This window comes from Thrips palmi, unplaced genomic scaffold (genome assembly GCF_012932325.1).
Source record: "Thrips palmi isolate BJ-2018 unplaced genomic scaffold, TpBJ-2018v1 HiC_scaffold_18, whole genome shotgun sequence".
Lineage (NCBI taxonomy): Eukaryota > Metazoa > Arthropoda > Insecta > Thysanoptera > Thripidae > Thrips > Thrips palmi.
The window spans coordinates 8,824,437-8,892,958 of record NW_023144627.1 but is presented as its reverse complement, the minus strand read 5'-3'; the positions used below and the strand labels follow the sequence as shown (position 1 = coordinate 8,892,958).

The 68,522-nt window shown below is 53.3% G+C and overlaps 5 protein-coding genes across 6 annotated transcripts; 3 read left to right on the top strand and 2 right to left on the bottom strand.

The window, feature by feature from the left end:
• The first annotated feature begins 14,241 nt into the window (after positions 1-14,241).
• LOC117644680 (protein lozenge-like) lies at positions 14,242-38,792 on the top strand. The gene is made up of 6 exons (XM_034384292.1): positions 14,242-14,386; positions 17,046-17,307; positions 23,580-23,693; positions 31,166-31,312; positions 38,551-38,669; positions 38,739-38,792. Exons 1-6 carry the CDS (start codon positions 14,282-14,284, stop codon positions 38,790-38,792), a joined length of 801 nt encoding a protein of 266 aa, XP_034240183.1. The 5' UTR covers positions 14,242-14,281.
• A 462-nt stretch (positions 38,793-39,254) lies between these two features.
• Positions 39,255-41,183, top strand: LOC117645210 (protein lozenge-like). The gene has a single exon (XM_034385248.1). It carries the CDS (start codon positions 39,467-39,469, stop codon positions 39,827-39,829), a length of 363 nt encoding a protein of 120 aa, XP_034241139.1. The 5' UTR covers positions 39,255-39,466; the 3' UTR covers positions 39,830-41,183.
• Positions 41,184-42,927: 1,744 nt separating this feature from the next.
• LOC117644449 (2-hydroxyacyl-CoA lyase 2-like) lies at positions 42,928-46,118 on the bottom strand. Its single transcript, XM_034383948.1, has 11 exons — positions 45,751-46,118; positions 45,496-45,654; positions 45,270-45,414; positions 45,032-45,196; positions 44,832-44,943; positions 44,632-44,732; positions 44,193-44,521; positions 43,958-44,119; positions 43,737-43,870; positions 43,368-43,641; positions 42,928-43,284 (listed from the first exon to the last, which is right to left on the bottom strand). Exons 1-11 carry the CDS (start codon positions 45,850-45,852, stop codon positions 43,105-43,107), a joined length of 1,863 nt encoding a protein of 620 aa, XP_034239839.1. The 5' UTR covers positions 45,853-46,118; the 3' UTR covers positions 42,928-43,104.
• Positions 46,119-46,216: 98 nt separating this feature from the next.
• Positions 46,217-53,740, top strand: LOC117644447 (formin-like protein 20). 2 transcript variants are annotated; one of them, XM_034383947.1, is made up of 12 exons: positions 46,217-46,433; positions 46,869-46,977; positions 47,070-47,281; positions 47,370-47,505; positions 47,587-47,795; positions 47,866-48,118; positions 48,224-50,374; positions 50,474-50,647; positions 50,739-50,779; positions 50,863-51,076; positions 51,185-51,430; positions 51,516-53,740. In XM_034383947.1, the coding sequence occupies exons 1-12, from the start codon at positions 46,317-46,319 to the stop codon at positions 51,851-51,853; spliced, it is 4,200 nt and encodes a 1,399-aa protein (XP_034239838.1). In that variant the 5' UTR covers positions 46,217-46,316; the 3' UTR covers positions 51,854-53,740. The 2 variants fall into 2 exon arrangements, with proteins under 2 accessions (XP_034239838.1, XP_034239836.1); XM_034383945.1 differs by having other exon boundaries at positions 47,355-47,505.
• Positions 53,741-57,057: 3,317 nt separating this feature from the next.
• LOC117645022 lies at positions 57,058-66,668 on the bottom strand. Its single transcript, XM_034384896.1, has 7 exons — positions 66,270-66,668; positions 65,669-66,154; positions 64,804-65,273; positions 64,288-64,496; positions 60,914-61,082; positions 60,528-60,753; positions 57,058-59,703 (listed from the first exon to the last, which is right to left on the bottom strand). The coding sequence occupies exons 1-7, from the start codon at positions 66,666-66,668 to the stop codon at positions 59,035-59,037; spliced, it is 2,628 nt and encodes an 875-aa protein (XP_034240787.1). The 3' UTR covers positions 57,058-59,034.
• Positions 66,669-68,522: the final 1,854 nt, after the last annotated feature.

Genomic DNA, 68,522 nt, shown 5'->3' with positions numbered 1-68,522 from the left:
CGGAGGGGTGCGAGAGAGACAGCGCGACAAACCGCTCGGCAGGCCGGGGTGGGGCAAACGGGGAGGCGGGGGTGCATTGGAAATGGATTTCAGTTTTCAGGCCAGACCGCAGAGGCGACGAAAGGGGTAGAACTGGGGAGGGGGAGGGGGAGGCCACGGCCATGGAGGTTGTGACGAACCCCGGTGGGTCGAAGAGCTGCGATCAAAGCTAGTACAGTATGCACGCAGAAATCTTGCCAAGTGGATCAGCGTTGCCACAAAAGTTGCCGAAAGTTGCCACGATGCAACAGTGTTGGAAGGGTTGCCAACCTCAGCAACGTCTCGAGTGCAAAGTCAAGAGTGTAGTTGGCAACCCATTCGGCACTGGTGCCTGGTGGGAGTTTTCGCCTAGTTCTGTGGCAGCACTGCTTGAGACCAGAGAAATAAGCCTTGGTAGTAGTTGGAGGTCAAAATTAAAGAAAATAAACATACCGACACAGTGTGGGCGTAAGCGGGGAACAGGGTCAGGCCGTCAGGGAGCGTCTTGGGAATGGAGTCCGGCGTAATTTGGAGTCGGGCCGAGCGGCGCCGAGCGGCCTAACCCCTGCAGACTGAGAGTCGCTTTCGTCGCTCTGTCTCTCTCGCACCTATAAGGCACGCCCCATGAGTGCGAGGGAGACAGAGCGACGAAAACGACTCTCGGCCTGCCGGCCGCTCTGCCGCTCTGCGGACACCGCTCAAGCTGCTGACGCTGCTGACCACACCAGAGGTATTAGTTCTCCGAGGCCGCGTCCGCGTGGAGTCTTTGCTGGCCGGCGGTGCGGAGGTTCGGAGGCGACGCTCCGGCGTCCCGTTGCCGCTGCCGCCCGGCGTCCTGAGCGGATTGCGCTGCGCGACCGGGCCGCCGGGCCGGCGTGGGTGTCCGGGACGCCGAGGTCCCCGTCGACGCGCCGACGACAAAAGCGCCGCGGCATTACGGCGGGCCTCGTCGCTCTGTCTCTCTCGCACTCATGAGGCTCTCAGTCAAGCCGCTCTTCTGAATCGCTCGGGTGTACACTGCGGGCCGGTGGAGGCGGTCAAAATTCTAGACGCGCTTTGAGCTCCAGAGTCGCTAAATGGGACTCGAACCGAACGTGTGACCCCACCAATGGATTGCTCTCGGAACGACGAATCCATTGGTGGGGTCACACGTTCGGTTCGAGTCCCATTTAGCGACTCTGGAGCTCAAAACGCGTCCGGGATTTTGACCGCCTCCACCGGTCTTCTGGCTCACTGTGGCCGATTCCGAGCAGTGCTCTGTCTCTCTCGCACGCACGCGGGGTGCTGGGGGTCCCTCCGGGGTACCCTCGGTACTCGCCGGTACCCGTGACATATGGAGCCCCATTACGCCCTGAATGGCAAGCATCTCGAGCGATAATCAGGCCCGGGAGGTGATGCATTCCTCCCTGACGTCTCAACATATGCTCGCCCCGACCCGCCCCGCCTCGCCCCGCCCCACCCGCGGCGGCCCCCGGGCGGCCCCCCGTCAGGAGACCCCCGCCAAAGAGGAGGGGGCTCCGCGGCGCGCCGCTGTGCCCCGCTCGGCCCACGTCGTCCTGAAGGGCCCAATGGGGGCCCAAAGGGCGATACAAAGCCGGGCTACTTTTCTCGCTTGACGCGTATCAGTCAGGCATCAAACCTGCTGACACCTTTATTCCGAGCACACATGTGTGCGCGTTGCGCGTGTGTGCGAGAGAGACGGACGGTTAGTCACCTGTGCTCTGTAGTGTGCCCGTGCTGGACTGTGATTCCCCATCGAGCGCCCTCCATCCCACACTGTAAGAGTGTAACTTGCTTCCTCCAGCGCAGCATGCACGGTAAACGGCAAACACGGAAACAAAAAACCGTACACGGCAAACCAAAAACCGTATACGGCAATCAAATAACCGTATACGGCAATCAAAAAACCGTATACGGCAAACAAAAAACCGTATACGGCAAACAAAAAACCGCGCGTCTCTCTCTCTTTCTCTCTCTCTCTCTCACTCTCTCACTCAGTGCGGTGGGCACTGCACTGCCAACTGACAATCGGACCATCCTGTCCGAGTTTGAGTGAAGGGTCGGTAGGTGAGAGAGGGAGAGAGGGAGAGAGGGAGAGAGGAGAGAGAGAGAGAGAGAGAGAGAGAGAGAGAGAGAGAGAGAGAGAGAGAGAGACGAGGGGCGTTAGGCCCGGTGACAGCCTCAAGCAGCGATGACACGCTGTCACCACAGATTTACGAGCGTTATTCAATTTCTCATACATTGGTAATGAGCATGCATTGACAGCTGCCGTGACCTTGATTCTGACCCCGGCCACCCTCCCCAGTAGTGTAACTTGCTTCCAGCACTTTGAGAGATGACACTTGAGCGAAACCCACACGAAAAACCAAAACGTATACGAATCAAACCTACGCTCGGAAAAACGGCTACTCCAAACAAAAAACCTTAGGCAAACAAAAACGCGCTTCTTCTTTGCTCACTCTTCAACTCATCTTGGCCCTGCAGACAAACTGCAATCTGACTCTTCGAGTTTGAGTGAGGTCTAGGTGTGGGCAGGGCCTGAGTTTTCAGAGGAGAGTGAGACGCAGGACAGAGAAAGAGAAGGCAGGGGTAGCCGACAACTAACAGCGTGACAGTGACAAGTTTGACGAGCGTTCAATTCTCATACATTGGAATGAATAGGTACAGCGGACGAAACTCTGCAGCGCGCGCCACGCTCTGCCGCTGGCTACCGGCATGTTGGAAAAAGACTTTGAGGCCTCCCCAGATGAAAAAATATTTATAATGAGCGTTTGCCGTGTGCCTTCCAGTGGATACCGTTTGTTCCGAAGGTTCGACATGAGTGAGTGTGCAGGTGCGTCTTTTCCAGTGCGCTGTGTACCTTCAAATTGGCAGCCTGCGCTGGCAAAGGTGACCTGGCTGCCGTGTCCCCTGATGAAGAAAGAAAGGGGGGGGGGAGACAGGCCTCGGCACGCGCCTGGCATCTGATAAGGCCCAACCACCGCCGCCTAGTTTTAATCTGACAAACCCTTTATTCGTGAATCTGGGAGGCAGGCAAGGCAGGCGGCTCGGCAGGCGGTGTCTTTACTTTGAGCTGGTGCTTCCCTCTGTGGTCGGTCGGCCCGTGGAGTGCCCGAGGGGCTGCGGGCCCGCCCAGCCACTTCGCAAAGAATAGCCCCGCTCAGTGGATTTGCCAGAGGACCGGTGGGGGCGGTCCAAACCCCGGACGCGTTTTGAGCTCCAGCGTCGCTGCATGGGACTCGAACCGGACGTGTGACCCCACCAATGGATTGCTCTCCGAACGAGGAATCCATTGGTGGGGCCACACGTTCGGTTCGAGTCCCTTTTAGCGACTCGAAACGCTTCTAGAGTTTTGGTCGCGGTCTTCTGCCCCTCTTTGCGCCGTCAAGAAACGTAACGAAAATTTCTCATCCACGCCACGTGTTTTCAGTCGGCCTCGTGGGCGGTACGTCATTTCCCCGCCCCTGATTTAGAAATCCGAGTTTGAAACTTGATTGAGCTCCCTGATTGGGTCCTGATGACGCGTCCCGGCCGCCGGCAGAGCGCTCTGTCTCTCTCGCACCCCCGCGGCACGCCCCACGAGTGCGAGAGAGACAGAGCGACGCTCACGGAAGCAGCCCGCTGCACGGCCTGCATCCTGATTGAATGCCCAGCGCATCTGCACCCCGCCGCCACACGGTGTGCCATACACCGCCACCCCCAGTGGCGTCCTCCCTTTCCCTCTCTCTCTCTCTCTCTCTCTCTCTCTCTCTCTCTCTCTCTCTCTCTCTCTCTCTCTCTCTCTCTCTCTCTCTCTCTCTCTCTCTCTCTCTCTCGCACCGCCACGGGCACTCAGTGCAGCGCCACCGTTTTTTTTCGGCGTGCCGTTTTGATGGCTTTTAAAAAGTGGCCGGTGCATCAGGGCTGTCCTCATGCGATTTGCCATCCGCCGCTCGTTTTCGGCTAACCCTCTCGGAGGGTCCGGTCGGGTCAAACTCGCGGCCCGGTTATTTCGAAACCCGCCTTTTTTTCCGTGACACTTTAACTCTCACGCACACTGCGAAAATTGATGACGACTTCAAGGCTAATTTTCCCTGACGAGAGTGTCATGCGTGCGTTCTGTTGATGACATTGTTTACGCCCAGAAGACCGGTAGAGGCGGCAAAAATCCCGGACGCGTTTTGAGCTCCAGAGTCGCTAAATGGGACTCGAACCGAGCGGGTGACCCCACCAATGGATTGCTCTCCGAACGAGGAATCCATTGGTGGGGTCACACGTTCGGCTCGAGGCCTTTTTAGCGACTCTGGAGCTCAAAAAGCGTCCAGGATTTTGACCGCCTCCGCGCCGCGGTCTTCTGGCCCACTGTAGGGCGCTGGTGCTATGCGATTCGTTATTGTTATTATTTGACAAGGCGGTGAAAGTTGCGGTCGGCGGCCACCTCGCTTGCACAGTTATCGTAATGGGTACCTGCCTAGCCTGCCTAGCCTGCCTACCGGGGAACCGGGTTATTATGAACGAGGCTCCGCCCCCCGGCAAGGATGACATGTACCAATGGTGGCTGGGCTGAGTCAAACGAGGCGCTCGGCACGCTGCCAGCGTACTAGACTGAGGCTGTCTCACATTGCACAGTGGGCCAGAAGACCGGCGCAGGCGGCCAAAACTCTAGACGCGTTTTGAGCTCCGGAGTCGCTAAGTGGGACTCGAACCGAACGTGAGACCCCACCAATGGATTGCTCTCAGAACGAGGAATCCATTGGTGGGTCGGGTCATTCGGGTCGTGTTCCTTGAGCGACCCGTGCGGGATTTTTGTCGCCTCCACCGGTCTTCTGGCCCACTGCTCGGCGGGGCGGCCGCCCTGCCTGCTTGCGCCGAGTGCCGCTAGATGGCGCTGCGGGTTGCGCCGCCCCGTCCCCTCGCGTTCGCCGGGTAGGGCGCCGCTGCATACGGTTGAGCCTGCCCGCCCCCTTTCCCGTGCGTTTCTGGAGATAAGTTTGGGGGGAACAGTGCTATCCATGCGCCTAAGAATTTAACGGGGGGAGAAAACATGGCCCCCTGGTTTCCCGATTTCATATCCCCGGGGTAAGCAAGTACCCGGCAACGTATGTGGGTGACCCCAGGCCCCCAAAAGGTCTGAAACCCAAATCAGGCCCCCCGGGCGGGCCCGTTCCCTGGCCCCGAAGGTAAGGGCCGATTTCCCCGTGCCTCCCCTTCCGGGTATGAACAACATCAGGACCCAGATACAGTTCGGGATGTCGTCGCGTGGCCCCGGACTTTGTGCCCCGGGAAATGGGCCAAAACCGGTGGCAACTTCGGCCAGCAACGGTAAAAACGCGAGTTTTGGTTTCCGGTTGTGCTAATCGGACATCGGGGAGCCTCAAACGCGTCAGTGTTTGGCCGGCTGAGACCGGTGTCCACGACCCACTGTGCGACCGCGCGGGAAAGGCGGCCAATTCGCTCTGTTCTCCGAGCGCAAGCAGGAGTGCGAGAGAGACAGAGCGACGAGATAACCGTCCTCGGAATCAGTCCGCCGTCTACGCCGCCCTCCTTTCAGGTTTTGATGGACGATAAATCAGCAACCCGCAGGTCGCTCTGTCTCTCTCGCACTCAGGGGGCGTTCCGAAGGGGTGCGAGAGAGACAAGTGACGACGCGACGCGCGCGGAATCGTTCTGCCTATACTATGCACTTATGCGGGCGGCCAGGTGAGGCGTACAGAGCAGAGAGAGAGAGAGAGAGAGAGAGAGAGAGAGAGAGAGAGAGAGAGAGAGAGAAAGAGAGAGAGAGAGAGAGAGAGAGGCCTAACCGCACCTTTGACCTTTCTTTCGTGTTTCGTTTTCTGGCACCTGAAGTGTGACACCGAACTCGACACAGCTCATCATTCCCCCCCCCCGCCCCGTCAAAGCGGCAAAGCGGCCCCGGGTATAAAAAATGTTTACAACAGAGTTAAGCGCGTCGTAGGGCCTCTGTGGCAATGACGGAGTGAAATTGCCGTCACCGCGTCTGTCGAGTGTGTTTCACACGGAGTGTCTTTCTCGGGCTGATTTATACGGGGTCCGCGCGGGGCTCCACCAAATTTGGGGTTAATAATGTTAAATCGGAATTCAAAGTATTCAAAGTAAAGTAAATTAAATTAAAAATTAAGTAAAGTAAAAAGTAAAGTAAAGTAATTCAAAAACAAATCAAATCGGACGCAGATTTCTTAACACCAACAAACGGCAGCGTTTCATTACCAAACTAACAGCGATTTCTGTGTTTTGTCATTTGTTGTTGTTGTTGCAATGTTGTTGTTGTGGCAATTGAATCCCGGGCGCTGCGTCGTACTTGCAGCAGTTCGTCTCCACCGTCAGCAGGCCCTCCTCTTTACAACCATATTTTACAGTTTTCCGAGACGAGAGTTTTAAACGTTCACAATCGGCAACCGCAGGCTGTATATGCCGAAAAGAAAGGCTTGTAAGCTAGCCGGCGGGGGGAAGGGGGGTGGGGGCAAAAGAAAAAGATGACAGTTTTCATTTGTCCCGCTATAAAGACGGGCTCCATGAGTTGACCGCAAGGGACAGGGGGAAGGGGGAGGGAGAGAGACAAGGAGAGACGTAGAGAGAGAGAGTGAGAGGAAGGGTTACACCTACCTCCATTCAGGAATGGTCGCCGTCGAGACAAACGTCTTTTTTTTTTCAGCAGTGTCGCGGGCGCTTGTAGTGCAGCCAGTAACGAACGTGAGCAGTCGCGTTGTAGGAGTTGGTGTGGCGCGTTCGTTTGACACACTGACATTCGATTCGAACTTGGGGCGCTAACGGGGTTAGTTTGCACGTATTCGAACGCGGCACGCCGCACAGTGGGCCAGAAGACCGGTGGAGGCGGCCAAAACTCTAGACGCGTTTGGGGCTCCAGAGTCGCTGAATGGGACTCGGACCGGTCTTCTGGCAAATCCACTGGGCAAAGTTGACAGAGTACACAAACATAGGCGAGCCAATCCAAGCGTCCACCACCATCACGTCAGCATGCCCCGCCTCACACACCTCAGAAAGCCTGCCGCCGCTGAGCAGGTAGCGTGCAGCAGTAGCCGCTGCTAGCAGGTAGCGGCGGCAGTCAGACCTTCCCCTGCCCTGCCCTCCACCGCCCGCGCCCTCCAAAGCCGAGCCCACCCCCTCATGCGGTTGGGGGGGCTGATGGGGTGTAGTCGGATAGAGCGCTACAGACCGCCTATGACGAGAAGGGCCGGTGTCCCGAATGCACGCTGCGCCTGGCCGGTGGTGGGGGGCAGGCCAGGCAGGCCCCGCCCCACGGCCCCCGCGCCGCGGCCCCGCTGCCCCCCGCGACGCCCCACCCCGCCGCCTAGGCTCCGCCCCCGCGCCCCGCCCCGCGATGCGTCAGGCCCGTCAGGGAAGGACCGGCAGGAGTCCCTCTGCCGTGTCTTTCAAGATTTTTTGCTTTCGGCGCGGAGACTGCTGCACTAGAAGTCCAGTTCGCATTGCCGGCCGCGAGGCTCTGTCTGTCTGTCTGCCTGCCTGCCTGTCTGTCTGCCTGCCTGTCTGTCTGTCTGTCTGTCTGTCTGTGGGTCTGCCTGTCTGTCTGTCTGTCTGTCTGTCTGTCTGTCTGTCTGTCTGCCTGTCTGTCTGTCTGTCTGTCTGTCTGTCTGTCTGTCTGTCTGTCTGTCTGCCTGCCTGTCTGTCTGTCTGTCTGTCTGTCTGTCTGTCTGTCTGTCTGTCTGTCTGTCTGTCTGTCTGTCTGTCTGTCTGTCGTTCCGTCCGTCCGGTGCCACTACGCAGGGCCGCGGGACAACGTCCCCCGGGTTGGCGCTAGCTTGCTTCTCCTGCTTCCGCGACGCGACGCCTGCGACTCGCCTGCGACTCGACTCGACGCCGCGCCCCGGAGGGATGGCGTCCGACGTCCGCGACGCTCTCCGTCGCCCTCCCTGTCCCTCCGCGGGCTCCGCGTCGTCGCGCTCCCTCGCACTCGCGGGGCACGCGGACGGACGCGGCCGCCGGCGACGACGCCTGCACACCGCAACCCGCTAGGCCATCAGCGACGGATGACCAAGCCCGAGGCGCCTGCTTGGCCCTGGCCGCCCTGGCCGCCCTGGCCGCCCTGGCCCCTCGGCCAGCCACCTGTCCTAACGAATTCCCCCCCCCCTCCTTTTTTCCGGGGAAGCACTGGCCTCACGCCTACACTCTAAATATGGGGTGCCCAGAAACTGGGCGCCTTTGTCGCCCGCCCCACTTTTTAGGGTGCCAAATGTCGCCCAGTTTCTGGGCACCTTTGTCGCCCAGTCTCGGGGTGGACTAATCATGCAGTAACCGGCCCTCTCCCATGGTAGAGCATGCACAGATGTCTAGTTCCTGGGCGACTAAGGTGCCCAGAGTCTGGGCACCTTTGGCACCTTGGTCGCTGCTGAGCCATGGGTGAAGGCAGGTTCCTTAATGGTTTGCCCACCCCGAGACTAGGCGACAAAGGTGCCCAGAAACTGGGCGACATTTGGCACCCTAAAAAGTGGAGCAGGCGACAAAGGCGCCTAGTTTCTGGACACCCTACATTTAGAGTGTAGGGCCACTGCTTCCCGCCGCACAGTGGGCCAGAAGCCCGGTGGAGGCGGAAAAAAACTCCGGACGCGTATTGAGCTCCAGAGTCGCTAAGCGGGACTCGAACCGAACGTGTGACCCCACCAATGGATTGCTCTCCGAACGAGGAATCCATTGGTGGGGTCACACGTCCGGTTCGAGTCCTGCTTAGCGACTCTGGAGCTCAAAACGCGTCTGGAGTTTCGGCCGCCCCCACCGGCCTTCTGACCCACTGTGCGGAGCCGCCTAGCGAACAGCGGATGCAGTCCCGCAGTGCACGGCTGCTTGACGGGACTGCCTACCCAGCAAGGCGCTCTTGCCGCCACACTGGCGGGCTGAGGTTGGCACACCCTTTCGACGCTGGTGCATCGTGGGAATTTTCGCCTGAGGCTGCACGTTCCGGCGGAAACTCGGTGCACTGTGAAATCGTGAATCACCGCTTTGCATAATGGCCTGTTCGAACGGCGCGCCTCCTGAAACTCCTCCAAATCGATGAGTGTTTGGCGGGAAAGTCCGCGCGGCCTGCGGACTCGTTCAGAGAGTCGTTTTCGACGCTCTGTCTCTCTCGCACTCATGGGGCGTCCCGGGTAAGTGCGAGAGAGACAGAGCGACGAAAACGACTCACTGAATCAGTCTACTGTCTGTGGTCCTGGCCAGCGGTGGTTCCCCTCGTCCGTACACTGTCGCGACTGGTCCACACTGCCACTACACTGCATCCTGCTGCTTGTGGAATCCTTCCTCGGCGTCAAGGCCGCGGAGTCTATATCCGAGTGCGACTCGCCAATTACGGAACCTGCACTGTACTTATTGGCAGTGTGGCCTCTCCGGCGTCGGCTCCACAGTGGGCCAGACGACCGGTGGAGGCGGCCAAAACTCTAGACGCGTTTTGAGCTCCGGAGTAGCTATACAGGAGTCGAACCGAGCGTGTGACCCCACCAATGGATTCCTCGTTCGGAGAGCAATCCATTGGTGGGGTCACACGTTCGACTCGAGTCCCATTTAGCGACTCTGTTCCGTTCTGAAAACTATTTCACTTACATCTTTATTTTTCAGACACGTATTCGGTATTGTTTTCTGTATTAAAGCGCGCTGGACTTTATCGGGCCGATCAGGAATTGTTTGCACACTGTCTCGCGCAGAGTAAGTGGAAGCTGGGCTGTGCTGCCAGCCGGTGTGTTCACTTCTCGGGTGCGACTTCGGTTGTTGACAAGAAGCTGGTGGTGAATCCGTAGCAACATGGGCCGGGGCGACAACTCGCGAAGCTGTTCAACCTGACTGCCGAGAGTCAAGGCCAGTTGCCCTCGCAGCCCCAGCGGCCCCACCGTGTCTGCCGTGCGTGCTGCCCCCCCCCCCCCCCCCCCCCCTCCCCCTGCGACGCGCGGAGTGCCATTTGACGAATGTGACAGTCCGGCCGCAGAAGCCGCAAAATTTCCTTTCGCCTCGCTCCCCATATTGCATCGCGTATTCTATCGGCCGCGGGGCTCCCCGCTGCGCACACCCATCCGCCGAGGAAGCGGTTCAATTTCGGAGTAAAAAGAGTTAAATTAAAAAAACAAGCTAGGGCCCGCCCTTCCGTCGAACCGAGTTGCCAGCTCCGCTTCGCTGCGCCGGCAACTCGGTTCGACAGGGGGCCGGCCCAGCTTGGCCTGCCGGCGGCCTTTTCTCGGGCCTTCGGCCCTCGCATCAGACCCAACTTGGCCAGTCGAAGGCCCGGGCCTTCGGCCCGCTCGCATCACACACACCGTGAGCGGGTAAAGCAAAGTTATCGATGTACCATCGTGACTTAGGCCCGCCCTTCTATTCACAATATGCAATAGTCCTTACACTTTTTACTCCAACTGTCCTTAGAATATGCCCATTTCATTTGTCTCTTCGCCCTCATTCCGAAAATACCCATATTTGCCATGCTACTGCAACTCCTTGCAATAGAGGCACAGCAGGAGCGCAAAACGAGTCCGTCGCACTTTCCATAACTCATGAAGGCGGGCTCCTGGACCCCCCTTCCGACCCCTCGTTGAAGAGGTCTTGCCAAGACCTATCGAAAACTTAAGTAAAAATTTTCAGTCGGTCGACCCCCTTTTTTGAAGATCCTGATGTGACTAATAGACGAAGTCGGGCTCCTGGACCCCCTTTCCGACCCCTCGTTGAAAAGGCCTTTGCTGAGACCAATCGAAATCTGCAATAAATTTTTTTAGTCGGTCGACCCCCTTTTTTGAAGATCCTGATCTGGCCAACTTGTAAAAGCGGCCGATGGGGTCGGGACCAGGTCCATTCATCTTGTTTCGTCGCCCCGATTCCAAAAATACCCCTATGTGCCCTGCTAGCACCAATAATGGCGGAAATCCCCCTCCCGCTCATGTAAACCATGATGCACCTGCAGCAGCCCTTGTGCGACCCGGACGGGATTTGCACCACCGGATTATTTGTTTGGACGGTACTCCTGAAGTACCCTCCAAATCTGGTTACTCTAGCTCAACTCCTTCCTTGTACACAGACGCCCAACAACACAACAACAACACAACAACACAACAACAACACACAGACCAAGGCAATGCATAGGCCCTCCCCCTATTTTTTGAATAGAAGGGCGGGCCAAAAAGTGAATAAGTTTTAAGTGACCGAAAATAAAATGCTTTGTTAAAATTTCCTGGTGTAGGTGCAGCCGTTGCCAAAGGATTGAAAATGACGAATTGTCCGTGAAAGTGTCGTGAAGAAAGCTCGGGCCGGCAGGGCGGGAACTACGTCGGCTGGCTTTCTCTCTCTCTCTCTCTCTCTCTCTCTCTCTCTCTCTCTCTCTCTCTCTCTCTCTCTCTCTCTCTCTCTCTCTCTCTCTCTCTCTCTCCAACGTCTTCCCTGGACCGGGCTGGGCGGTCTCAGAGATCCCCATAACTGTCAGACTTGCCAATCGGACTTGTCATTTGGATCGGTTCAGATCAGGCGGTGAGGTACGGCTATGGCCTGCGTTGGGTATTTTCGGACCGTCCATATGATAGTCATGGGCAGCCCGCGGCTAAGGGCTCAAAGACTGCACGTGTGTGTGTTTGTGTGTGTGTGTGTGTGTGTGTGTGAGTGTGATGCGTGTGAGCCGGACGGACAGACACCACCTCCCTTGTCTAAAATGGCGACAAAATCTCGACAATATCGCGGTCATCGATCACCCTGGGAGTCGCGGTTATATAAACTTGTGCCACACACTGTTAAGAAAAGATCTTGCCAATTTGTGGAAGTTTGTTTAAGGGATAAAGCGTGCTACAATCACTTACAGGGAGTTTTTTGTTTTTAAACCCTTTGCCCAGAGACGCTGGGGTGGGGAATCGTCGCTGTTAGATCCGAACAGTCATGGATTCGTTCGTTGGTGAACAAACGCAAGCTGGGGAACACAACACACTCATGACCACTTCGGTCATCCTGTTTTTCTGTGAACTGTGCCGGAAAGTGCTAGAGATTTGCCCAAGAGTCACACACACACACCCACACACACACACTTGCTTGCACACACACACACATACACACACACACGCACACACACACACACACACACACACACACACACACACCCGCTTTTCCAGTGTGTGGCCGACTGGAAAGACTACCTCTTGTCACGGTCACCGAGGCGGCCGAGCCATTGTCCGGGCGGACTGTACCAAACGAGTATACCAAACGAGAAGTACAGTCCAGAGTGCAGCAGGCCGCGCTTGAGATGGACGCGTTGACCACGCCCACCACGCGTCTTAAAGTGTCGCAACGGGTCGCGGGGCCGCGCGGGCCCGCAGCATCCCCTCACTTTCTCCGGCGGGCCTTCCCCCGGCCGCGGGCAGCGCTCTTGTCGCTCCGTCTCTCTCGCACCCGACGGTGCCCGACGGCTCCGCGAGCGCGTCCACGAGTGCGAGAGAGACGGGGCGAGGTCGAGCACGCGTCGTGAATTTGGGGCCCCGGGCTGCAGGGGATGCCCTGGCGGCCCTGGCGGCCCCGCCTTATCGCTGACGTGGTGGCGCACTCGTAGTTCCCCAATGCATAATGGCGGCCCACAGTGGGCCAGAAGACCGGTGGAGGCGGTCAAAACCCCGGACGCGTTTTGAGCTCCAGAGTCGCTGAACGGGACTCGAACCGAACGTGTGACCCCACCAATGGATTGCTCTCCGAACGAGGAGTCCATTGGTGGGGTCACACGTTCGGTTCGAGTTCCATTTAGTGACTCTGGTTAAACAGGACTCGAACCGAACGTGTGACCCCATCAATGGATTGCTCTCCGAACGAGGAATCCATTGGTGGGGTCACACGTTCGGTTCGAGTCCCATTTAGCGACTCTGGAGCTCAAAACGCGTCTGGAGTTTCGGCCGCCTCCGCCGGTCTTCTGGCCCACTGTGTCGTAGCTGCGGGGCAGTCGCACGAGCGAATTTCACAGTGTGGAAAGGCCGCCCTGTCATAGGAAACGGGATGCCCACTATCAATCGAACTCAGCGGCCCGCCTCTGTCCAGCTGTTCCAACTGCACTGCTTGCGTAAGTACAGTAGCCGGGGTGGAACTGTGCAGAGCGGCCGCTTCTCGGAAGTGGCGACCGCTGGGCGCTACACTGCGCTACGCCGCGCTGGGCCGCGCTGGGCAGGTGTCGGAACCAGAACATCTTTCGGTGGCTGGCTGCACTGCTACACCGACAAAAAGCAACGACTGCCGTGTCGAACGGAGATAACGTGTTTTCGGCGAAGCCGGGGGCTCTGCTGATCACACTATCTGTGGAAAACGAAACTGAGCGGTACGATTTGAATGTAATTTTGAACGTCTTCGGTTTTGAGGTCAGTGATGCGTAGGAGAAAATGGCATGACAGGTAAGTGAGGCCTGCTGTGCAACCACCAAGGGGCAGTTCCATCCGGCCTTACCACTCTAGACGCGTTTTGAGCTCCAGAGTCGCTAAGCAGGACTCGAACCGAACGTGTGGCCCCACCAATGGATTCCTCGTTCGGAGAGCAATCCATTGGTGGGGTCACACGTTCGGTTCGAGTCCCGCTTAGCGACTCTGGAGCTCAAGACGCGTCTAGAGCTTTGGCCGCCTCCACCGGTCTTCTGGCCCACTGTGCGCTGCCGCGCTGCTCGGCCCGATGGCTGGCGCGCTGGCTGCTTACGCCCTTCGCCGCGAGGTGGCGCTGCGTCCGCGCGCTCCGCCGCTCCGAGCGCCGCGCCGCGCGCCGCTCCAAGTCTGTGCCCGGTCGCGCTGGGCTCCGGACCGCCGTCTCTCCGCGCGCCCTCTCCACGCGAGCGTGTGTGTGTGTGTGTGTGTGCAGTGGCACGTGTGTGTGCGTGCGTGTGAGTGCTCCAGTGCAGTGTTACGAGTGATACAGTGCAGTGATGTGGTGGCGGTGATGATGAAGAGCAATCAGTGATCCCTGGTGCACTCCGCCCCCGCGGGCCGCGGCGACGCCCCAGTGCGCGGGCCCGGGGGGGCACTGGGAGGTGGGGCGCCGCCGGCAAGGCCTTGGAGGCCCTGACGACGGCCCCGACGGCGGCCCCGACGGCCCCCAAGGCCCTGGCGCCGCGGTGCGCGCGGTGCGCGGTGCAGGCCGCCTCCTGGCGGACATGACCAACGGGCTGCACCACCCCGGCGACCAGATGCAGCTGCCCCTGAGCTCGCTGCCGGTGCCGGGCGACGCCGCGTCCCCCGCGGACTGCGTGGCGGGGACGGCCGCCCCCACGCCGCCGTCCTCCGGCACCAAGACCAAGCGGCGGCGGGCCGCCATGGCCGACGCCTCCAACAACAACAACAATAACAACACCAGCAGCAACAACAACAACAGCAATGACGACATGTGGTGGACCGAGAGGGTGCTGTGCGAAGTGCAGGTGAGTGCATGGCCCGCGGCGCCGATCAAGCGTGGCGCACAGTGGGCCAGAAGACCAGTGAAGGCGGCCAAAGCTCCAGACGCGTTTTGAGCTCCAGAGTCGCTAAACAGGCCTCGAACCGAACGTGTTACCCCACCAATGAATTCCTCGTTCGGAGAGCGATCCGTTGGTGGGGTCACACGTTCTGATTGAGTCGTATTTAGTGACTGGAGCGCAAAACACGTCCGGGATTTTGACCAGCTCCACTGAGTATTCGGTGGTCCTCGAAGGCTGCCAGTTAGACGACACATATCACAGACTCCAGAGTGTCACTCGCAACAAACTGCATTCGCATGCGGTGATTCCACTCCCAGTAACTCAGAAGCATGACTGCCATGAACACCAGTAGCCATCTGAAATCTCCACTCTAGTACAGTACCACAGCTGCATGAATCATGAGACTGGGGATAAGGTTCCTTCCAATCAGAGAGTCCGCTTCCTGCATTACGGCACAGAGAAAACAATCAATAAAAAACTTATGAAGTCAATCATTAAAAATCTTTTTTTTTAAATGAAAATTTCTTGATTTATGGCTGCTAGTTTTAATTACCAGATGATTTTGTTCATGGCCTTAATGTTAAGGTATATCTAAAACCAAATCCTTTCTTTTGATTATATTTGAGGAAATTTCTTCGAATGAATGAACTGTTTTGATTTTTTGGGTGGACGTTCCTGATTTTCCCCTCTGTAACTTTTCGAAGCGGTGTGCTGGTGGCAGTATGGGTCAAGGGCGGGAGCGGGTTCGGCAAAGGGTTTCTCGATTCTGTCAAACTCGGCGCGTCGCCGTGCGTCGGCGTGCGTCGGTGTCAAGGCTCTGAGGTTGGCCGCCTCAACGATGGCAAACCACAAACAGGCACGCACTGCGGAGCCAAGCCGGGAAGGAGTTCCAAGTATGGAGGCCTCCTCGCATAGCACCGCACGCGCACGCCCGTGAAAACGGAGGTTTCTTATCAAGGAAAGACAAGAAATCAAACACGTTCGCCAGCCGAAATACCCCGCGAGATAAGCTCTTCGGCAAACCATGACTAGTGTGCATTAGTTTGTTTCCGGTCCGCTTTGCTTTCGTCAACATTTTTATGTTGGTTCTTTTTCTCAGCGTCGTGGATGGCAGTCAACATGACTTCTTTATTATTACTATTACTACTACTTTTATTGATATTATTATTTTGATGATGATCATGATGGTGATGATGATCATGATGATGATCATGATGATCATGATGATGATGATGATCAAGAGTGCATGAAATTCCTAATTTATTTCCATTTAAAATTGAAAATAAATAGGTTAAATCTGTGTGGTTTGTAAACACCGGCTTGAATCTAGTTTAGCTCGAAGATAATTTGTAGATGCTCAGACGGACAGGTCGGTCCGTATGTGAGCGGCTACGAGAGCGGTGAAAGGAGAGGGGGTGGATCAAAAAAACGGTAATAGGTGCCGTGAAAACGCGATCGAGCTGCTCGGTGTTGTCAATTTTCACGGGTGGTAGTTAATCGTAGAGAGCGCTGCATGTGGGGTTGGCATGTAAATGTGGACAAACGACGAGATGGATGTTCGGAGGAGAGAAAAAAAAGTATCATCTGCTAGGGAAAAGAGTGAGTCCGGCATTTTGAGCCCCAGAGTCGCTAAACAGGGCCCGAACCGAACGAGTGACCCTACCAATTGATTGCTCTCCGAACGAGGAATCCATTGGCGGGGTCACGTTCGGTTCGAGCCTCATTTAGCGACTCTGGGGCTCAAAACGCGTATCGAGGTTCGGCCGCCTCCGCCGGCCTTCTGGCCCACTGTGCGACGCCCAGACCACTCCGCTTGACGCTTTCGCCGTGATAACGGTGTAGTGCACGGCTTGCTTCCCTTGCGCCGTGTGGAGCCCGGCACGTCTGCCCCAGGTTGCCATGGTTACCGCCGTAACCACGTAACGAACGTAACGAACCCGTGGGAGAGCGACTCGGTGGCATCGCTTTGCGCCCTGCACTAGAATGTCCGTTGAGCACAGCAAGATTTGCAAGGAGGTTGTAAAATTTTGCTTTATGCCAAGTTACAGGTTAAAAAAATTCAGTGATTTTTGCCTACTTTCCGGACTCCCTGTCCAGTACCCTCGGGCGTGGTGATTACCCCAACTGCCCCTTTCCTGGATCCTCGCGCCTGGTACACGGCTTTGCAAACCCTGTAACTTGTGAAGGGCATCCCTGGTGTGTTCGCAGTGTACCAGGCAGGCAGTCGGTACCTGCAGAGGCACCTGCAGAGATGAGATGCAGCCTGCAACTATGTGAAGGCTGTCGCTTCCGTTGTCAGTACACTGCCAACAACCCGGGCCTCCGGACTGGGGTTGTCTCAGGCAGACGGATACTTCTTAAGAAGTAATTGAGCTGAAATGTGTGGATTGCCTGAAAGTTCACAGCATATCTGACAGTCGCTAAATGGGACGCGGACCGAACGTGTGACCCCGCCAATGGATTGCTCTCCGAACGAGGAATCCATTGGTGGGGTCACACGTTTGGTTCTAGTCCTGTTTAACGATTCTGGAGCCCAAAACGCGTGTGGAGTTTCGGCCGCCTCCACCGGTCTTCTGGCCCACTGTTCTCCTGGTTGACGGCGTCCTCGGCGTCCCGGTTGCAGGCGGAGCACCCCGGCGAGCTGGTGCGGACGGGCAGCCCGTACTTCCTGTGCTCGGCGCTGCCGACGCACTGGCGCTCCAACAAGACCCTGCCCGTGGCCTTCAAGGTGGTGGCGCTGGGCGACATCCTGGACGGCACACTGGTCACGGTGCGCGCCGGCAACGACGAGAACTGCTGCTCCGAGCTGCGGAACTGCCAGTCCGTCATGAAGAACCAGGTGGCCAAGTTCAACGACCTGAGGTTCGTCGGCCGCAGCGGCAGAGGTGAGTTTTACTCTCAATTTCGAAAGATTTAAATTTAATTTGATTTATATTTAAATTCACGGGTAGGGGAATGACGCTAATGAGACTGGGCGGCCAGCCGCACCGCCTTGTCCGGCCTAATCCCGCAGTGTGGCAGTCCCTCCCCTTTCGCTCCGTCTCTCTCGCACCCCTACCGGCCGCCCTCGGGCCGCCCCGCGAGTGCGAGAGAGACGGAGCGCTGCTGGCCTGCACCCCCGCGGCCACTAATAAGCATCGCGCATCCCCCGGGCTGCACAGTGGGCCAGAAGACCGGTGCAGCGGCCAAAACTCTAGACGCGTTTTGAGCTCCAGAGTCGCTAAATGGGACTCGAACCGAACGTGTGACCCCATCAATGGATTCCTCGTTCGGAGAGCAATCCATTGGTGGGGTCACACGTTCGGTTCGAGTCCCATTTAGCGACTCTGACCGCCTCCGCCGGTCTTCTGGCCCACTGTGCCGTCGTGACGCGTGCGACGGAGCCTCATCCGTATTTTGCAGTGGCGCAAACGGACGCACCCAAATCCGGCAGCCATGCTAATTTTTCGGTTTGAGCGACGACGACGTCACTGCCCTGCAGTATTTCGAGCACGACATTTTTAGCGCGGCGCTGCGTCACTGCGCAAAGCACAATCGGTTCCGAGAAGAGAGAGAGAGAGAGAGAGAGAGAGAGAGAGAGAGAGAGAGAGAGAGAGAGAGAGAGAGAAAAGTAGGCCACCGTTGCCCCTCACGATGCACGCGCGTCGCGCGGGCTTGCCTACCTCAGCCTGCATGCACCTTTCCTAGATTATTTTCGAAAACGGCAAGGGCTCTGGCCCTGAAGTGCGTCAAGATGTAGTAAAATTTGGGGAACAAATTTAACTGCAATAATAGTTTTTGGATTTTTGATTAATTTTTATTAACTGTGATGATTTTTGATGATTTTTGATGATTTTTGATTAATTTTGATTATTTTTTTGATGATGTTGATGTTTTTTCCTACTGTTGCCCGTAAATCCGTGTGGGCGGGGGGTAGGGGGAGCAGGGAGGGAGAGGGTGGAAAAGGGTGCGTGATGGGCCGCGGGCCTGTCCGACAATATTCGGGCTGAGCGAGTTGAGTTGCTGTAGTGATTTTGGACGACCGGACAGCGACACGCCAGACCGCACGGCACGGCACGGCACGGCACGGCGGGGCAAACTGCGTGCACGCGTCGCCAACGCATCGACTCGAGTCTGTTTCCAATAATTTCAACCACTTTTCTGCATTTTTTTTTTTTTTGAAAATTTTTAAGTGTCTTGATGTCTAATTTAGAATTGAGACGATCTATGAACACAGTTGCAAACTTCCAACTACTAGGCCTATGTGACATTGAAGAAAAAAAATTTGCCTTGCCAAAAGCCGTCCGTTAATTTGAACTAAACTGCGATTTTGAATCAAAAGGTATGCAGTAAATTTTCACCAAGCGGTGGTGCTTAAATACACGTCATTTTCGACTATTATTCTTGTCAATCAATTAATTTGTTGGGCCGGTAGATAGGAAGTGCTGCTTGGCGTGGCCAGGCCCGACTAGGCCCACCCGATGATGCATTCTTCATAAAGATCACACCGAAAGGGTTGCCTGTCCTGTGCGCGCCCAACGACCACACTGCCAAAAAATACAAGAATGATTTATAAATATAGCCGAGAAATTTCCGCCTGAAATTTAAATCAATTATCATTCGAGTGCACGGCTGATTTTCTTGCGGGACGTTAAACGTGTGTGTGTGTGTGTGTGTGTGTGTGTGTGTGTGTGTGTGTGTGTGAGCAGATGGCCGACTGATAACGCAAGGCCAGTGTGTATATAGCACACCTCCCAACCAGCCAACGGGCAATTTGTGGCTCACCCCATATGGGAAGCCGCGCCGTGCCGCGCCGACCCGAACCATGTCGGATACACTAGAAACAAAAGTGCCCGTTCGAATGTAGCGCCACGCGGGCAAAGGGGTTTGTTTTCTAATGTCACGTTTCTTTTTCTAAAATAAATGACAGTTTTAAGAATTAAAGAGCATTCACAGACCAAGTGCCCTGAGAAAATTACAGAAATCGATCGACTAAAAATTTAATTGATTTTCCTAAGTTGCCTGAAAATGACCTAATAAGTATGTATTTTAAATTTCGGCCTGAAACAACAGTTTGTCAAATTGAGATTGGAATTTTTTTTAAAAAAATAAGTGGGAGTGTGAGGCAGAGATGAATAAGTGAGTTCCCTTCTAGTGACTGTACATCCTGTCCGTAATTCGCGCCATTCGCCGAAACAGTGCGGAGATCGCATCCTGGAAGGTCCTGGAAGGGAAGGCATGTGCGGAGATTGAAAAAGGGCGCCGGAAGAGAAACATGAAGAAGGAAAAAAAAGGATTCGAGGAAGGAAGGATCATGATGCCGATCACTCGGCCTGATTCGCGCGTTGCCAATCATAAAAAATATTGAAAGATTATGTAGTTGAAGACAAGTAGTAGACCCTGATCAATACTTTTGAATATTCATCAGGATCTACTACTGGTCTACTACTTCTTTTAATATTCTAGAATATTGACCAGGCTCCACTTCTAGTCTTCGACTTAGATTGGAAACGCAGCAACCAAGTAGTGTTAATCAGTCAAGTTGAAAACAAAAGAAAAATCAGAGAATCAGGTTATGCCGATCCCTTTGGCTGTTTCCTCTCTAGCTCGTCTTTTGTTTCGATCCACGCCGCCACGTTGGCAGTGTACTTACCCAAGCGCCTCGTACGTGCGCAGAGCCGAGCTTGGTGCTTCCCGCAATTATTTGGAATCCCTCAGAGTCGTCGCTCTGTCTCTCTCGCACTCGCGGGGTGTCCCGTGTAGGTGCAAGAGAGACACTGAAGCAGACTCCGGGCAGACTCTGCCTCCCAGGATAGTCTGTCTCTCTCTCTCTCTCTCTCTCTCTCTCTCTCTCTCTCTCTCTCTCTCTCTCTCTCTCTCTCTCTCTCTCTCTCTCTCTCTCTCTCTCTCTCTCTCTCTCTCTCTCGGCAGGTGATTCGAACGCCCCCCGTACGTGGCGGCGCTGCCATTGCTTCCCTACAGTGCCGACACATTCTGAAAAGCAAACTTCCCGGCAGTCGTTGTTTTTGCCCATGTTTCGTTCTGTTGCCGCGCCACTGTGATTGTCGTTCGGGAGGGAACTGTTCTGTGCTGGCATGCACAGTGCCGAAAGGGTTGCCAACCTTGCCTGCCTGCACACGCTCGGTTCGAGTTCCATTTAGCGACTCTGGAGCACAAAACGGGTCTAGAGCCTCCACCGGGCTTGGCCACTGCGCACTGTTCATGTGTTCGAGAACTCGATTTTCGTCCCTTTTTTCGCGGATTGTTGCTGCAGTGACAGTGAGTAGTTGAACGATAAATCAGCGCGTGAAGTAAGGTGCCACAAACGGGAGGCGGCGTGCTAAATCAATCAGCCAGTGTTATGGCTCGTCGCCCCACGGCCCCCACGGCCCCCAAGGCCCCCACGGCCACACCCCCCGCCGGATTTGGCCCAAATGTGGGGCGGGCCTGCCTGCCATGCCCACCGACAGGGCACCTACCTGGCAGCGGCAACTCCAATGCCAAGTCCAAGTCAACCAAAATTATGAGGCGACGGTTAAGTTTTGTGACAAGTCCCATAACATTGTAGTCCACTGTTCAAAATTCAATTCTCGAAGTTCAACCGAAAGATTGAGTTGCACACGAAATTTGCCCGTCTCATGTTCAAAACTCAACGGAAATGACAATTTGCGAAGTCAGAGCCGTCGTCTCTTTGCGGATTTAAATGATGTGAAATGACGCGAAGGCGCTACACTGAAAAGTGGCGAAGCAGCTGGGTGTTGCAATAAGAGGATCGTCATCTGCCCTCCAAGCGACAAGAGCAGATGCAGTTCATGCTTCTCTTTTTTTTGGGATTCGTGGTGTGTGTGTGTGTGTGTGTGTGTGTGTGTGTGTGTGTGTGTGTGTGTGTGTGTGTGTGTGTGTGGCGCTGGCCCGCTCTGCGAGACATGCGCGTGCCATGTGTGAGAGCGCCACGCATGGACGCTATTTAAATGCTGAATCACACAACGCGCTCGTTTGCAAACGACGCGGCCAAATGAATGAGTCTTTGGCGGAAATGCCTCAGTCGCACAGTGGGCCAGAAGAACGGTGGAGGCGGTCAAAATCTCGGATGCGTTTTGAGCCCTACAGTCGCTAAATGGGACTCGAACCGAACGTGTGACCCCACCAACGGATTCCTCGTTCGGAGAGCAATCCATTGGTGGGGTCACACGTTCGGTTCGAGGCCCATTTAGCGACTCTGGAGCTCAAAACGCGTCTAGAGTTTTGGCCGCCTCCACCGGTCTTCCGGCCCACTGTGACGCGGTGCGCTCAGTTCAATTTTTGAAACACTTTGTTCCACGAAGTAGACGGGGAAGTCCGGAATCAATTTCCGTCTCCTGCCGCGCGTTTTGAAAGCGTCCCGGCTTTGCGGGGCCGCCTGGTTATTATTGAAGTGTTTGTCACCTGGCTGTGGTCGCGGAACCTCGGGGAACCTCGGGGAATCGGGTCGAGACTTGTTGTCACCACCCTGCCGCACGGCCTGCTAGATTAGCAAGGCACCGTTTGATTCTGGATCGCGTACACTGCGAAGTGCCTTCACCTCGTGGTTGGCTCGCTGCCGCTTACACAGCCAGAAACTACTTTCTCTTTGCGGCGCTTTGCGGGCATTCCCCGCGCGGTAACAGTGGAGCGGGCCTCCGCAGCCTCGCAGCGCACCGTGGGAACTTCCCGCCAAAACGGACCCGGCGTGCCAAAAATTCAAAAATTTAAATTCTCGCACTCGTTGCACTGTATGCTCCGAGCTGAAACTTCACACTCTCACGGTCACTGGGATTTCACCTGCAAAACGCATTGTGTAGTGCTACTGACTTGTGTCAGAACAGGTGTGCAAACCACCCTGCTGCACTCGCGTGGCCGGCCCGGCAGTCTGCTGGTCAGCCAGTTTCACTTCTACTCCCCTCCCCGCACCCCCGAACCCCCACCCCTCGGGTTTTATGAAAAATACATTGCCAGAAGTTTTTTTTTGTCAGTGCACTTGCACTCGCTTTTCGTGGGATGGATGACAGACAGTGTGTCTATCAGACCAAACGTACGGCGTCCCGCCGCAGGGCTCTCTCTCTCTCTCTCTCTCTCTCTCTCTCTCTCTCTCTCTCTCTCTCTCTCTCTCTCTCTCTCTCTCTCTCTCTCTCTCTCTCTGTGTCTCTCTCTGTCTCTCTCTCACTCACTCACGCACTCACACATTTGGGTCAGGTGCGGGAAACCCCGTTGTTGTTACATATTGCGTGTATGGCGGTGGCCACACACACACACACACAAGGGCCGTGCCCCACCCCACCACTTTTGTTCCGAAACTGCACGAATTTATTCTTAGATGCTAAAAAGCACGTGAACGCCTGAGAAAGTTAGCAAATAGCCATACTGGAAGCTGAACCCCCCCCCCCTCTCACCTCTGGATCCGCCTCTGGCCGAGGAATGCCTGACACCCCCGTGGCAGTGCCGGGCAGTGCGCAAGAGCACTGGCGAGAACGAGAACAAAACTCGGCCGAGTTGGTCCATTCACCATCCGCTTCACGGTACTCTGTGGAGAACTTGCTGCCCAAGAGTTTCTCGCGTACTAAGGATTACCAAAGAAAATCGAGGAGCGTTTTTGTGTTGCTCGCGTTTTGTTTCTTCAATCAGTTTGCTTAACGATTTATAGCCGAAAAAAAATCTTAACGTTTGTCATATTGTTCGAAAAACTATTTTCTAACTTTCCTGTTAGAAAACAGGCAGCAATCTCTGCAAAGGTGAAAAGCAGTTGTTTAAGACAGTCTTATTCAGAGTTGCGTTCAGAAAACTTTGGTTTTTAGCTTCATACTAAGCAGTTTTTTTTTCTTTAATATCTCTGAAAGGCATATGGCAGTCGTTTTATCGAAAGCAAGGTTTTTTCTTCCAGTGGCGCTGCGCCGCCGACAGTCGCGCCGCTTCCTGTGAAGGACCTGAAGGACCCTGTGAAGGAATGATGTGACCAATCGGGCCAATGGGAGACAATCGCGGCAGCGCGGCAGCGATCGGGCGAACTGGTGAACGGGATCCATTGACCGATACTACGGGAATCCTACGTTTCTGGTGTGGCAAGGGCAGTGCCTTGGAGGCAACTGTCCGTGGCAAGGCAGTCGCCCGGCGGTTTCGGGACCCAAGTCTAAAATTTGGCGAATTGGCTCCCTCTTTGTTCCAGGGAAGAGCTTCAGCATCACCATCACCGTCAACACGTCGCCGCCGCAGGTCGCCACCTACAGCAAGGCCATCAAGGTGACGGTGGACGGGCCCCGGGAGCCTCGCTCGAAAACAAGTGAGTGGAGTGAGTGCCTCATCATTAATCTAGGGTTCAAATACTGACCGGGGGCAGCATGCCTTTTTTCATTTTTTTTCTCTTTTTTTAAGTTATTTTCTTAATTTTTAAAAAAAAAATTCCTAAATATTTTTTAAAACTTTCTCCTCAATATCTTTTTTAAAAATTTGTTTTAAATTTTCACGGTGTAGGGTGCGTGTGCCGGACGTCAATACTTTGAAGGCCGCTGCTGGATGAGCTATAGGAATGCAACCCTGCTCTCTAAATAAAAAGAGAAAAAAAAGAGGCGTAGTGTCGCTCCGTGTCACTGCCAAGCCGATGGTTCCGACGCGTCCGAAAGTGACATTCGATCGGAGAGAGAGAGAGAGAGAGAGAGAGAGAGAGAGAGAGAGAGAGAGAGAGAGAGAGAGAGAGGACGCAGCCAGTGTCCAGCCCGGCAGTGTGCGGCAGTAGCGGCACTGCAGCATAGACGCCCGCGCCTGGAGGGCCTTCGGACCGGACGGACGGACGGACAGGGTGTCGACTTTCAACCAGAGTCCGGTCGACTTTGCCGCGGATAGGGTGGCCCCCGTCGGGCCGTCACCAAGTCCGTCAAACTCTTGCAGGGACGGTGGGCGAGATGCATCGCCTCGAACCTGCTCAGCAAAAGCCTCCAAACTCCTACATTTCGAGAGATTTTTACCACAAGTAGCAACCAATCCAAGCCAAAAGAACTTTTTATACCGCGCACAAAATATCCTAAATTTTTAAAAAAATGAAGGTTTTAAAAAAAAAGTTGGAAAGGAAAAAAGAAATTGTGTCTATTTGCCACTACTGGCGTGTCGTGCGGGAGGTTTATTACATTGATTGAATAGCAGATCATTATAGCGGTGCGTGTCAACATCTCCCTGCGGTTTCCAGTTTGGAAGAGAGAGGGAGAGGGAGAGAGGGAGGGCTTCCGTGCCTCCCGTTTAAATAAGCCGAGAATGCAATACGCAGCTAGCTCCGTTGAGGCGAGGTTTCAATCGGAAAGGCGCTGTCCGGATGCAAGTCTCCTATCTCTCTCTTTCATCATGTTTTTTTTTAGGGGACACACCTTTTCGTTCGAATCGCTGCTATCTGAGAGGCGAGAACCCGTAGTCCGTGCAAGACAAAAGACAAAATCAGAGTGTCGAAACCACGTCGGTTCGATGTTTGACGTCACGTACAGGCTGGCGGCAAGGTTGTCCCACGATTCACAATGTTGATGCGTTCCGACGATCAAGTTGGCGAACTGGTAACTTTATATTGGTTCTTGAAATAATTTGGACTCTGCCATTTTTATTATCATGACTTCTCATGACGAGAAAGAAAATGTTCTCGCACTGGATGAACCGAGTCGCTTGTGCCGGGTGCCGCGGGTAGGGATCCCCAGCCACTCCCCCCTCGTTCCCAAGGCTGCAATTTGCAGCGGGGGAACCTTGCACGCCCCCATCGTTGAACCTCGTTGTCGCGCAGTGTGTCTGACGGAGACAGAGACGGTGTCTGCGGGGGCCAACGCCGAAAACGACAGCCAGCCCGCCTTTCACAATCGCAGGAGTGTGCGTCTTTTGAGAGGCATTGATATAAAAACTCGACGAAAAAAGGAAGTTTGGAAAAGAGGATGCTCTTCGCGCCTAGCCGTTACACTCGGCTGCGTGGCGGGCAGGCCTACCTCTTCTCACCCCCCTCCCTCTCTCTCTCTCTCTCTCTCTCTCTTCTCTCTCTCTCTCTCTCTCCTCTCTCTCTCTCTCTCTCTCCTCTCTCCCCTCGTCAGCGTTTTTCGCGTCTCACTTCTATGCAACTACACGTCTTATTGCTTCTCTTGCTCATCATCTCCGCTGTGTCCATCTAGCCGTCCCCCTTTACGTTTGTTAAAGAAAAGTTTAAAAAAAGAATAAAAAATAATCAAAAAAAGCGGTACGTGCGTTCTGTACGACTCCGCGCGCCGGCTCCGCGCACAGCGGCACCAGAAAACAGTGTTTTGTGGTTTTTCGTGTTCATTTTAATTTCATCTCTCTCTCTCTCTCTCTCTCTCTCTCTCTCTCTCTCTCTCTCTCTCTCTCTCTCTCTCTCTCTCTCTCTCTCTCTCTCTCTCTCTCTCCTTTCCCCCTGCTGCACCTGCTGCCGGGTCTCGAGCGGTGCGCACGGCGTCTCCTCGCGTCTCTCTTTGGAAATGTTTTGGAATGCCAGTCAGTCGGATTCAACTGCTGTTACTCTCCCTCGCCGAAAAACTTGCCACTAGTTAGCCGGTTTAGCCGGCGTGAAATGGGCAGTGCTTGCAGTGCCTCGGCAAACCGCCGAATCCGCTCCAGATTTCCAGTGGAGTGTCCCATTCATGTCGGCCTAACCTAGCCTCACCGCCGGACGCACTTTCTCGACTTCCACAGTGGGCCAGAAGACCGGTGGAGGCGGTCCGTGTGACCCCACCAATGAACTGCTCTCCGAACGAGGAATCCATTGGTAGGATCACACGCTCGGTTCGAGTGCTGTTTAGCGACTCTGGAGCTCAGACAGACAGACAGACAGACAGACAGACAGACAGACAGACAGACTCGGACAGGCCAGCAGTCTTAGCGCGCAGCCGTTCCGCACGTAGGCTAAAGTAATCGCCAAGATGATCCCCAGTGTTCCCTTCAAACTACAAAACAAACAGCAAAAATATTTAAAAAAAAAATGTTGCTGCCAAAAGTTATTTCATTATGCGACGACACTGCGAGTGGATCTCGTGCAAAATGGGAATGGCACCGACGAGAGCGTTAATTCTGCATTACAAAAAAGTGTTTGTTATTGTTTTTGTTGGCGGCGGCCTTTTCAGCAACCGCAGCGTTACAACAAAAGGAGGCGGGCGGCAGAGGCGGGGGGAAAAAAGAGAGAAAAAGAGAAAGAAAATTGAAATGGCATCCTCATTGAGACACATCGCAATGGAGGTGCAAAAGTTGTAATTGCGTTTTAATAACAGAGTGTCGCGTCTTTTTCGGGTGCGATAACTCGACAAAATTGCAGCGCAGGGCGTCATTGGAATAATTACCTGCGTTGCCATCCCGACCCGCCAGGGACCCGCCGGATCTGCGGGGGACCTTCTAATCCGAAGGATGCGGTTCGTCTGTCTTTGCTGAGTGTGTCAAAGGTCGCTTCTTTCCACTGCAAAAATTGCAGCTTAAAAAAAAAAAAAAACGTCAACGCTGACGTGAGGAGCAGCTGATAAACATCTAAATTTTAGTGTAATTTTATCTGCAATGAAAATCTACGTAATTTTTGCGAGAGTAGAGATGTGAGGCGACTTAGAACATCTTATCAATTTCTTTTGCTTGGATCGCCTTTTTCAGTGTGCGGCGACTCGAATTTTCAGAAAGTTGGAAAAGTCGACTTTGATCCGTTTGCAAGAAAGTTTTCCCCCCGGCACTATTTCACCTGGATGCTGTCTGTGCCCACCGCCCCGCCCCGCCCAAGGCCCCGACCCCCCGAAGCGTCTCAAAGGACCCTGTCTCGCCCAGTCCCACCCCTTCCCCCATTTCGCTAGTAATGCTATTAGTTATGAAGCGACGCGCCTAATAACGAAGGATATATAAATAATGAGACGATATTAACCACTCCTGGAAACTTCTTCTTCTTCTCCTTCTCCTCCTTCTTCTTCTGTCGCGCTCACTCCCGCTTCCGAGCGACAGCGCGGCTCGGCCCGACCGCAAGAAATTTCATCGCTGCTTGATGTAGGTGCGCTAGGCCGCGCCGCTGTGTGTGTGTGTGTGTTGTTTTTTTATGCGCGCAGTCCTCTTCCGAGAATATGAGAAATCTAGCACACCGGCGTTTTGTGCAACCGGCTAATTTTAAAATAAAATACATTAATTTTTTTCCAATTTTTTTTTCATTTAGAACAAATTTATTTTTGACGTACACTTTTCTTGGTATCAGAAAACGATGCTTTTGTCGTTTTGACACTCGGGCCCTTGCCCGTTTCACGTTGCTGCTGACCCGTGGGGCCCTGCGCCCTTGGGGCCCTACACTGTGGGGCCTGCTCGCAGACTTAGGGCTTGAGCAGGGCTTTCCGTAAGCCCATAAAGAGAGCTTCGTCCGGTGGTCAGGCTGGGATGCAACAGGGGGATTCTTGCTCAAACCTTCTCTGGACGCTTTCTCGGAGTTGTTCGCCGACCCGTCTGTCTCTCAGATTCTGAACAGCGCTGAAACCACTCAAGTAGGCAAAAATGAACACGATGCACCAGCTAATTCGAAAGGGTTGCCAACCTCAGCTTGCCCTCATGCAAACTTGTGAGCAAAACCCAGATATTGCCGAGTAGGCAGGCTGAGGTTGGCAACCCTTTCGATACGAGTGCATTGTGGGAATATTTGCCCACTCTGAGTGTGGCAACACTGGCACCCCTGAAAACGGAACGGTATCGAACAGGCTTCGCTTGGCAGTGTAGCCGGTGTAGCCAATTGCCACATCCAGTAGCTAGAGAGCCGCAGCGGCGTGCGAGCATGGGCACCTTATGTGCCAGCGGAAATGCCTACCTGCAAACAACAACAATAATGATAATCATATCGCCTAGTCGTTTTCCTCACCTTTCGCATTGGGTTCCCACGAGCCTGAGCGAGTCGAAATAATAACAACTCGGATTGTCTTTGAGAGTCAGTCGAAATCTCGGCGGCTGGAAGCTGGATTCGAACCAAGCGCCCTTCGCTTCACAGACGGTGATTTCCGTCGAGTGGTAGTTCCCCGAGTGCCGCTGTAGGCGGCGCCACTGTGGATCCGTTTACAGGGCATTAAAATCGGTTTCGGGCCGATTACTGTAATGACAGAGACAGAGCCTTTCTCATCACAAGCTACACTGTCCACCTTCGCGCGGGAACGAGGAGGCCAGGGCGGCCACCCTGACGAAAAAAAAACCACCTGCAATGACTTTTGTCTTTGGTCAGTGCTGCCACACAAGTGGGCAAAAATCCCCGTATGTACCAGCGTCGAAAGGGATGCCAACTTCAGCCTGCGCCTACTGTGGAGTATCTGAGCTTTCGTTTCTACAAGTTGCCTAGCACGCAGGCTGAGGTTGGACTCTCTGGTGCATCGTGTTAATTTTCGCCTACTTATTGTGGCAACACTGCCTCTCGCTTGACTCCTTATTTGTTGATGGCTTTCTTGTCATTACGTTGCAAGTATTGCTCCGATCCTGCCGCTGGTCTGAAGGCAAGGCAAGCCTGAAGGCTAGCCTGAAGGTCCGAAGGTCGCCCGCCTCCAACTAGCATTTCCTTATACGCTCGGTATTAATATGTGCCCTACAGTGGCGCGGGTGACGTGGCCGGCCGGAGCTGGACCATCTGGAGGGGTCTGGAGGGGTCTGGAGGAGTCTGGAGCTCCAGAGTAGCTAAACAGGACTCGAACCGACCGTGTGACCCCACCAATGGATTCGTCGTTAGGAGAGCAATCCATTGGTGGGGTCACACGTTCGGTTCGAGTCCTATTTAGCGACTCTGGAGCTCAAAAGACGTCCGGGATTTTGACCGCCTCACCGGTATTCTGGCAAATCCTCTGTGCACTAGTCTGACGACAAACATCGCGGCAAAATAAACGCGGAGCGCTTGACGCGGACATTCGCTTTCTACGCAGGAAGAAGAAGGGTGTCCTAACCTCACTCTCTCACTCTAATTGGTGCCATTACCTGCTATTCGCCCACCTGGCCCAGTCACAATGAACCTCCCTATTGTTGCCATGATACCCGTGCCGTGCCCGGCCAAGAACTGTGAGGCATCGCGGCGGCCCTTTTGTGGTCGCACAAAAGGCCCAAGTTTCTTCGCCCCGAGTCATCCATTTCTTCCGATCCTTTATTGGAACTTCCTCTCTCCCTCTCTCATCCTCTCTCTCTCACCACCTCTCTCTCTATTTCCCTCTCTTTCTATCCCCCCTCCCCTCTCCTTCTCTCTCCTCTCCAAATTGGAACAAAAAGTGGCGGGCAACGTTTTTTACCACATGACAGGGTTAAGTGGGCACGTGGCGGGGATCGAACCCGCGACGCGTGTCGCGTCCGAGAAGCAGGCGGTCGAAATCAGGTCGAAGTGACGTCATTGTCCCGTCGAAACGGACGTAGGGCAACGTTGTTGGAGGCAGTCAAAACCCCAGACGCGTTTTGAGCTCCAGAGTCGCTAAATGGGACTCGAAGCGAACGTGTGACCCCACCAATGGATTGCTCTCCGAACGAGGAATCCATTGGTGGGGTCACACGTTCGGTTCGAGTCCCATTTAGCGACTCTGGAGCTCAAAACGCGTCAAGAGTTTTGGCCGCCTGCGCCGGTCTTCTGGCCTACTGCGCGGCGGCGCGGCCGCTTGGTGTGCCGTGGGACTGCGCCGGCTCTGCCGGCTCTGCGGTCTGCTCGGCTCTAACGAGGCTAGCCGGGCTGGCAAGGCTAGGAAACGAAATGATAATAATAAAACGGGGTTAGTCGATGGCAGAAACTATTTCGCTGCCGCGTGGCTTACGGCGGCCCCCCTACTCCGCCCGCACGCGATCGCTTTGCAAAACTACGCCACAAGCGCTGCGAATAAACGCTGTCGACAGGTGACGCTATTCGCAGGAAGAGTCGTCAGCACGGTGCGTATAGTACAGTGTCGCATGTACACCAAAAAAAAAGTGTTCGTAAAAATAGAACCGTAAAAAATTTTGGGGCCACATTGGCTACTTCGTGTCTAATAAAGTTTGACAAAAAATAAAAAATTTTCACACAAGTTAAATTATTGTAGAAGTGTAATTTTTTACTTTAGTGCAGGGCAGATATGTATTATCCCAGGTTGGTCGCGAGGCTCGCCCCCCAAAACGCGGAATCTGGTCAGGTTCGCGATGGTCGACTCTGAAAGCGCGGCCCATGAATGTTTGAGGGCGGGCCAGGGCGGGCCAGGGCCAGCAGACTCTCTGTCTCTCTCGCACTCGTAGCACCCGTGGCGCGTCCCGTGCAGGTGCGAGAGAGACAGAGAGAGAGGGACGCGATGCACGCCCCGCCGATCAGCGCGACCCTGCTCAAAATGCATATTTGATTTCATTAAAAATGGATCGCCGGTCTTTCAATTAGTCGCTGTAAACCGCAGCCCTCCGGTAAATGACAACACCGTGCGTTGCAGCCCCCCCCCCCTCTTTCCCGACACCCCACAGTGCAGTACCTACGTACAGTGGACCGGAACTGCTATACTAACTGTTCAATGTTTTACAAGAAACGTACAGAAATGTGGCACCTACCCTGCACAGTGGGCCAGAAGACCGGTGGAGGCGGCCGAAAACACTTCACGCGTTTTGAGCTCCAGAGTCGCTAACCGGACGTGCGACCCCACCAAAGGATTGCTCTCCGAACGAGTAGTCCATTGGTGGGGTCACACGTTCGGTTCGAGTCCTGTTCAGCGACTCTGGCGCTCAAAACGCGTCCGCCTCCACCGGTCTTCTGGAAAATCCACTGCGAAGCATCGAAAAGTAACCGCCTTGCATTCGGTCTGCCAGCAGGCCAGCACCACCAGTTCCGTGCCATCGCGCTGGGCCAGCGGCCCTTCCTGGAGTCGCCCTTCAGCCACCTGCGGGAGCTGGAGTCCTTCAGGAGGAAGTCCGAGGCCTTCAAGAGCCCCACCGGGTCCTCCACCACGGCGTCGCACGGTACGTACACCACACCCTAAAAGTGCCATGTCGAAGATTCTCCACACTATTTGTAGTGACGATAAGGCTGTCATTTGGGACCCCTAACTTGAATGCAAGTGAAAGTTAGGGGTTCAAGTTAAAGTTAGGGGTCAAGTTAAGGTTAACTTAAACTTTTCATATCATGGTGAAGGTTCTTGACCGTGAGAACGCGTCAGACATTATGGGACGTCCGTGTCCCGAGGAGTCACCTTGATCACCCTTGGCGCCTTCGCGCGCCTTCAGCGTTGACATTTGGTAAACGGTCGTCATTTTGGGGTTTTCCTCGCTGGATAAGCTGAGCCGGGCTGAGCCCTCCAGCAAGTTCTGCAGCAAGTTCTCCATCCAGCTCTCCAGCAAGCTCTCCAGCAAGCTCTCCAGCAAGCTCTCCAGCGAACCCTCCAGATCTTCGGCGTGCTGAGATTCGCTAGGATCGGCCTGCAACTTGCTCCCTCGCTGGACTACGGGGCTGTGCCACCCATCCCCCCCCCCTCCCTCTCTTCCTGCGATCCGGGTCCAGAACCGTGTTAGTGACACTGTATAATTAGGTGTTAGCCTGAGACTAATTATCGACGTGTCAAACGGCGTGTCCCTCCACCCTCTCACCCCCCCCCCCCTCTCTCTCTCTCTCTCTCTCTCTCTCTCTCTCTCTCTCTCTCTCTCTCTCTCTCCCTCTCTCTCTCCCCACCCCTTCTGGCACTGCCACCCCGGCCGCCGTCCGAACAGTGTCCATCTGGATTCTTATAATTATTTCTAAATCGCCTTGATTCGTCAGAGACGCTTCGCTCCTTTTCTGCTCGTCAGCGGAACAGAGGACCAAAGTTTCAAAAACTTCGCAGGGCGTTCCTCAAAATGGCTCTCGGGTCTCGGTCAAAACTCTTTCCTAGGGCAGCATGGGTTTGATTCGAGTTCCGTTTAGCAGCGAACATAACAGGCAGACCTTCCGAAACATGAGTCCCCGTTGTGTGTCCGATTTGTCGACAGTTTGGATTTGTTTGCGAACCCTTTCCGAACTTGTCGCGACAACCTGGCTGACCCTCACGGCCTACCGCCGCCGCCCCTTCGGCCAGGAAGTGATTGGAGGGGAGGGGAGGGGCGTGAAACCCAACCGAGGCCCGCCCGCCGAGCAGCGCGGCGGGGCGAGGCAAACCCTCGCATCTCGGTGGAGGCGGCTGGGCAGTTACGCCGGTACCGCGGGACCGTATGCCGGCAATGCCTGGCCAGGCCTGGCCTTGCCACCATGAAGTGCCCGACACCAAGTGCCCTGGCACGGCCACCAGCACGGCCAGCTTGTACAGCTTCAGGAGCACCGTTAGAAAGGGCGCTCGGATTTTCAAAGGCATGCTTTATTTTTGACTCCATGTTTTGATTAGACTCCCTAAAAACAAAATGTTTGTCACTTATTGATGATTTGATGACGGGATCACATGTTAAAACTTTATTGACCAGAAATCACTTGGACTTCTCATCACAAAGCTCCTATACTAATATTAATCGCACTTCCAAAAGACCATAATTTTTTTTTTTAAAACCATCAGCGCGATTTTACGCGCTCGAAACAACGAGAAACCGTATTTATATAAGATGAAAACAAGCCGAGAGTACTGCGCGCTGGGGCGCACGTTGTAACCGGAGACCGGGGAATCAAAGTCGATCAGACGAGGCGCTGGATCAGGTAGACGAGTCCGAGGTGTGCCTGCCCCGCCTGCCTGCCCGGAGGCTGGGGTGAGGAGTGAGGATCAATGAAACCCATCAATGGAGCATCAGCTGGCCCGTCCCTCCTTATGCTCTTCCTTTAAACGCCCACACTGCGAGTGATCTCTACGTGGCGTACTCGTCACCCGGTGGCGTTTGGAGCTCCAGAGTCGCTAAACGGGGCTCGAACCGAACGTGTGACCCCACCAAAATGGATTCCTCGTTCGGAGAGCAGTCCATTGGTGGGGTCACACGTTCGGTCCGAGCCCCACTTAGCGACTCTGGAGCTCAAAACGTGTCTGGAGTTCTGGCCGCCCCCACCGGTCTTCTGGCCCACTGTGCCCGAGGCTCGCGGGCGTTGGCGGTCCTCGCGCACGCTGGCGCTAGCTGCACTGCACGGATGTTCGCGGCGGCGTGCAGGCACACTGCGGGGTGGGCCGCGGTGCCGCGGTGGACCTGCCGGAGTGTGGCCCGGCCTGCCCGGCGCGGTGCGGTCGGTAAAGCAGACCACAGGTGAGGTTGGCGCCTGCCTGGCTGCCTGACTGCCGCCCTTGCAGCCGCCCTGTTTGGCTGGCTGCGCGTCTGTCCGGCTGCCGCGGGTCACTTGCTGCTGTTGTCGCGTTTTTTGAACGCATAGGTCGAGAGAAGGGGGTAAAGGGCATAGTGTGGCTCTCACCCTCTCTCCTCCCCCCCCCCTCTCCTCCCCCTCTCCTCTCTCTCTCTCTCTCTCTCTCTCTCTCTCTCTCTCTCTCTCTCTCTCTCCCTCTCTCGGTCACGCACACGCACGCACTCTTGACACGGCGGTCACGCAAGAGGTGTATCGCGTGAGCCTCCCAGTTACTTTATTCGTGTGGGTAATTTCAGCCAAACAAAAGCCCTGGCAGATGTTATGACGCGCGGCTGTGCTAGTGTGTGTGTCTGTGTGTCTGTTTGTGTCTGTGTGTGCTTGTGTGTACGCGTAACGGCGATACAAAATAAAATACATCTTATAACGTAGTGTATTACAAAACTTCAACAAGTCCGCTCAGACCAGACACACAATAAATCCACGGATTTGTCTTTCTGGCATTTTTGATTCAAACTTTATTTTCGATCTCCGTTGGTGCTGAGGCTGGCGTCGCCGATTTTGGCAGTGTCGTGAGATCGTCTGTTCGAGTAGTGGTGCGAAACGATTGAGGATGCGATCACCCGGAGTACCGTGCTGGCGAGAGAGAGAAAAAGAGAGAGAGAGAGAGAGAGAGAGAGAGAGAGAGAGAGGAGCGAGCAAGTAGTAATGCGGAGGCAGTACTGACGCAGTGCAATGGCTCATACGCCGAGACGTGATTCCATCTACCTTGTATGTGTTAAGTTATCCTCTCTCTCTCTCTCTCTCCCTCTCTGCCTTCCTCACCCTCTCTCTGTCTCCCATTCATCAGTCCGTTTGTTTCCCAGAGTTTCACTTTTGGCAGTATTGCGTTGTAGGCTGAGGGTTGCCATGCCATGGAAGCAGCCCTTTCGCCAGAACCCGAGAAACAGGCAATCCCCGAACGAGGAATCCATTGGTGGGGTCACACGTTCGGTGCGAGTCCTGTTTAGCGACTCTGGAGCTCAAAACGCGTCTAGAGTTTTGGCCGCCTGCGCTGGTCTTCTGGCCCACTGTTCCCGAACGCAGCAAGCTCGCAATTGTGCTGCTGACAGTGTAGCGTTTTCACGTAAGACGGCGATGAAGTCTCAGAAAGGACTACTGGCAGGCCGGCTCAATCACAGGGCCCAGAGTGGTCCAATTCCAAAGCTGAGCATGTCCAATTTCTAATGCCGCTGCTGTTAGCCCGCGCCTGCCTGCCTGCCTGCCTGCCTGCCTGCCTGCCTGCCTGCCAGCCAGCCTGCCTGCCTGCCTGCCTGCCTGCCTGCCTGCCAGCCGGCCTGCCGCTCCGCTCGACGGCCCATCCCGCCAGCCCCGCCATGCCAGGCGCAATCTCGCCCGGACCTGATCAAATTTTTCCTCGGATTGGCCCTATCGGTCGTTAGTTTCAATCACATGTCAGGCGCATTACGCTGTAAAACTACGCGACCAACGGACTGGGCCAGAGATGGACTTTTTGCCCCACTTCTCGGTCGTCCAGATCGACGCCTGCCAGCGAGAGGCCTGTCTAACCTAAGGGGGAAAAGATTGTCGTATTTTGCTGGGAGGCCTATCACACCATGTTCAGTCCACGGCTCTTCATCTTTTCAAGAACTTCATGGTCATGCACCATGATGGTCATGCCTCCACCATGATGGTCATGCTTCCACCATGATGGTCATGCCTTCACCATGATGGTCATGCCTCCACCATGATGGTCATGCCTCCACCATGATGGTCATGCCTCCACCATGATGGTCAGGCCTCCACCATGATGGTCATGCCTCCACCATGATGGTCATGCCTCCACCATGGTCATGCCTCCACCATGATGGTCATGCCTCCACCATGGTGGTCATGCCTCCATCATGGTCATGCCTCCACCCTGATGGTCATGCCTCCACCATGATGGTCATGCCTCCACCATGGTGGTCATGCCTCCACCATGGTCGTGCCCTCCGCCGTGGTCGTGCTTGGTCTTGCTCTCCACGTCGCCGCTCTCCTTGGCTCCCCTCCTCGCTTATTACCGGCGGTAGTGTTCGCTGCAAACTGCAGATGCTGTTGCATCTGACGCTGTCATTCCATCGAGCGTGGGAATATGACCTCGGCTTGACTCGAGGCTTGACTCGCTGTTCAGGCGCGGCGAGGCTCGGCGCTTCGCTCTCTGCACCCACACCACAAGCAGGCAGCCACTGTGCGTAATGGCAAACGAGACGTGCAAAGCAGGAACGCATTTTTTCCACCTTCATTTTGTTGTTATTGTTGTTGTTTTCCGTTGTTGATTGAGTCGTCTGTGTTTTTCTATAATGAAAAGCGGCCGAGGGAAGACTGGTGGAGGCGGACGAAACTCTCCACGTGTTTTTAGCTCAAGAGTCGCTAAACAGGCCTCGAACCGAACGTGTGACCCCCACCAATGGACTGCTCTCCGAACAAGGAATCCATTGGTGGGGTCGCACGTTCGGTTCGAGTCCCATTTAACGACTCTGGAGCTCAAAACGCGTCAAGAGTTTTGGCCGCCTCCACCGGTCGTCTGGCGGGTCTTCCCGGAGACTGTAACGCACGAGAGACCTGAGGCCGAGTTTGATCATGCGTTGCTGCCCTCTCCACTAGACTTTGAAGCCCACTGGTGCATAAAAAGAAAATAAAAAATAAAAAAGTTAAGGAAAAAGGTAGAGTTCCGGTGAAGGCGCTCCGGTGTCGCCGAGTGGCAGGTGCATCCTCCGGGCGCATGAGCTTTGACTCCTTGAAATCGAGCTCCCCACCTTGAACCCTGCAAAGGGCTCGCTTTCTTCTCACTTTTTTCGCACACATTTCTTTTTTAGCAGATGATGCGCGTTTTGATCTCCAGAGTCGATAAACGGGACTCGAACCGGACGTGTGACCCCACCAACGGGTTCCTCGTTCGGAGAGCAATCCATTGGTGGGGTCACACGTTCGGTTCGAGTCCCATTTAGCGACTCTGGGGCCCAAAACACGTCCCGGATTTTGGCCGCCTGCGCCGGTCTTCCGGCCCACTGTGCGCAGGCGGAGGAGTCTCGGCTCATTCCATCCGATATTGTTTGGGTAAAAACGAGGAGATTGCAGCGCGTCGACGACGGCACGGCGTCCTTGTTGAGACAGACGAAATGACACTCCCGAACGCAATCCGGGATCCGGGCTCATTACCAGTGTGGTTGTCTTGTTTCTGACCTGCTATTACCCGATGTGATACTCGCTCTCCCTCCCCCGCGGGGCCCCGCCTCGCCCCGCCTCCACTCATCGCAGCGTAATGTGTATGTGGCTATAATTGCAGAGATTAGCATTGTTGGATTACCGGCCCTGTGCGGCACTGTTCGGAGTACAGTGTACCTACGGCCGGGACGGGCCGGGACGGGCCGGGGCGCCATAGCTACCCTTGGAGGACTCTACTGCTTCCAGCAGCCGTTTACAGTGTTGTTTCACAGCCCAGTCGCCCACGGACTTTCCTCTGGTTTTATCTGACACTGCACGATGTGACGAGTTAGGTTAGGTTAAGTTGGTCCTGGTTCGGTTGGTAAGGTTATATTCTTGAGGGTGTTCGTCCAAATTGAATAGTGGGTGTTGCATGTACCCAAAGAGGAGCAGTTCAAACTCGGGCCACAAATGAGGTTAAAGGATGAAATTTCGGCGTCCAAATGACATCACGCGGTGCCAGTTTGACCTCATTTTTGGACTTGGTTCTGACTTGCTGTTTGGATGACGTCCGTCTGTGAGTGAGTGCCTCCTTGTCTTTTTCCGGTGTAGTTGTTCCCCAAACTAAAGCGACACAAAACAAACAAAAACGTCGCCTCGCTCGGAGTGTACTTACGCCTGGAAAAGAAAATGGCGTCGGTCTTGTAATGGAAGAGGTGGGGCAGCGGGAGATGAGGTGCTAAGGTGGACTGCTCGGCCGCTCCCCCCCCCCCCCGCTCATTTTCTCCTCTCTGACCCCCTCCCCTTGCCCCCCTTTCCTACCGGACTTATGTTTCTCCTTGTGCTACCGCGCGCGCACCAACACACAGACAGAAAAGGACGAGAAAAAAGAATTCGATGCACTTTAGCGTTCGGAAACACCTCCCGCTCTCTCGCCGGCGGGACCGTGGGAAAGGTGTTGCTGGAAAGGTGTGCCATTTTGCTCGAAAGGTGCCATCGCACAGTGGGCCAGCCGGTGGAGGAGGCGAAAGCTCTCGACGCGTTTTGAGCTCCAGAGTCGCTAAATGGGACTCGAACCGAACGTGTGACCCCACCGATGGATTCCTCGTTCGGAGAGCTATCCATTGGTGGGGTCACACGTTCGGTTCGAGTCCTGCTTAGCGGCTCTGGAGCTCAAAACGCGTCCGGTATTTTGACCGCCTCCACCGGTCTTTTGGCAAATCCACTGTGCGCCTGCGAACGGAAGGCAGCCAGGCTCTGGGGCCGTCCCGAGCCATCGGGTCTGTTCGAGTCTGTTTCGTCGGTACGTGTTCCGAGTGGCTAAGGCAGCGAAGGCAGAGCCGGCAGAGCCGAGGCGCTCGTGACGGCAGGGATAGAGTCCTGGAGTCCCTGGAGTCCCTGGAGTCCCTGGAGTCCGCATCCCCTTAATTGTTTTCCAGGAGCCGAGCCGACTCCCTCGGCCCTGCCCGGCCCTGCAGCGCGCTGCTCAAATAACACTCGCCACAAATAAAATATAATGCTCTAATGACGCTGCCATTAGGCGGAAATATGAAACAAGTCTTTTCCGTGGAATTTGGAGACGCTGGCGCGCGTGCTCGGCCTGGCTCAGCCTTGCTCAAGGTGTTGGGTTCGTCGACTCGGTGCGCGCTTCGCGTCCGGGTTCAGGGCCGCGGGTTCGATCCCCGCCAGGGGCAAAGCAAAGTCACGCCGTTTTGTTGTTGTTGTTGTTGTTGTTGTTGTTGTTGTTGTTGACGAGGTGGTGTTATTGTTGCAGAGTCCTGCACCGGCGCGCCCGTGGCCGAGTCCTCGTGGCAGCCCTACACGTCCTCCTACTCGCCGCTGCAGCCGCCGGCCTACTCGTACCCCGGCGACCTGGGCCCCACGGCCACGCCCGTGCACGGCGTGCACCCCAACGCCATGGCGCAGCCCGACGCCAGCATGGCGCACCTCCCCACTGGTAAGACCGCGGCGAAGACCCTCGCCGAGTTCGAGAGGCCCCTGCCAGAGCCGGGGTAGGCCGCCAGACTACAGCCGTGCGCGCCGGGCTGCCTACCTGGTTCGTGGCAGGCGTTCCCGGTGGAGGCGGCCAAAACTCTAGACGCGTTTTGAGCTGCAGAGTCGCTAAACGGGACTCGAACCGAACGTGTGACCCCACCAACGGATTGCTCTCCGAACGAGGAGTCCATTGGTGGGGTCACACGTTCGGTTCGAGTCCCATTTAGCGACTCTGGAGCTCAAAACGCGTCTAGAGTTTTGGCCGCTCCACCGGTCTTCTGGCCCACTGCGCGGCACTGACCTGCTTGCCGTTTGTCACAGTGCTGTCGGAGCACGGGGCGTCCGGGGCCGCGGGGGCTGCCGGCGCCGTCCCGGAGGGCGGCGGCGACTACACCAGCCTGCTGACGCCGCCGCTCAAGACGTCGCCGTCGTCGGCCGAGTACGACATGTGCGGGCTGGCGACGGCCACGACGCCGCCGCACCACCACCACCACAGGACGGCGTCGGGCGGGCCGGCGTCCCTGGCGTCGCTGCCCGCGCCCGCGCTGCCCTACGGCCAGGACCCGTACGCCAACACGGGCAACGCCTACCACCACGCCGCGTCCTGGGGCGGCGGCTCCAACTACAACTACAACTATAACTACCAGCCCGCCGCCGCGGCCGTGCCCGCCGCCCCGCAGGCGCCCTACCCGCCCATGGTGCTGTACCCCAACCTGTACTCCACCGTGAACCAGAACCAGATCCACCTCCACCTGCACCACAACCCCACCGGCGGCGAGCTGAGCGCGCTCAGCTCCGCGGCCAAGGCCGTCGGCGTGGACGTCGGCCAGGTGACGCACCAGGTGCACCACCACCAGGTGCAGCACTACGACGACGTGCCCGTCCGCGCCATCGAGATCGGCATCGACCTGCAGCAGCAGGAGCCCAGCAACGTGCTGGCCGGCAGCCTGGCCGAGGCCGGCGACGACCAGGCCGAGATCAGCCGCTACCCCCAGCACGGCCAGCACGCCCAGCACGACAGCCGGCAGACCGACCCGTCGGTGTGGCGGCCGTACTGACCCGCGTGGACCTAGTGGGCGCAGCGGACACAGTGCAAGGCACAGTGGGCCAGAAGACCGGTGGAGGCGGCCGAAACTCTAGACGCGTTTTGAGCTCCAGAGTCGCTAAACGGGACTCGAACCGAACGTGTGACCCCACTAATGGATTGCTCGTTCGGAGAGCCATGTTCGGAGTGCCATTTAGCGACTCTGAAAGGCGTCCGGGAACTTCGCCGCCTCCACTGTGAGTGGACCCAGTGTGGGCCATGGACTCGGTTGGCCACCGGGCAAGGATCTCAGCGAGGGACTAAAGTGACTGCAGGACCTTGAGGACGAGTCGAGGACTTCGCCGACGAACGAGCCTCCCTGGAAGAGGTCCACTCGCCGGAGCGGCTGGGTGCTCCTCCTTCAGTGAGGAGTTTAGGTGAATTGAACTCGAAGTGCTTCTTTTAGAATAGGAATGTTGCTGGGAATTTTTTGTCGGTGTGTTGTAGGTTACTTGTAAATTGAAATTGTGAATTCTTTTCTGGGACTCGACTGTTTCTCGGAGTTGCTGCTGCGTCAGTGCGCGGACCATGAACAGAGGAGCAGTGTTTCTCTATAAACGTGTTTGACTCTTTTAAGACTCAACAGCGAGAACAACACGAAAGTCAACTAGACAGAGTCAAATGGCGAGAAGCTGGAGAGTTCCGCTCAGAAAACTGTATTGTGATACCTGTAAAAGATTGTTGTGTAAGCGATTTTCCTAGAGTGTAAATAGCAATCTCATACGTGAACGCACTTTGGCACAAAATGTCGCAATAGGTTCCCTGCAACGACACCTTCGCGGTGTCTCGCGGCTCCTGGTCGTCGAGTTGTCTAAGGACGCTCTCCCAGGGCAGAGTTACACCCTTCTGTAAAGCATCTGTAATTTTTCCCCCATTGTACAAAACGAGTGTAATCGTGAGAGAATAGATCTGTGGTTATAATTTTGTAATATATTGTTTGTTTGTTTTTCGTCGTTTTGTAAACTTTGTTTGGCGTGTATTCTACATGTAGTGTGCCCCACCGTATCGATAGGCGATAATTTATCATAATTTTTCGGTAGTAAAAAGAAGTGTTTGAGAGTACTTAAAAAGTTTATCATATACGATATTTGATTTTTGTTCCTTGTGATGCGTTTTAAAGTTTTGTACGGATATTACAAAACCAATATTTAGGAAGAGAACGTCCTGTTAAGAAGTACAAGTTTCACTCGCACCTGCAAAAAATTGATAGTGTGTCCTTTCATGTTGTGGCTACTCCTCGTCAATGTGAAGTTGCGACGACCAACAATTCTTTTGCTGGTGACGGTATAGAAAAAATATGGAGACAACAATAAAGAAAAATATCAGCATTTGTGAGCTTTTTAAGTTGTGAGACTCCTTTCTTAGAGTTGTTGGCGAAAATCACCACGACGCACCAGTGTCGAAAGGTTGCCAACCTAAGCCTGCTGGGCTTTGTTCTCAAGAAGTTGCCTAGCAGGCCGAGGTTGGCAACCCTTCCGACACTGTTACAACGTAACTTTTTTTTGCATACGCTGTGTGATGCACCGTCCAAGTATGTCCCCGCAGTCCCCGTCAGCGTGGTCGCGGATTGTTTCCGAGTGTAGTGTACTACTCGAACACAATGCGAGTGTGACCGCACACACGCACGGTACCGCGGCTTGCTGAATGGCCTGCAACATTCACAATTAATAATAAAAGCGTTCCTCCACCATAAAGCCTGTGACGAAGAGCGCGCGGTGGCTGGCACACTCGGCACGCCTTTTTATGACAGCCGGCCTAATGCGGGCGGGACGGCAGACTGATTCCAACAGTGCTTTCGTCGCCGCGCGCTCCGCCTCTCTCTCTGTCTCTCTCTGTCTCTCTCGCACTCGCGGCCGGGAGGGCCCCAAGGGCCGGTGCGAGAGAGACAGAGAGACATGCGGAATCGCTGCTCTGCGGACTGCGGGCGCAACAGTCTGCATAAACGTCCGTCGCCGCCAAGTTAAGAGCTCCTCAAAACGTCTCTCCCTGCAGACTGATTCCGAGAGTCGTTTTCGCCGCTCTGTCCCTCTCGCACTCACGGGGCGTGCCGCGCAGGTGGGAGAGAGACAGAGCGACGAAAGCGACTCTCGGAATCGGTCTGCAGCCGCGGAGCGCGGTGCCGGAGTCGACGCCGGAGACGAAGACAGAGACACTGCGGAAGTGGAAAGGTGAGCAGTTTTGCCACACAAGTAGGCAAAACTTCCCACGATGCAGTGTCAAAAGGGTTCCCAATTTTAGCCTGGCGACGCGACTCTGGAGCTCAAAACGCGTCTTGAAGTTTGGCAGCCGGCGCCGGCTTTCTGGCCCACTGTGCACTGTGGGGAATCTTCGCCCATTTGTGAGGTAACACTGGCTGTCGGGTTGATAGCCTGCATAGCACGAGGCGAACTAACTTGGTTCGCAGAACGTCCTTAACAGCTTCCTAGAAGCGTTTTAATCGCGTCGCACGCGTTACTCGCTGTCTTACGAGCCCACAGACCACTGCTCTCTATCTCTCTCGCACATCTGCGAAACGCCTCATGAGTGCGAGAGAGACGGATCCAGCCTACAGCCCTGCGGTCGACGGTCACCATAGGGGTAGCGAGGCAATAAGAGCAGCAACGACGGTACCACGTCGTGTAAGTGCGCCAATGGCTCAGGCAGTCTCTCTCTCTCTCTCTTCCAACTCCAAGTCAGTGATCTCTCCTCGACCAAGGACACTCCACGGGCACACTGTCAGCCGCTCACTTCTGGGTCCTGCACTCTGCACCCGCCCGAAGCGCCGTGCGCTTAGGCAACCCAACACTCTCGTGCCTGATGGGTTGCCTACCCGACATTACCATTACCACTAAGGGCTAGACCACACATGATCGTATGCCGGCTCTTGTCCTCCTGCACTTAGTGCATGGGCTTATTTTTGTTTTTGTTCAATGTCTCATGTTGAGGGATGAATGACTGGTAACATTGTATTCTCTTTTCGAAATTTTTTTAAAACTTATTCAATCAAAAAAATAAAGAAATGCACACTCTAGTACGACTAACTATGGAGCCTGTCCCACCATACCATAACAATTCAGTTCAACATAAAATAAATGCTTCAAAAAATATTTTATAAAAATTATAACAAAACAAGGATAAACAAAATATATATGAATCACAGTTTGTCATAAGGCCAACATTTTTTTAAGGACTATTAAGTATTTGTACAGGAATGCATCTATGTAAGACCCTATTCTGGAATGACACAGAAATAATGAAATGTATTCCAGCTTAAACAGAAATACTTCCATCTCTGAAACTAGTTTTACCAATCCATACATTGAGAAGCACACTTGACTTTTGGCCAATGGTTTGTGCTCTGCGAAGTGTCCCAGCAATGTCATCTTTGTCGTACTTCAAGAGCAGGCCTTCACCTCCATAGCCTTGAGAAACTTCGTGATAATTGGTGTGCTAGAAAATCGAAAATAAACATGAAAGATTGTGACCCTTGTTGCCAGAATTTTTACCCATTTAAGAAACAACCAAAGTATTACCTCTAGCTTGCAGGCAACAGAGCTATTGAACATTGGCTCCTGCTCTCTCAGAATTTGTGTCCAGCCAGCATCATTTCCAACAACAGAAATGACATGAGCTCCAAAACGTTTCATGGTGTCAATCTCTGCAACACTGTAACCACAGGAGCCATCTCCCCAAATGATCCAAACTTCACTGTCAGGCCGGCAAAGCTTGGCTCCCAATGCAAAACCACCTCCAACACCCAGAGTGCCAAATGCTCCAGGGTCAAGCCATTGAAGAGGTCCTCGGGGTCTGTAATAAAGTTAGGACATTTTTGTTTTTGTCACCTGCAGCAGCAATGGTATAATGGGTACCAAATAATTTTTGTGATCAGGAGGAAGGATTACCTGAGAATGTAGGCACCTGTGGCAACAAAGTCCCCACCATCAGCAACAAGAATTGCATTATCAGGCAATACTTTTTCCAGTTCGAAAAATAGCCTCATGGGATTGATGTGATTGTCTGTTGGCTGCAATGACATCTAAAAGGAAAAAACAGGAATTTTGAGTGCAATGAGTGAAATGACCTATTTTCTGTGTCTGCCATCAGCACAAGGAAAGAACTGTACCTCTTCATTTGCCTTTTCTTTGATGTTTTCCCTTTCTCTGAGCTCAGAAATCCATTCTTGGTCAACTTTAAATGATCCACGAAGAGCTTCTGATAATTTCACCATGAATGTGGCAGCATCCCCCAAGACAGGCACAGTAGGTTTCCAAAACGCGTCAGAATTCTGAATTAAAAAATAATCATTAATAAAAAGGTAGTTGGGGTGATATTTTTAAAGAAAAGATACCAGAATATACCTTCCACAGCTGCTCCTTGCTGCGGTTGATGCAAATGATTTTAGCAGAGCGAGGTATTGACCTGCCATATTGAAGGCGGAAATCACAGACACTTCCAGCTAAAATGACAACATCTGCTCGCTTGAGAGCATTGCCTCGCTGGTGACGGAATTGTATTCCGCTCTTTGATCCCAGAAGACCCCTCGCCATGCCACCTAGGTAGCAAGGGATTCCTAGTGACTCGACAGCCTGCTTGAGTTCTTCAGACGGAACTGGAGGCAGAGTGGCCTGGCTCCCAATCACAAGAAGAGGCCTCTTGGATCGCGAAAGCAGCTCCACACTCCTCTGAACTGAAAACATACATGAAAATAATCAGTATTACATAACAAATTTTTAAAAAACGCAGTGTAATAGTGTGACATTGTTTAATCCTATCATAATACAATGAGCATAAACTCACTTTCTTCTGATGTTGGCAGAGGAATGCTAGGCATCAAGGGGGAAACTGGTCGCTTTTCCCAGGCACCAGAAAAAATGTTTTGCACATAGTTGTTCATGTACCTGTTGGAGAGTGGCAAAAGATAGGTATTTGAATTAGCACAAAAGTTACAACAAAGCAAATAAGGAAGACATTTGAAAAATAATCTTCAGTCACATTACCAATGAAGAGCGTTAGCAAGGAAACCCTTTGGCTTGCTGGAACCAAGCACTTCCTTGTTCACCATGGCAAATGGATACAGGACATCAATTGGGAATTCCACAAAAACTGGGCCTGGAAATCCATACATTATATTTATGATTAAACTAAGGGGAAAATCACTTCAAAAACTAATGGCATTGAATACGTCTTTGATTTATACCTGGGGTACCAGACTGAGCTTCACAAATGGCCTTTCTCAAGGTAGGAGCTATGTCTCGGACACATTTGACTGTTGAGCAGGATTTACAAATTGACTTGAACAACGAGATTTGGTCGATGTCTTGAAGTGCTCCTCGTCCTTTCAGAATAGTTGCTGCAGCCCCACCTGGAAATAATGAATTAGAGTGTAATGTACAGTGGCTGAGAAAATGGATGAATTAAATCAGACATTCGATTACCAATCAGGAGAAGGGGGGACTCTGCCATCTGAGCATTTTTCACGGCTGTGATGGTATTTGTGAGGCCAGGGCCAGCGGTCACAGCGGCCACACCCACAGTCCCAGAAAGACGAGCAACAGCATCTGCTGCAAAAACTGCAGACACCTAAAAGCAGTCATAATTGCAGCTAATTTTATACAGGTAGAGCATGCAGCAACGTTTGGTTGTAAGGTAGGTTTAGTTTACCTCATGTCGGGTGTCAACAACTTTGATCCCTAATTTCTCAGAAGCCACTAAAATAGGTGATATGTGTCCGCCAACCAGAGTGAAAATGAATTTTACTCCGTGGCTTTTGAGAACATCAGCAACTATCTCTCCCCCATGTTTCTTGGAATCCACATCCACCTTTCAAAAAATATGAAACAATTATTTTCATGAACTCAAAAATTAAAGGTTCACATTTCAAGAGCGAGCGAGAAAATGACTACTCAATATACTTACCGGGTGCATAAAAATGTAGAGCACGTTGAAAAATTTAATAAATGCTGCAAGGAGCCCTAAGAACAAGGTTCCTGCCCAGAGTGATAAACAGCAGCACTCCATTTTACCAATAATTTCAAATTCCTATCCTTGCAAATAGTGGCTGGATTCCCCAGCACTAGAAGCAGCTTGCCACAGCTTAATCAAACCATCAAGATTTCGAATCACTTTCAGGACGGGGTTTAGCATAAAGTTTTCTCTCCTTGTTGGATTACGATACAATAGATAAGATTAGAGAGCGCAAGGGTCAAAAAGATACCAACAGGTCCACCAGGTAGTCTGCACTGAATGGTGATAAACAATTTTGACAAGAACTGTACACCCTTCAACAGCGCAGTAGTCAATTTCTCATGTCATTGGTGTAGCGAGCCCAGCGAGCCTCACAACAACTGCAATGTGTATCCGGCCGCCATGCCAACCGCAATGTGACTCCACATACCAATCTGTTTGGAGAAGACGCATTCCAGAGTTCTGAAGCAAAGCAACAAGTGTTAATTTGAGATTTGCTGTCCTCGGCATGGGTTGAAATGAAAGAAGATAAAGGAAGAACTCCTCTCCGCATCATTCTCCACAATTTTTTGAACCACATTGAGAAGTTGGAATCTCAGAGATCTCCAGAAGATAGTTATGAAAAGGAGTTCCAGGTTGGTTGTTGTCAAGTGTGTCAACATAGGGTGACATTCTTTCTCTTTGTTTGGACCCCTCTTAGACCTATTATTTTGGTTTTGAACAGTATTCAGACTGTCTTATCTAGAGTTATTCTTGAAATTCTGAGGATTTTCATTGGTGTTTTCCACTGAAACCTGTTGATTCCTGGCTTCTTACCTTGCCGAATGAGGTTAGACGCCGCTGTTTGAACTCGAAAATCATAATTACTCTTGTTATTATCATGTTGAAAAATTTGCCTTGAAAGCGTACTTTTGTTTTTCGGTGCATTGTTACTCGGGCATCTCGTTTTTCTCACCCCATGAGTTCCTATTGAACCTACAAAGTTGAATTAGTTCCACTTTCTACTGTGTCAGAAATCTCACTATGAAACTATGTCTGCTACAAATTCTCTTTACGGTTTCTTTTTGCAGGAGCTGAAATTATTCAGTGAAAACCTTAAAGGACACAAGCTTTATGCCAGTGGAGAAGGAGAAAAAGAAGTCAATCGGAAGAAGAACCGATACAAAGATATTTTGCCATGTAAGAACATGAGCGCCCGTTCAACAAAACACATTCCTTTGGAAAGGGAGTTTTTCTTTCATATTGTCTTTTTTTTTTTTTCTATTCTGCAGTTGACTTCAGTCGTGTTATTCTGAGTGAATATGCCGGGACTACAGGAAGTGACTACATCAATGCCAATTTCATCAGAGGAGCTAGCGGGTCTCCGGCTTACATTGCTAGCCAGGGGCCCTTACCTCACACCGTCAATGATTTCTGGAGAATGGTGGTGGAATGTGAAGTCCATGTCATTATTATGGCCTGCAATGAAGATGAAGCCGGAAAGGTAAGTTACAAAATAGTAGCTGGTTATTTTCTCTATTTTTGATGTTTTATTCTTTTCTTCTTAACTCTTTCAGCACAAATGTGAAAAGTATTGGGTTGATCGGGAGGAAGAAGTGAAGCAGTATGGCATGGTGCGCATTCGTTTGATACAAGGAAGTGATGTCTGTCCTGACTTTTCTGTGCGCACCATTAAACTGGAATATACCAACAAAGATAACACCACTGGTAAAGATTAAAATATTTACTATCATTTCTACATGGGTGTTGTCTGTTAATTTAGAGTAATATATCTTGTCTTGTTTTCAGAGGAGCGCACTGTGTGTCAGTTTCATTATTCAGCATGGCCAGATCACGGCGTACCTCCATCCGTGCGCCCCCTATTGGACATGGTTCGTCTAGTGAGAGATACGCAAGCCTCTGAAACTCTGCCAGTTCTTGTTCATTGCTCAGCTGGATGTGGGCGCACAGGAACAATTTGTGCAATTGATTATGTTTGGGGATTACTTCGTGCAGGTGTAAGTATTAATCACAGTGACTTTTCTGATGGTAATGGTGTAAATTTTATTAACCCCTTGCTGCTTTCAGAAATTGACCAAGGACTTCAGTCTTCATACTTTGGTGCGAGAAATGCGACGACAGCGTGTTGCTATGGTTCAAACTACAGAACAATACATATTGGTGCATAGGGCAGTAAGAGAGTTATTTAAAGAGCAACTAAGAGTTATAGATTCTCACCCTTATGAAAATATTGACCTTGACGGAGCCCTTGTACGCAACAAGAATGAGGAAGAACCTCTTTATGAATCTGTGCGCACGTTTGATGAACCTAGAAAAATTGGTAAGTTACATCCAGCTTGTTACTTGTTTCCTTAAAATGCCCATATTTTTTTTCACGTCCAATTTTTTATAAATCTCATGGGGTTTTTTGTTTGTTTTTTTACAGGAATCAAAACAATTCAAACTGATGAGTCCTCTCCTGCACCTCCACTCCCAAGGAAAAATCGAGTACATATGGCTGCATCCAAACATGAAAAAGAAGTTGAAAATCAGACCCAAAAGCAGCGCAACAGTCAAGGAGGACCTGTTGGTATTGCCAAGCTGAAAGCTATGTTTGAGCGTAGTCCTGTGTCTCGAAGCCAGTCTCTGGGCAGAAGGCAAGCATCTAACCCTGTGCCTGTTGTGACTGCACCATGTCCTGCTCTTCCCATCAAAAGAAGTAAATCATTACGAATAGTTGGAGAAAGGAACAGGTTATCTATTATTGCACACCATGCAGCCAATACATCAGCTAACGGCTCAGTAAAATCAAAGCCTCCAACTGCCAGGAACAAATCGATGCCAGGTGCACTTCTAAGAAGAAGAAGAAGTTTTGAATCAGACAACAGTCCAAAACCAACCCGGCGCTCTCTCCACTTGGATGATGATGGCCGCAAACTGCTTCAAGATTGCAAAGATTTCCTTTCCAGGTCAGTGGATTCTCCTTCGGGAGATGCTGGCTGTCAGCGAATTGAAGGTGTTGTGGGAGGGAAAGGAATTCGTGAAAGAAGGGACAGCTTCAGACAAGCTATATCTAAGAAGACGGAGTTACCCGCAGACAAGGGTTTGAGCAACACCAATCCAATTGTGGCAAGGCAACATACTCCTCAAAGGAACCATGATGTACCTGATGAAGTTGATGGCCCGCTGGTACACCAGATGAGGTATCAGGGTAACAGTAAAGATGAAGTCGACACCAGCCTGTCAAATGTCATCATCGTCAAACCTGATCGAGCCTCTCCTAAGGTAGACTTATACGTGAAGGGACTCTCAGGAGAAACAGTCACATCTAATGGGACTCCAGTAGAAAATGGTTCTGATCCTCTGAAGCAAATTGGTTTAATTTGGAACCGAGCTGCTACCTCTATTGATCTGAAAAGTAATCTGAAGAATGGTGACCTGAGTCTGCAAGAACTCAAATCGTGTTTGAGAAGAGAAGGTACAGCCCATGAATTGAAGGCAAGGAAAATTGAAGCCATGCAGAATTCTCTTCCTGTTAAGCCTTACAAATCTCTGGACAGGGTTCCTAAAAAGGATGACATTCAGCCTGCTTCCTCTGAATGGCGCCCTCCTGTTGTAAATAATTCAATGGGAAGTCCTCACCGTTCTCCTCAAACAACTGTTGATCGTCGAAATCCTTTAGCTATGCCCAGCAGCCCCCATCGCTCACCTCAGACAACTGTTGACCGTAGGAATCCTCTTCCAAACATGACTATGTCAAGTCCGCAGCAGTCACCCCAAACAACAGTTGATAGAAGACACTCTCACTATGCCCCTTCAAGTCCTCACCGGTCTCCACAGACAACCTATGATAGAAGAAACGCACTCGCAAGCCCTCATCAGTCACCCCAAGCCACTGTGGATCGTAGAAACCCGCTGAGCTCACACCCAAGTCCTCACAGCTCTCCGCAAACCACCGTAGACAGGAGAAACCCACTTTCAGCAGCGGCAAGCCCTCATCACTCTCCGCAGACAACAGTGGATCGAAGAAACCCTTTGAGTTCGCATTCCAGTCCTCATCAATCACCTCAAACGACAGTTGAGCGCCGGAATCATCTCAATCAACTCTCAAGTATGTTGATGCCATCAGAATCTTCACCAATGAACCCAAGAAATCATATTGGAGCTCCTCAACGCTCTCCTCAAACCACAGTGGATCGCAGGAACTCTGGGTCTCACATATCCCCTCAAACAACTGTGGATCGCAGGGCACCTCTTAGTTTAGGCGCAAGTCCGCATGTCTCACCTCAAACGACTGTGGACAGGAGGAACGTGATGTTGTCAGTTCCTCCTCCCATGCCCCAGCTGCAAATGTTGTTGACTGCCAGTCAGCTGGGCAATGCCGCTTCATCTCATCCGATTGCCCTGCCCCCAAATGGCAATGTGCCTCTGAGACCTCCTATGGGTATGGATCATCAACCACATCAATCTCATCAACCTCGACCCTCTAATGGCTCTCAACATAGACCACATTTGCACAATGCACGTGGGCATAGTCATGGAGTCGCTGCCATTCCAACTACTTATGACAAGAAACCAGCAGAACCTTACAGCTACGGTAAGCTCTCCTAATAAACCATGACCATGTATTTCTTGTAATTAATGTCCCACCAATCTAAAGGTTGTAAATAATCCATTTTTCTTAATATTTGGTCAGGACTTGTAGCCAGCGTCCTCAGAAGAGGATCTCAAGATGACCTTGCACTCTGTGCATCTGGAAATGGAATAATTCCTACTAAAGCTTCAACCAGTGGTCAACGCCCGAGCGGACCTAGTGCTCCACCGAGGATCAAGAGGCATGCCAGTGTTGTCCTGCCGAGGAAAACTACAGGTTGTTATTTTTTGATGGACTAAGGGCATTGTACTGTGTGGCTCTTGACTTCTTTATTATCTCATTTCTGTTCTTTTTGCCTTTCTTGCAGCGAATAAAGAAGCAGCAGGAGTGTTAAGTCCAAGTACACCTGTAAGTAATGTTATAAATTAAAAAAAAAAAATTACTGCAGTAATTTTGTGCATAGATCTGACATAAGCTGTGTCTTATTTCAGGTTGATCCGAAGAGGTGGTCTGCCAAGGGAAATCAATCTGTCTCTCCGCAAAAGGTGGCAGCTTTTCCACCTGGACCATTGCCAGCTACAGTTCCATCTCCCTCTATTTCAACGGTTCCCTCCCAAGCTCCTGCCACAGTGCCGACAACTACGACTCCCTCTTCTAAATCCAACACTCCCGTGCAGGCGGCCGGAGCTTCCAAGTCTCGATCATGTAGGTGTTTTCCTGGCTTAGTTAATCTACTGCATTATTTTAATTTTATTGGAACATTGGTAACTGAGTCAGATGTCATATCTTACTATTTTTGTGTTCTTGTTTCAGCTCCCAAGAAGTTGTCTGGCAGTAGCTTAAGCAGAGCTCTGGGTGCTCTCCAGTTGCGACGTTCTGGAAACTCCTCTGCTTCATCCCCTCCAGCAGCGGTCAAAGCAGCCAATGAAGACCCGAGCTCTGCAGTGCAAAGGTCACCTGTCAAAACTGCTACACCCAGCAAAGTCTCTGCCCCTTTCCCAGCAGGTGTGGTGTCACCTACAATGGTCATCAACCCTGGAAAAACAATACTTCCAGCAGGTATGAGCGCCCTCACTATGATCTTACTCTTCCTGGATCTTCAAGTACGTTGTCATCTAACTCCATTTTCCCCTTGTGATTATAGGCATCATGGATGATGGAAGTAAGTCGCACCCAACAGCGCAGGAACATTCTGTGCGAAGCCCAGTCTCCTACCCAACGATTCCAAACCACCAGACCCAGCCCACATACCCCCCTCCATCGCACCTGCATCCCCATCCACACCCCCACCCCCATCCCCGTCCGCTTGCGGCCACCCCTACCCAGCGCCTGCCGCCCCAGCCATACCAGCACCGCCACCCCTACCCCCCTCAGAGGCATGCGCCCCCTGTCGCTGCTCAGCACCAGCCCCTTCAGCAGCACCTCTATCCACAGACCCCCCACCAGCATCCAAAGACCCATAAGAAACAGCAGTATCTCTGAGAATTAACATTCCTTCAAAAATTAGGGTGGCTTTTACCCAATTTTAATGATTATTTTTTTAAAACTATAGAATTGTAGCATTTTGGATGATATTTTTTATATTCTTTTATTTTGGTGGAGCACTTGTTTACCTATGAGGCACGATTGTAATCTTTTTCAAGTCGGAACCAGTTTTTTGGTGAAGCAGTGCTGCCTGTTAAGGTTTTGCTACTGACATATTGTTGACTTCCATTTGAAATTTTGACTGTCTTGCTATGAAAATCATTTTATTTTAATTAAGGAAAGTATTTTTAGAATTAAGTTTAGGGTTCTTCCATTTATTAATGAATGAATGAAAGTGGCAATAATAACATAAGTATTTAACAGTCAGGATTTTCTGAGGTTCGTACTTTTAGTAGTAGTAAACTTTACATTGTGATTTTTAAGCTCAAACTTTTGTACCGGTATGTTAGAGAAAAAGTGGACAGAACACAAATGTTTTTTTTCAAAGCTGTGTTGATGATAAAGGACATGTAGCTTTACTTATCTCATTTGTTTTCTGTCTACTGTGTTAATGTTATAATTTTTCTGTCAAAGACATATGTTGCGGTTGGAGTTACGCCTTAGATTGTGTCATTGTCATTGGAAAACCTTAAAATCCAAGTGATGCCTAGGCATATGTGATATGAATGTATCTATAATTAATCAAATTTAAGTTTGTAGAGACGAAGTAGTTAGTTCAAAATTAAATCAGAGTAAGCTTAACATTCCATTTTATATTTATAGTTTGTTATTTGAAAATGTGGTTTAAGGACCAAGAAAGCTCTCTAGACAAGATGAGCCCTCCCAAGGAGAGCCTCTTCTATCTCTCTTTTAAAGAAAGTAAAATATGCTATTTTATACCTTGTAGTGGAGGGCAACCTCCTTGTCTCTTTATTTGTGTTTTACAGAGTCTCCTTAAAATTTTAGTCACGAAAGAACTGACCTCAGCTAGTATGTTATATCAAAGTCAGGTGTGATCAGGTCCTTTGTGACTTCAGTGTTTTGTTGTTCTTTTCTTCCATACTTTGTTTTAGCTGGTCTTTACTTCTCCCTCAGCCATACAATATCTTTAAAAAAGGAGTATTGTGCTTGGTATGCTGTATCAAATCATCATTTCTTGCCCCGATCAGTTGCTTTAGCTGGTAGAGCATTTCCTTTTTGTACCAATATGGGCATCAGAGGGTTTCACCAATAATATACTGACTTTCGTTTTCTGTAATTTTAAGGAACCCTGCACAGTTAATTTATTATTTTTGGGGTTGAAGAAATGATGCAATCAAAATTTTTCACACCATACCAAATTCTGTAAACAGAGAGTTCATTCTGTTAATGTCTATTTGTATCTTGTATTAATTTTTTCTACTGTTTTTGTTTCCTTGTTTCTTTATGAAAGAAATGTTGTTAACGTTGGGTTAAAATATGTTTCTAATGGGGTGAACTAAAAAAGTTGTTTGCTTTATTTATGATTGTCTTCTTAATGGTATATATAAATTTATTATGTACATGTTAAATTTTATCTTGTATCTCTTTCAAAAATAGTTTCAACGTCCAGGGAAACCACGGTCACTTTTAGCAAAATACTTATAATAAGAGGTCACCCAGTGCTATGTTGAAAGAAAAACATTCAAGTGACATTTGTAATTGCTTGTACTTTCTTTTTAAGAAAACTGTATCCAGTGATAGGTATTTTTACAACTGTGATTGCATACTTTTACATTAACTTATCTAAATGCCAATACATAGTTGACAAGCTTCAGAAATGTAGGCTTTGTATCACTCCACAAGCAGCAATCTTGCAGTCCGTCCCTGATCATGTAACCGTAACAGATTCCTTCCAAATAAATAAGTTTGTATTAAAAACTTGAACTGGCGCTCTCAATTCATCCCGAACGGTGAGGGAAACAGCAGGTCGTGGCCGTCTTTAGTCGTCCTGGGCAGTTAGGTCGACCTTGAGGTTGGGCCGCTGGGCGGCGAAGACGCTCTGCAGCCGCTTTCGCAGTGGCGGCAAGTGGCGGTCGGACAGCGGCTTGCTGGGAGCCAGCAGCTTGAAGGCGGCGGTCCGCAGCGGCGAGCGCATCGCCAGGCACAGGTCCATCACCTCCTGCAGGGCCGCCTCCACGCGCTGGGTGAACTCGGGGCTCGCCTGCCGCCTGTGGGGATCGCTCACCTGCCATGACAGCCACCAACAACATCAACACAAGGCAGCGTAAAACCAAAGTGAGAGATTTTTTTTTTTTTTTTTTTAAAGCGTAGGGTACTGGCAACGCTGCCAGGAGCGTGGCACACTGCACAGTAGGCCAGAAGACCGGCGGAGGAGACCAAGACTCCAGACGCGTTTTGAGCTACAGAGTCGTTAAATGGGACTCGAATCGAACGTGTGACCCCACCAATGGATTGCTCTCTGAACGAGGAATCGATTGGTGGGGTCACAAGCTCGGTTCGAGTCCTGCTTAGCGGCTCTGGAGCTCAAAATGTGTTTCGAGTTTTTGGCCGCTTCCAGCGGTCTTCTGGCAAATCCACTGAGCAGAGTGTTGACCTGCAAGGCCAGCTCGACGTGCTCCAGGCCGCGCAGCTCGGTGCACGCGTCCCGGTCGGCGCCGCGCAGTGGGTACACGTCCAGCACCCGGAGCGCCGCGGCGCCGCGCACCAGGTCGCCGACGAGGCCGCTGGGGAGGGGCGGGAGGCGGGGGAGGGCCCACATGGTGCAGTCGTGCAGGCGAAGCTCGCGGAGTGCCGGCAGCCTGCCCGCCAGCTCGCCGTCGTAGCGCGCGGACGTGAAAGGCCGTGATCGCTGCACCGCCAGGCGCAGCACGCGCAGGTGCCGCTGGCGCTGCAGGAAGGGGACGATGTACGCGTGGAGGATGTCACTGCCGCTGGAAGCCAAGCCAGAGTCACTCTCATCGCGCTGTCTCTGCTAAATGGGACTCGAACCAAGCGTGCGACCCCACCAATGGATTCCTCGTTCGGAAAGCAATCCATTGGTGGGGTCACACGTTCGGTTCGAGTCACATTTAGCGACACTGGAGCTCAGAACGCGTCCGGGATTTCGACCGCCTCCACCGGTCTTCTGGCCCACTGTGCGTCGCTGTGCGACGCCGAGGGACACCTACACCGGGAACTCGCAGTGCACCTCGCGCACCAGGACTCGGCTGTGGCACAGCGCGAACAGCACTCGGGGGCAGGGCTCGGTGTCCGCGGACACGGCCAGCTCCAGCGACGCCGCGGTGGCGGCCGGCGCGTGTGGCGCGTGCAGCAAGGCGCGGGCCAGCTCCCACGAGTAGGCGATGTCCCTGAGCGACAAGACGGGCAAGACGGTGAGGCAGTGCTGCCACCCAAGCAGGCAAAACCTCGCGCGGCACACTAGAGTCGAGAGGGTTGCCAACCTCAGCCTGCCTACCAGGCGACTTGTTGGGAGCAAGTTCAGATTGCGTAGTAAGGCAGGTTGTTGTTGGCCACGTTTTCGGAACAGGTGTATCGTGGTAACTTTTGCCTTCTTGTGTGGCAACACTGCAAGTTGGTTCAAGGGGACGAGCTAGGCAGGCTAGCGCCTGCAGGGTAGGCAACACACCGGGGCGGGGAAGCCCCTGAGGCGTCAAGCCACTGTAGAGGCACTAGCGAGCCACCATGCAGCCACCCCGACGAGCTAGTCGGCATTCACTCCAAGACCGGCGTGGTCTGGACGGCGGCGCCTTGCGAAGTACGCGCAGAGTGTCTAGCGTACCCGATGTAGAGCGACTTGAGGTTGAACCGGAAGCGCACCCCCGCCCAGGAGTCCGGGTCGCGGGCCAGGCGGCACCACCGCTTGCACACCAGGGGCAGCACGTCCAGCAGGGTCACGCCGTCGTCCAGCTTGCCGAAGACGAGCACCAGCACCTCGTCGGGCAGGGCGTCCACGCCCGCGCCGCGGGCCTCGGCCGAGTCCTGCGACTCCATGGGCGCGTTGGCGTCCCCGGAGAACCTGAAATAACTTTTAGCATGTGACGTCACAAACTTTTATTACTTCAGGCTGCTAGTCGGCGCCGAACATAACCTCATGAAGCCTACCGGGCCTTCCAGTACTCGGATCGCCTGTCCAACTTCAAAACTTGCGACACGAGTGAATTGACGTTCGAATGCACGTGTCGGTTTTTAAAAGAACACTTCAGTACCACTCTAAAACAAAATGATGAATTAAAATTTACTCGTGCAGCTGCCACCCCGAAAAGAACCACGAACGAGACATAAAACGAACAGCGCCAGCGGTCCCCTTCCCCGACCCCACTCTCCTGACCAACAGCCCCCCCTCCCCCCCCTCCTGCCCCCACTTGTATCCCAAACAGTCGAGGCCCCTCTCTCAAGGTCAGTTTTAGCCGGCCAACCGAGGCCCCTTTTATTCTGTGTTCTGGTATCCAGTTTGAATCTTACCTATGCAGCGCAAGCTCAAATACCTCCAGTTTTTCACCAAAAAGAGACTGTTCACGCCCCAAATGGCCCTCGAAATAGTGTCAGGAGCCACGAAGGAATGCCCCAGCACAACATACTCGAATTTGGTCGAATTTCAAGGGGTGGCCCAAAAGAGTAAAAAACCATGCCTTGACATTTTTTCGACGAAAATGGTCGGCTACCTCCGATCTGTCTGAAAGTGATATGGAACCTTCGTATGGGTCTAAGAAACAGATGCCCGGTGCCGAATGGCTCTTAACGCATTCCATTTGGCGTGAAAATGACATTTTCCGGGATGCTAGACGAGTTGAAGAAGCTGTGGACGGTGGGTTGCCTACCTACGCGGCGCAGGCTTCAATACTTCCAGATTTTCACCAGAAAGAGACTGTTTAGGGCCCAAATGACCCTCGAAATAGTGTCAGGGCCCACGAGGGAGGGAGGGGGGCAGCACCACCTACTTGAATTTGGTTGAATTTCATGGTATGGCCCAAAACGGTAAAAAACCGACAAAAATGGTCGACCACCTCCGATCTGTCTGAAATTAATATGGAACCTTCTCATGGGTCTAAGAAACAGAAAATTATGAGAACGATCGGGCGAAGCATCTAAAACAACTGTACCACTTTGTGTGTGATCACACTGTTCAGCAGCATAATTTCTCTTGCTTTGCTTTTGAGTATTTTGCTAGCGATAAACAAGGACTCCCCAGTAATCCACACACTTTTCTCTGAGACAGGATGCAAAAACCAAAGATTGAAAAATTGAAATTTTTTAAAAGTTTTATTAATTTTATTTCTACAACAATGTTGAAAATAATACTGCAGCAACACTTGCCAACAAAAAGCTTCCATAAGCTGCATTAGGAACACATGAAAATGAATTTAAAACAATAGAGGCAGAGGGTCAGTATCCATGTTAACTCTCCTTATTTTATGTTTGATGTAAAACAACAGCTTCTGTTTGAAGACACAGCTCACACTGCTGGGTGCAGAAACAAACCAGCGGTTTAGGATGGAGACCAACAGATTTAATTGAACAATTTAATCAAAAAGAGTCAAGAGCATCACGTGACTAGAATTATGGAAATGCTTCAAGAAAAATGCTAAGGTTGAGTGATGTAGTACATCAAATAAACAAACTTAAAAGGAGAGCTTTTAAGTACTTAACCTTGGTCCCAAAATGATACTCCACCTCATTCACCATGCCTCTACCTAATCAACGGAACAAAATAAACAACACCATCTCAGAAACTAAATACAAAAAAAAATAAAATTACAAATAAAAAACAAATTTGCAAAAGAGTTCATCAGAATTTTGGTATGTCTTTTCTGTTGACCCTATTATAAAATGAGAAATAAAAATTCACAAGCTTAGAATCTATAAATCATAGTCTTTTATCTAACAGTACTATTAACATAGCATTTATTTTACACATTTCCCTCAAGAGCACACAAGTATACCTATGTACATTGAGTACTAAAATTAACATAAATATAATTAAAACTGGAATGAAAAATAATGATTTTCAAGGCACTGCAGTACAAACATTTTTATTTACACTGTACAAAGTTTGACTGTACACATTTAAGTCTAATAGTTTGGCTCTCGACGCTAAGAGGCGTGCACACTTAATTTACTATTCACAGAATTTGATGAACCACTCAGTCAAATGCAAGATCCATTTTTGACAATTGGATGCAAGCTGGAATTTTATATTTGTTTGGACCAGGAATGAACATGATTAAGCTGTTTAATAATTATTTAACATGATCAGTAATTTTCTCTCCCTTATAGAAATCCACAAAACTTTGAACAATGGTACTTGTGGATTAGAATGTATCAGGAGCAAAACAAGTAAGTTCAAGCATCTATACTGACTTCATCACCAGCTCTAAGCATTCATCATAAAATAGTATGCTCTTCCCAATATTCTGAATATGGCACAATATCAACATACGAGTTAAAATGAATAGTGGAAGGGCAAGAGAAATTTTCCCCAAATTTAGACGATGCAAAAACCTATGCGATGTTTCTGAGAACTGTCAAATGTCTGGAAGATTATTCATGAATTGTGGATCGTCTCTTCACTTTATCACAGTTAGAAAAAGAGTGCAAGTAATTTAGATAAAGAAAACAATTTGAATAGATAAATATTCTTTGCAACTGAAATAAGTTTTCTCATGAATAAGAAGCAACAGCAACAAACGTGCTTCTCATGACGTAAATTTGTTATTCCCCCATAAGGTTCCACAACTAATGTAACTGCATGGCCACATACACCATGACATTTCCAAAGGAAGGATGAAGAGACACAAAACCACTACATTTAATGTGGACAAGAAAAATATAAATTTTGTGCAATGTGAAATAAATAAAACATTCAAAACAAGATCCAACTAAAAATTGCCCAGTATAATTTCAAACCCTCACAAGTCAATGACACATTTCACAGTCTCGGACGATGAGAATGGTTTTCGCGGATCTGGTCTGCCACTGGGCACGGAAGACTAAGCCAAGGAGGCTGCCCACCTCTCTCCCTTCCAGACAGGAAGTCCACCACTTTCACTCAGTCACACACACACCACCATCATAGTCACTCGCGGCACTTGGCACAGGAGCCTGAGGGCGGGGGTGGGGGCGGGCGGGAGTGGCGGGAGCGCGCACTGCCGGCACTGCCCCAGAGCCACGCAGGGCCCTCGGCAGGGCCCTCGGCAGGGCAGGCCCTCGGACGCGCGCCGTCAAACCTCTGTCCCGTCCTCGCCCTCGTCCTCGAACAGGGGCCCGCCCACCTTCTTCTTGGGCTTGGGCGGCGGCTTGGGCGGCACTTTAACTGTCCGGACCGCCGGCGCCCCGGAGCCGTTGGTCAACGGGGTGGTCGAGCTGGCCGACGTGATGGACGCGATCGACGTCGGCCTCTTGACCGTCCCGGGCAGCAGCAGGGACTCCCTGTCGCCCTCGGGGCTGGCCACCCTGGGCACGCCGCGGCTGGCGGGCTGCCGGCCCAGCGTCAAGCTCCCCGTCAGCGAGGACTCGGGGGAGATCCTGGACCACGAGCCTCGCCGGCCGTTCCTCTCCGCGGGGGAAGTGAACTTGTTGCTGCCAGGCGACGGGGACGCCGTCGACTGCCGGTCCTGGCGGTGCAGGCCGCCGAGGTGGCCGAGGGTATGGTGGTGGTGGTGGCCGTTGAGTCTCGGCGGCGTCAGCGCCAGGGACTCCAGCTCCTCGATGGGCGTGTAGAAGGCGGGCAGCGGGCTGGGCTGCGGCGGCACGCCTGCACGCGGCGCCGCGGAGGACGCCGACGACGGGGGCCTCACTGGCGAGGAGTCCAAGCCAGTCTTGTTGAGGGACAGCACCGAGCTCCCGTCCGCGGTCGTCCTGGGACCCATATTGTCATAGACAGGTTCCAGCTGCGAGAGGAACGGACAGCAGATTAGCACAGGCATGTCGGAGTCTACAACTTTCAGTTCGCTCTCTCCCTCTCCCTACAAATAGATGGAGAGTGATGACAAGGATGGGCATGACGACATGTGACGACACCTGGTGCAGGGCTACAGCACCAAACAGCTTCCAACATTCACATTACAGTGAACGACAACTCTCTATTGAAAATCATAGGGCAGTTGCTAGATTTGATTGGAAAATATTTGCTCACAAGCACCACAGTTTCACAGACAAACAAATTTAATTTAATTCATTCTCTGTGAAAAATCATAATAATATTCCTACTAAAAAACTGCGGTCTTGTTAAGACAGCCTTGAAACAGGTTGAAAATGCAGGTGCATAAGCACAAAGCATGTAGACAAAGTTTAGACGTCATTAGGATGTTCCCCTTCCAATTAGCAAGAAACAAACAAAACAATACATAATTCACCAACGTACTCAATTTTGAAAAATGAATGAATTTAACCGAAAAAATGGTGCATCCAGTGATATTGACTTGTGGTGCAAATAATGACAGGTGTTTTAAAATAAAGACACATGCTTCTATGGTGGAGAAAAAAAGCAACAGAACCTCACGCACATTTGTCAAATGGATGCCAGTGCAACGTTTTAGAAAGAAATTAAACCAAAATGTGGGGATTTGTAAGTTGGTGATTACTTACCAACAGTTCCAACCTTCATTGTATGCTTGATAACAAGTAATACGAATATTTTGGGTAAAAAAAAAGCCCGAGAAAATCCACCACCAATTCCTTTTTAATGCATACAATGCAAAGCATTGACACTTACCTTCAGTAGAAGTGAATCATCTAGACAAGGTGTTGGGGTTGGTGATGACCAGGATGGAACTCGAGGTCTTCTTGGAATAGTCACATATCCAGATCGTGGCTGGACCAAGGGTTGCGACATAGGTGGAGAAAACGGAGATTGACTTCTTGAATACGGTAAGGTACCGCAAAGAGCAGTTGATGCAGTTGAAGCTGGACTGTGTGGTCCTCCGCTTATTGAAGCCGACCTGCAAACACAGTGATTGGTTAGCATCAAGCTTCCAAATGTTTCCGTAATTCAGTGGAAATAATTCAAATTTAATATGCAATGCAATTTTAACATATTAAGTCAGATGAACATAGTTTCTCCATCAATAACATGAGATGATGGCTCCAGGCTTAGTTTACCTTGAAGGGAAGGCGAGAAGGTCTGGAGGATACGAGTTGACTGGGACAGCCGAGGGTCGAGGGAATCTCGCTGTTGTGGCTGTTTCCGCCTCCACTTCAGATCCACTGCGCTGAGGAGTGAGACCTCCGACTGAGTCCAGGGATCGACCCTCTTCGTCGACATGGCCAGCTGCAACAAACACGATAATGCAATTATTGGCTTTGCTAAATGAAACAACGGTGAAATTGAAACCCAGGTCCCATTACAACAATATGACCTAAAATGCCTGGAGGAGGCGTCACACAACAGGCGGGGTGAACCTGCCAACATTCCGATCCAACCCCGACAAGGAATATCCTCACTTGAGACGTCTAATTTGGGCCCATGCACTGTGGGTTGTGTAAGCGTCACCTCGCCGCCTATTCAAGTGTCAACCCCTGCATTTGGAGCCCTTCCTTCACCCACCAATGCCTGAAGGCCATTAGCAGGATGCATAGCCGAGCTCTGGCAGGACATTCCTAACGGTGCTTCCCTCTCTCTGTCTCGCTCGCACTCGTGGGGCTTCCCTCGGGGCCCCTTGGGGTGCGAGAGAGACAGCCTGTCCCTGCTCCGCCTGCTGGTTAGCAGTGCGCTCAGCGCTCATTCCTCGCATTCACAGACTTGGCGCGAGGCTACCGCGTAGGCTGACATGGAGGGCTCGTCGAGGGGACGCGTCATCAGGCAAGAAAACGAGTGGAAAGGGGGGGGGGGGGGGAGGAATTCAAAGCTGTGAAGGGGCAGGCTGGGACAAAGGCAGGCAAGGCGGGCCTACGGGGGCACAGGGGTTGCACAGTGGGCCAGAAGACCGGTGGAGGCGGCCGAAATTCTAAACGCGTTTTGAGCCCCAGAGTCGCCAAATGGGACTCGAAGCGAACGTGTGACCCCACCAATGGATTGCTCTCCGGAAGAGGAATCCAGTGGTGGGGTCACGCGTTCGGTTCGAGCCCCATTTAGCGACTCTGGAGCTCAAAACGCGTCTGGAGTTTTGGCCGCCCCCACCGGTCTTCTGGCCCACTGTGGGGCGGCTGCGTCAAACACGAATATTAGGGAGGGGCGGAGCGGCCGGAACCGCGGGGAAGGACAAGGACTGACACAAACAAGGGCCACGGCGGCGTTTGAAAGGGATCGAAATTCAAGGACAAAACGAGGCGGAGCGCGGCAGGGCAGTGCAAGATGCAGGCTTGGCGATGGATGGGTGGCGCCATGAAAGGCGGATGCTCTTCCGTCTCTCTCGCACCCAGAGGGAAGTCCGGGACGCCCTGCGAGTGTGAGAGAGACAGTCGGCAGTGTAGAGGATGCTGTTTGAAAGGCGGCTGATCCCGAGCAGCACTGCTTTCGTCGCTCTGTCTCTCTCGCACACACGGCGCGGCCCGTGGGGGTGCGAGAGAGACAGAGCGACGCAGGCACTTGTTCAGACTACAGAGGCTGCAGAGGCGCCAAGCAGAGCCTCTTAGCGAGCAATGCATGCTATGCACAGAGAGAGCACCGTGTCAACACGCCTCAAAGGAACCAGCAGCCAAAGCGCAGGGTGCTGCAGTCCCAGCGAAATACAGTGTACCGCCGCACAGCCCCGCGCTAAGCAGCTGCAGCTTAGACAACGCACAACAATGTCCTCGCCGCCATCACCCGCTGGAAGGGAAACCAACGCCACCCCCGGAGAAGCGCGGATCCGGAGGAGGGCACAGTGGGCCGGAAGACCGGTGGAGGCGGTCAAAGTCCCGCACGCGTTTCGAGCTCCGGAGTCGCTAAATGGGACTCGAACCGAGCGTGTGACCCCACCAATGGATTGGAGCCGCAACAGCTCCAGCACAGTGTAACAAGGGGTGGCTGCAAAAAAGGACACCCACGTCCACGCACTGAAAGGGCAGGGGGCGGCGAGGACACTCTCTTCGGAGTGCACTCGGCGCACGAACGCACCGAAAGAAGGGCGTACACTTTAAAATTTCTGGAGCAATAAAAGCGGAGCGAAGGGACTCCGGCGGCGCCACGCAACGCCGCGCCACTGCCAAGCTTCCCCCACCCCTCGCCATTTTTTGACGACGAGGTTCAAGTTATGAGGCGGAGGGTCAACCCGGTCCTCCGTCTCCGCGAGTACCGACCCCGGCTCTGACCGCGTGACCCTCATTTTCCGAGGGCGCCCTCCCCACAGTGGGCCGGAAGACCGGCGGAGGCGGCTAAAACTCGAGACGCGTTTGGAGCCCCAGAGTCGCTAAATGGGACTCGAACCGAACGTGTGACCCCACCAATGGCTTGCTCTCCGAACGAGGAATCCATTGGTGGGGTCACACGCTCGATTCGAGTCCTGTTTAGCGACTCTGGAGCTCACAACACGACTACAGTTTCGGCCCACTGTGCTCCCCCTCGCCCACCCCCGAGTCGGCTCTAATCTCCAGCAGCATCCCTAGGCCCAAATGGAAATAAGACAGCCCGCATCCCAGTCGCGTCGGCCCGGCATTATTCAGCCAGTTATCTCTCAAATAGCTTAGCAGAAAAGGTGAAAAATCACTGCAACCCCGCGTGCCGGCACGGCCCCGCTCCACCCTGCGGGCCCTGCGGGACTGTGGGGGTGGACAGCCCCCCCCCCTCCTTTTTCTTCCCAGGGGGACTCCAGCGCGGCCCGGTGCCTCCAGCATAACTCAGTGCTCAACAGGCGTGGCGCGGCGCATTAATTCTGCTACATTATGATGTTTGCAGAGGCCGGCCGGGACGGCGGGCCCACAGCCAGGCCCAGGCAGCCGGGCGAGGGAGTAGGCGCAAAAATCCCCCGCGCCGCGCCGCGCACAGTGGGCCAGCCGAAGACCGGTGGAGACGGCCAAAACCCTAGACGCGTTTTGAGCTCCAGAGTCGCTAATCAGGCCTTGAACCGAACGTGTGACCCCACCAATGGACTGCTCTCCGAACGAGGAATCCATTGGTGGGGTCACACGTTCGGTTCGAGTCCCATTCAGCGACTCTGGAGCTCTAAACGCGTCATGAGTTTCGGCCGCCTCCACCGGTCTTCTGGCCCACTGTGCCGCGCCGCGACGGAGCCACAGACACGCCGAGGCCAGCGCCGCCGTCTCTCTTCATCTTCCGCATTATTATTTCTCACCGCCACCGCGGCAGGGAAACAGCTGCCGATCCGCGGGGAAATTCCCCTCCGCGCGAGAAATTTCCCTCATGCGGCGACCTTTCTTCGTGCGAGTTATTCACCTCGTGCGAGAAATTTCCCTCAGTGGGAAATTTTCTTCCGGGGATATTTTCCCATGTGCGCTAAACTACTTTCTTTTTGGCGGGAAATTTCTCTCGTGCCCGAAACTTTCTCTGTGCGAAACATTACTTCCGTGCGGGAAGTTTCTCTCATGCGGGGGCGTACCGTAAATGGATCCGTCGTCGAGCAGGTTCCTGTTGAGCTCGCTGAGCTCGCTGAGCTCGGTGCCGCCCTGGCCGGACAGCGAGGACAGACCGGACGGGTGGTCGTAGCGGCGGGGCGGCTTCTGCACGGGGTTCACCATGGTCAGGAGGGACTTCTGCTGCTCAGACCCATCGGCCCTCACATGGTGAGTCACTTCCCCGTTTGGGGACCTGCGGGCAGAGAGAGAGAGTGGTGAGTATACGGAAAAAAGAGACTTCCTGGAACTCTAGGGGTGGGGGAGGGAAAACACAGCGGGCTAGAGAAGACCGCGGAGGCGGCCAAAACTCCAGACGCGTTTTGAGCACCAGAGTCGCTAAATGGGACTCGAACCGAACGTGTGACCCCACCAATGGATTGCTCTCCGAACGAGAAATCCATTGGTGGGGTCACACGTTCGGTTCGAGTCCCATTCAGCGACTCTGGCGCTCAAAACGCGTCCGGGATGTTGGCCGCCTCCAGCGTCAAGGCGATCCTCACCTTCCTTCTGGTGGCGGCTTCTTGCCGATGACGAGGGCGGCGTCGCGGCGCTGCAAGTCCCTGCGGCGGCGCTGCACGCAGCAGAAGAGCAGCACGGTGGCGAGCAGCAGCAGCACGACGCCCGCCACGAGGCCGGCGATGAGGGGCCAGGCCTCGGCCATGGAGCCGCCCGCGCCCACCAGGAGGCCGCCGCCGGCGAAGGAGCGCGACACCTTGAGGGTCACGTTCCGCTCGTCGACGCCGCCGCCGCTCTGCGCCACGCACACGAACTGGCCGCGGTCCTGCGGCCGCACGCCGCGGATCGTCAGGTTGACCCAGCGCATGGTGGACGCCGCCTCCGCCGCGCCCTCCAGCACCACGAAGCGCTGGTCGCCGTACACGCTGCGGGAGTTGTTGCCGATGACGCGCGAGTTGTGCACCCACTGCACCTCCGGCGGCGGGTTGCCGTTCACCTTGCAGCTCAGCGTCACCTGTGGGGCAGGAGGCAGTGGGTCAGCGTCTCGGCGACACGTTGGCCAGACAGACTGCGTGTCCGTATGCACAGTGGGCGCGGCCAAAATCCCGGACGCGTTTTGAGCTCCAGAGTCGCTAAATGGGACTCGAACCGAACGTGTGACCCCACCAGTGGACTGCTCTCCGAGCGGGGAATCCATTGGTGGGGTCACACGCTCGGCTCGAGTCCCATATAGCGACTCTGGACTCGAACCAAGCGTGTGACCCCACCAATGGCTTCCTCGTTCGAAGAGCAATCGATTGGTGGGGTCACACGCTTGATTCGAGTCCCATTTAGCGACTCTGGACCCCAAAACGCGTTTAGAGTTTCGGCCGCCGGTTCCTGTCCTCTGGCACACTGCGACGGGCCTACCTCCTCCGTGTCGGCCTCCAGGATGGTGCCGGGCGGCGGCGCCATGATCTGCGGCCTGCACGCGAAGTCCTCGGGCGCCAGCTCGGACCACAGCTTGCGGTGCAGCTTGTGCGGCTCGGCGCAGGCCGTGGGCTTGGTGTACAGCTTGCGCTCCATGGTCCAGTCGCGCAGCGGGCGCAGGTGGCAGTCGCACTTCCAGGGGTTGTTGTGCAGCACCAGCCCCACCAGCCGGTTCAGCTGGTCCACGGCGCCCAGCTGCAGGTGCTGCAGCCGGTTGCCGTCCAGCTTGAGGTGCGCCAGGTTGGGCACGTTCTGGAAGGCGTGGTGGCTGATGTGCGTCAGCTGGCACTCGGACAGCTCCACCGTCTGCAGGAACGTCATGTTGTAGAACAGCCCGTCCGGCAGCGACGTGATCGGGTTGCGGTTCAGGTACAGCAGCCGCAGCCGCCCGTTGTCGCGGAAGGTGGACGGGTGCAGCGTGTGGATCTGGAAGACCACGACAACATCTCAGTCACAAAATCCGGAAAATAAACATCATCATCTCGTTGACACGTTTCGGCCGCCTCCATGGAGGTCATCCGAGCCTCTCGCCGACGCCTACCTGGTTGGCCGTCAGGTCCAGCTCGATGAGGATCTCGAGGCCGCTGAAGGCCTCCTGGTGGAGGTCGCGGATGCTGCAGTCGCGGAGGAACAGCTTGTGGAGGTTGACGAGGCCCACGTCGCGGAAGGCGTCCCGCGGCAGCATCTGCAGGGGGTTCTGCGAGAGGTCCACGCTCTGCAGCTCCGGGGACAGCCCCCTGGGCACGGCGGACAGCTCGTACGCCACGCACTCGGCCGCCTTCTTGCCGGACACCCACTTGCACTTGCAGGCCGCCGGGCACTGGCTCCAGTCGTCCGACGATGACGTCACCACCGTCGCCAGGCACGCCGTCAGGCACACCGCCAGCGCCGCCCGCACCGCCAGGACGGCGGCGAGCCGCTGCAAGCCGCCGGCCGCCATCACATTGCTCTGCAACAAGGAGAAGGACGCCGTCAAGCACATGCAGTTTACAGTGGGCCAGAAGACAGTGGAGGCGGACAAAACTCTAGACGCGTTTTGAGCTCCAGATTCGCTAAATGGGAGTCGAACCGAACGTGTGACCCCACCAATGGATTGCTCTCCGAACGAGGAATCCATTGGTGGGGTCACACGTTCGGTTCGAGTCCTGTTTAGCGACTCTGGAGCATTTCGAATTTTGGCCGCCTCTACCGGTCGAAAAGTCGAGGTTTTTAGGGGCGGGGGAGAAGCAGGAAAGAAGAGTGCCCCTCGGTTTCTTCGAGAAAGGGAAAAACCCGAACCCTTTTGAGGGAAAGAAAAAAAAGGAAAGTAAATCTGTTCGGGGCGTGAAAAGGTTCCTTCCGTGCGGGCGATCGCCCACGACGCGTTTGGGGCGGGGTGGGGCGGGGAGCTGCTTAGCATGGCGCGGGACTTGAGCCATCAGCTGATAAGGCTCGCACCCCCCACCCCACTGCACCTTCATGGCGTGGCCTTCCCTTACACGTCCTCCAATCGCCCCGCCCCGCCCCGCCTTTCAAAACGTCGGCTGATGCGCTGCCTCGCTACACTCGATACAGTCACTCTGGGTTTGCTGTCCCGACAACCGGAGAGCGCCGAGGACAGCTAACCGAGGCCGGGCAGGTAGCCCGCCGACCCGGACCGGGGATAGCCGGTAATCCCTCGCCGGCCGTGGTGGTGGGATTCTCTGGGACATCTAACCAGGGGCCATCGGGACAGTTACCAAGCTGACTGTAAAAGACGACGTTCGACCCCCCAAAAATAAAGCGCAACAAATAACGACGAGTTGGGCCCAAACTTTTTCAATATCAATTCCGAAAAAAATACATAAAAAGAGTAAAAATGAATCCAAATAAACTCGCCGTTAATATCCCGCAACTCACCCCATCCCTGCCGCCACCCTCACCGTTACAAAGGAGCGTAAAAGCGGCTGCTGTACGCATGGAGGGAGGGGGGAGAGGGAGTGAGGGTGGGGGAGAGAGAGAGAGAGAGAGAGAGAGAGAGAGAGAGAGAGAGAGAGAGAGAGAGAGAGAGAGGGGGTGGAGAGAGAGGGTGTTCGAGTGAGGGCGAGCGAGAGGGTGCGAGCGAGGGGCTCAAGTGGTCGAGACGCAACTTTGTCGAAAATCTGACCAGAATGAGGCACCTCATCATGGCGCCCCTGGCCGGGGCCCTGGCTGCTGCACGAGTGCCGGGGCACTGCCGAGCCGTGGCCAGTTCCGCTGTCGCTCTGTCTCTCTCGCAGCCGCGTGCGGCGCCCCGTGAGTGCGAGAGAGACAGCGCGACGAAGCACTGAAGCCCGCAGGCCGTGGCCAGGCCAGAGCGTTGTGGAGCGTCCTCATCGGCCGAGATGAACACCGGTTCGCCCCGCTCTTTACGACCAAATAAAGTTGGCATCGACACCAGGCCCAACCGGGCGGGGCGGGGCGGGGCGGGGTCACCGGAGGGGGTCGCGCGTAAACGAAGCCATCCGTTAGGGCGGCTTGTAGGAGCCCCCCGCCCCTATGGGGGTCGTGTCTCGTCCACCGCTCTGCATGGGGGATCATTGCGGCGAGCCCAGCGCACAGTGGGCCAGAAGACTGGCGCAGGCGGCCAAAACTCCAGACGCGATTTGAGCTGCAGAGTCGCTAAATGGGACTCGAACCGAACGTGTGACCCCGCCAATGGATTCCTCGTTCGGAGAGCAATCCATTGGTGGGGTCACACGTCCGGTTCGAGTCCCACTTAGCGACCCAGCAGCCCAAAACGCGTGTAGAGTTTGTCCGCCTCCACCGGTCGTCTGGCCCACTGTGCGCCGTGCAT

Coding starts and splice junctions, on each gene's coding strand:
- LOC117644449 (XM_034383948.1), bottom strand. CDS start 45,852: ATGGAGTGCTGCTGTTTATCACTCTGGGCAGGAACCTTGTTCTTAGGG. Junction 44,944..45,031: donor AGCTCAGTCTGGTACCCCAG/GTATAAATCAAA, acceptor ATGGATTTCCAG/GCCCAGTTTTTGTGGAATTC. Junction 43,642..43,736: donor ACAGGTGCCTACATTCTCAG/GTAATCCTTCCT, acceptor ACTTTATTACAG/ACCCCGAGGACCTCTTCAAT.
- LOC117644447 (XM_034383945.1), top strand. CDS start 46,317: ATGAAAGAAGATAAAGGAAGAACTCCTCTCCGCATCATTCTCCACAAT. Junction 47,506..47,586: donor CAACAAAGATAACACCACTG/GTAAAGATTAAA, acceptor TCTTGTTTTCAG/AGGAGCGCACTGTGTGTCAG. Junction 47,796..47,865: donor GGGGATTACTTCGTGCAGGT/GTAAGTATTAAT, acceptor TGCTGCTTTCAG/AAATTGACCAAGGACTTCAG.
- LOC117644680 (XM_034384292.1), top strand. CDS start 14,282: ATGGCCGACGCCTCCAACAACAACAACAATAACAACACCAGCAGCAAC. Junction 14,387..17,045: donor GGGTGCTGTGCGAAGTGCAG/GTGAGTGCATGG, acceptor TCCCGGTTGCAG/GCGGAGCACCCCGGCGAGCT. Junction 23,694..31,165: donor GGAGCCTCGCTCGAAAACAA/GTGAGTGGAGTG, acceptor GTCTGCCAGCAG/GCCAGCACCACCAGTTCCGT.
- LOC117645022 (XM_034384896.1), bottom strand. CDS start 66,668: ATGGCGGCCGGCGGCTTGCAGCGGCTCGCCGCCGTCCTGGCGGTGCGG. Junction 65,274..65,668: donor TGGAGGCCGACACGGAGGAG/GTAGGCCCGTCG, acceptor CCTGCCCCACAG/GTGACGCTGAGCTGCAAGGT. Junction 60,754..60,913: donor CTTCTCGCCTTCCCTTCAAG/GTAAACTAAGCC, acceptor CTGTGTTTGCAG/GTCGGCTTCAATAAGCGGAG.
- LOC117645210 (XM_034385248.1), top strand. CDS start 39,467: ATGGTGCTGTACCCCAACCTGTACTCCACCGTGAACCAGAACCAGATC.